The 71893-nt window shown below is 44.1% G+C and overlaps 3 protein-coding genes across 6 annotated transcripts in view; 1 reads left to right on the forward strand and 2 right to left on the reverse strand.

The window, feature by feature from the left end:
* The window catches only part of LOC112236857 (glutamate receptor-interacting protein 2), a 100370-nt gene extending 89353 nt beyond the window's left edge, over positions 1–11017 (forward strand). Inside the window, exons 14-16 of the mRNA XM_042329795.1 lie at positions 3165–3530; positions 5862–6008; positions 10240–11017. Coding sequence (XP_042185729.1) covers positions 3165–3530; positions 5862–6008; positions 10240–10467 — 741 coding nt within the window. The 3' untranslated portion in view covers positions 10468–11017. The remainder of the gene's footprint in view (positions 1–3164; positions 3531–5861; positions 6009–10239) is intronic.
* A 17648-nt stretch (positions 11018–28665) lies between these two features.
* On the reverse strand, positions 28666–42641 carry LOC112236853 (sodium- and chloride-dependent taurine transporter-like). Of its 4 annotated transcripts, none has more exons than XM_042329816.1 (5): positions 42393–42641; positions 40857–40959; positions 39970–40070; positions 30961–31131; positions 28666–29048 (listed from the first exon to the last, which is right to left on the reverse strand). In XM_042329816.1, the coding sequence occupies exons 1-5, from the start codon at positions 42438–42440 to the stop codon at positions 28890–28892; spliced, it is 582 nt and encodes a 193-aa protein (XP_042185750.1). In that variant the 5' UTR covers positions 42441–42641; the 3' UTR covers positions 28666–28889. The 4 variants fall into 4 exon arrangements, with proteins under 4 accessions (XP_042185750.1, XP_042185756.1, XP_042185746.1 ...); XM_042329822.1 differs by lacking the exon at positions 42393–42641 and adding an exon at positions 42279–42305; XM_042329812.1 differs by lacking the exon at positions 42393–42641 and adding an exon at positions 41350–42272 and having other exon boundaries at positions 40857–41267.
* A 21158-nt stretch (positions 42642–63799) lies between these two features.
* LOC112221981 (sodium- and chloride-dependent taurine transporter) overlaps positions 63800–71893 on the reverse strand; it is a 26530-nt gene continuing 18436 nt past the window's right edge. The window contains exons 2-4 of the mRNA XM_042329797.1: positions 71746–71893; positions 70767–70901; positions 63800–64038 (exon numbers count right to left, since the gene is read on the reverse strand). The exon at positions 71746–71893 is cut by the window's right edge and continues 82 nt beyond it. Of these exons, the coding sequence (XP_042185731.1) occupies positions 63800–64038; positions 70767–70901; positions 71746–71893 (522 nt within the window). The remainder of the gene's footprint in view (positions 64039–70766; positions 70902–71745) is intronic.

Raw genomic sequence — 71893 nt, forward strand, 5'->3', positions numbered from 1 at the left:
AAAGGCAAGCAGTCCTTTACACTCACAGCCCTTGTCATCCCGTAATACAGGTTGAAAATGGTATATTTGGCCTCCGTCTAAGGCACTGCATCGCAGTGTTGATGCGTTACGACAGCCTTGGGCTCGATCCCAGTGTCAAAGCCGGCCGTGACATCAATTCCCATAGTGCGGCGCACAGTTAGCCCAGCGTCGTCCGGATATCAGTTAGCATAGCATCTATTGTTACTTTAAATATCAGTTAGCATAGCATCTATTGTTGCTTTATATATCAGTTAGCATAGCATCTATTGTTGCTTTATATATCAGTTAGCATATAATCTATTTTTGCTTTATATATCAGTTAGCATAGCATCTATGGTTGCTTTATATATTAGTTAACATAGCATCTATGGTTGCTTTATATATCAGTTAGCATAGCATCTATTGTTGCTTTATATATGCTTTATATATCACTTAGCATAGCATCTATTGTTGCTTTATATATCAGTTAGCATAGCATCTATTGTTGCTTTATATATCAGTTAGCATAGCATCTATTGTTGCTTTATATATCAGTTAGCATAGCATCTATTCTTTCTTTATATATTAGTTAGCATAGCATCTATGGTTGCTTTATATATCAGTTAGCATAGCATCTATTGTTGCTTTATATATCAGTTAGCATAACATCTATTGTTGATTTATATATCAGTTAGCATAGCATCTATTGTTGCTTTATATATCAGTTAGCATAGCATTTATGGTTGCTTTATATATCAGTTAGCATAGCATCTATGGTTGCTTTATATATCAGTTAGCATAGCATCTATTGTTGCTTTATATATCACTTACCATAGCATCTATTGTTGCTTTATATATCAGTTAGCATAGCATCTATTGTTGCTTTATATATCACTTAGCATAGCATCTATTGTAACTTTATATATCAGTTAGCATAGCATCTGTTGTTGCTTTATATATCAGTTAGCATAGCATCTGTTGTTGCTTTAAATATCAGTTAGCATAGCATCTATTGTTGCTTTATATATCAGTTAGCATAGCATCTATTGTTGCTTTATATATCAGTTAGCATAGCATCTATTTTTGCTTTATATATCAGTTAGCATAGCATCTATGGTTGCTTTATATATTAGTTAACATAGCATCTATGGTTGCTTTATATATCAGTTAGCATAGCATCTATTGTTACTTTATATGTCAGTTAGCATAGCATCTATTGTTACTTTATTTACAGTGTATTCGGAAAGTATTCAGCATTCTAAAAGGTTTTAAGACATTTCTGCATATATATTAAAAATAAAAAACATATACCTTATTCAGACCCATTGATATGAGACTTGAAATTGAGTTCAGGTGCATCCTGTTTCCATTGATCATACTTGAGATGACTTGATTGGAGTCCACCTGTGGTGAATAAAATTGATTGGGCATGATTTGGAAAGGCCTGTCTGTATAAGGTCCTACAGTTGACAGTGTATGTCAGAGCAAAAACCCAATTGATGATGGAAAAAAAAGATTCAATTCATTTTAGAATAAGGCTGTAACGTAACAAAATGTTTTTAAAAAGTCAAAGGGGCTGAATACTTTCCCAATGCACTGTATGTCATTCAGGGCTCATCTGTAAAATAGACCTTGGTCTCAGTATAACTCCCTGATTAAATAAAGGTTCAATAAATAAAGAACTACACTCTACTATTTCCTCTACTCTAATATACTCTACTATACTCTACTATACTCTGCTCTACTATACTCTACTCTACCATACTCTACTATACTCTACTATATTATACTTCACTCTACCATACTCCATTCTACTATACGCTACCATACTCTACTATACTCTACTCTACTACACTCTACTATTTCCTCTGCTCTACTACACTCTACTCTACTATACCGTACTCTACTCTACCATACTATACTATACTCTGCTATACTTTACTCTACTATACTCTACTATACTCTACTCTACTGTGCCATACTCTACTCTACCATACTCTACTATACTCTACTCTGCTATATTATACTTTACTCTACCATACTCCACTCTACTATACGCTACCATACTCTACTATACCATGCTCTACTATACTCCACCATACTCTACTATGCTATACTCTACTATACTCTACTCTACTATACTCTACTATACCATACTCTACTTTACTATACTCTACTATACTATACTCTACTCTACTTTACTCCACTCTACTATACTCTACTCTACTATACTCTACTATACCATACTCTACTTTACTATACTCTACTATACTTTACTCCACTCTACTATACTCGGCCCTACTATGCTATACTCCACTCTACCATACTCTGCTATCCTATACTCTGCTATACTCTACCATACTATACTCTGCTCTACTATACTATACTCTCCTCTACTATACTATACTCTACTATAATACACCATACTCTACCATACTCTACTATACTCTACCATGCTCTACTATACTCTACTATACTCTACTATACTATACTCTACTATACTATACTCTACCATACTCTACTCTACTTTTTTTACTCTACTATTTCCTCTACTCTTTACTATACTCTACTCTTTACTCTACTCTGCTCTACTCTTTACTCTACTATACTCTACTATACTCTACTCTACACTTTGCTCTACTCTTTAATCTACTCTTTGCTATACTAAACTCTTTACTCTACTCTTCACTTTACTCTACTCATTATTTTACTCTGCTCTTTACTCTACTCTTTACTCTACTCTTCACTTTACTCTACTCATTATTTTACTCTGCTCTTTACTCTACTCTTTATTCTACTCTTTACTCTACTTGACTCTTTACTCTTCTCTACTCTTCTCTACTCTACTCTTTACTATACTCTACTCTTTACTCTACTCTTTACTATACTCTACTTTACTCTTTACTCTACTCTACTCTTTACTCTACTCTACTCTCTACTGTCTACTGTTTACTCTTTACTCATTACTCTACTTTTTACTCTACTCTCTACTCTTTACTCTACTTGTGATAATGCCAGAGAAGCCGGTGTTTGGAGGATATATTGGCACGGATGTTGTTAGGCCTGTGACAAAGTTGACATATTGATCGACACATTTTAATTTATATACTTATATATTTTATATATTTTTTAATCTACTCTACTCTTCTCTACTCTCTCTGTAGGCATCTATTATGACGGGCAGTGCCATCAGTATTGGGGTGGATGGTAACAAGTCCCATGGCCTCCCCCACCCTGGAGACCCCGTCAGCCAGCCCCGCATCAGCCCTCTGCGGAGGAGCTCTCTCCAGCACCACGATGCCAAGACCCACCTGCACCAGGAGGCCCACCTCCACCAGGGGGCCCACCTGCACCCGGAGGCCCATCTGCACCCGGAAGCCCAACTCCTGCATCACGAGGCCAGAACCCAGCTGCATCACGAGGCCAGGGCAAAGAACACACTCCGGGTGTCTGAGAAGACCTGGGAGTCTCGTAGGATCAAGGAAGAGATGCAGGAGATCCTCTCCCCTACCCCTCTGGAGCTACACAAGGTGACTGCCATACCCACCAGTGAAAGCTATCCTCCTGTAGGTCTTAACTACAAAAGGTTTGGAGTGGAAACCTACTGTAGGGTGGCTCTCCTGTAACAGGGTTGGAGTTAAAACCTACAGGAGGGTAGCTCTCCAGGAACAGGGTTGGAGTTAAAACCTACAGGAGGGTAGATCTCCAGGAACAGGGTTGGAGTTAAAACCTACTGTAGGGTAGACTCCAGGAACAGGGTTGGAGTTAAAACCTACAGGACGTTAACTTTCTAGGAACAGGTTTGGAGTGAAAACCTACAGGAGGTTAGCTCTCCAGGAACAGGGTTGGAGTTAAAACCTACAGGAGGGTATCTCTCCAGGAACAGGGTTGGAGTGAAAACCTACAGGAGGGTCTCTCCATGAACAGGGTTGGAGTTAAAACCTACAGGAGGGTCTCTCCAGGAACAGGGTTAGAGTTAAAACCTACAGGAGGGTATCTCTCCAGGAATAGGGTTGGAGTTAAAACCTACAGGGGGTATCTCTCCAGGAACAGGGTTGGACTTAAAACCTACAGGAGGGTAGCTCTCCAGGAACAGGGTTGGAATTAAAACCTACAGGAGGGTAGCTCTCCAGGAACAGGGTTGGACTTAAAGACTACAGGAGGGTAGCTCTCCAGGAACAGGGTTGGAATTAAAACCTACAGGAGGGTAGCTCTCCAGGAACAGGGTTAGAGTTAAAACCTACAGGAGGGTATCTCTCCAGGAACAGGGTTGGAGTGAAAACCTACAGGAGGGTAGCTCTCCAGGAACAGGGTTGGAGTTAAAACCTACAGGAGGGTAGCTCACCGGGAACAGGGTTGGAGTTAAAACCTACAGGAGGTTAGCTCTCTAGGAACAGAGTTGGAGTTAAAACCTACAGGAGGGTCTCTCCAGAAACAGGGTTGGAGTTAAAACCTACAGGAGGTTAGCTCTCCAGGAACAGGGTTGGAGTTAAAACCTACAGGAGGGTAGCTCTCCAGGAACAGGATTTGAGTGAAAACCAACAGGAGGGTAGCTCTCCAGGAACAGGGTTGGAGTTAAAACCTACAGGAGGGTAGCTCTCCAGGAACAGGGTTGGGGTTAAAACCTACAGGAGGGTAGTCTCCAGAAACAGGGTTGGAGTTAAAAGCTACAGGAAGTTAGCTCTCCAGGAACAGGGTTGGAGTGAAAACCTACAGGAGGGTAGCTCTCCAGGAACAGGGTTGGAGTTAAAACCTACAGGAGGGTATCTCTCCAGGAACAGGGTTGGAGTTAAAAGGTACAGGAAGTTAGCTCTCCAGGAACAGGGTTGGAGTGAAAACCTACAGGAGGGTAGCTCTCCAGGAACAGGGTTGGAGTTAAAACCTACAGGAGGGTAGTTCTCCAGGAACAGGGTTGGAGTTAAAACCTACAGGAGGGTAGCTCTCCAGGAACAGGGTTGGAGTGAAAACCTACAGGAGGGTAGCTCTCCAGGAACAGGGTTGGAGTTAAAACCTACAGGAGGGTAGCTCTCCAGGAACAGGGTTGGAGAGCCCGGCACCACTGGAACCTGACCACCGTGTTCTGACGAGGTCTAGACAGTGTAACACACCACTGTAATCAATAATAGATCAATACATGCATTATTGAGCAACAACACTCTTATTGATTGATCGGCTTGTGTACCCTTCTCTCCCGTGTCAGACCAACCTGCCTGCTGTAACTTTTCTCATGGCGGGTATTACTGAGGAAGGTTTTACTTGCAGTGATCGTGATGGCTATTGCACCTTGAATCCACGTATTGTATCGTCTGTCAGCTAAATAAACTAACTGTAAATGAAAGGTTACACCTTATTATAAACTGGGTGGTTCGAGCCCTGAATGCTGATTGGCTGATAGCCGTGGTACACCAGAGCGTATACCACTGGTATGACAAAGCATTTATTTTTACTGCTCTAATAGCGTTGGTAACCAGTTTATAATAGCAATAAGGCACCTCAGGGGTTTGTGGTATATGACCAATATACCACGGCTAGGGGCTGTATCCAGGATTTCTGCATTGCGCCGCATGTAAGAACAGCCCTTAGTCGTGGTACATAGGCCATCTACCACACCCCCTTGGGCCTTATTATAAACCGGGTAGTTTGGGTCCTGGATGCTGATTGGCCGAAACAGCAATCCAGCTGTGTATATCAGACAATATACCACGGGTATGAAACACAACTATTTGTTTACTGTTCTGTTTGTGGTAGTAACTGGGGTTTGTGGTCTAGCCAATATACCACTACCAAGGTCTGAATCCTAAAAATAGTTTTGAAGCTCTAAACTAACAGGTTAAATGAACTAACGGGTTGTAATTCCCCAGGTGACGGTGATGAAGGATCCAGAGAGCGATGACTTCGGCTTCAGCGTCTCCGACGGGTTCCTGGAGAAAGGTGTTTACGTCAACATGATCCGTCCGGAGGGCCCAGCAGACCGTGCAGGCCTGAAACCATATGACAGAATCCTACAGGTGTTCATTCTTCCTGTACCTATCCCCCCAGCCTGTACCTACTCACCCAGCTTGTGCCTGCCTGCCTAGAGAGAGACGGAGGAGTGAGGAGACAGAGTGAGAGAGGAGTGAGAGGCAGAGGAGTGAGAGGCAGAGGAGTGAGAGGCAGAGGAGTGAGAGACAGAGGAGTGGGAGACAGAGGAGTGAGAGACAGGAGTGAGAGACAGGCGTGAGAGACAGAGAGAGAAAGAGGAGTGAGAGGCAGAGGAGTGTGAGGAGTGCGAGGCAGAGGAGTGAGAGACAGAGGAGTGAGAGACAGGCGTGAGAGACAGAGAGAGAAAGAGGAGTGTGAGGCAGAGGGGGGAGAGACAGAGAGAACCCTGCCAGTGCTAGTATCTGTAAGTAGTGTTTGACCTTCCAGCCCGTGTCCATTACACAAGTTACCAACGGCTGAAGCTATGATGTTGAAATGCCTATTTACTCTGTTCCATATAAATAGTGTTTGTTCATGCCTGACACCCAGCCAGCACGTTAAATATAAACTGCTGTGAGATAGATAGGTAGGTAGGTAAGGGGTGGAGAGGAAGTCATAGACAAAGGCCCGTTTATCAAGCCAAGGTTGGACAGAGTTCAAATGTGACTCTGCCGAGTGTCACGCGGAGCGGAACAGGCGAACCCATGAGCAGAAGAGGAGACCGGGATAAGGTAACCAAGGTATATTGAAACACGGGGGGTTGCAGGAAACCTGGTGTGGAGGCTGAGGCTGGGGCGAGAGGTGTTAGGATAGGGAAAGCAGATCCGGAGGGGAATCGAAGAGAGCCGTAAAGTGGGGGATCCAGGACAGAGTAGCAGGACTGACGAGACGTAGGACTGGAGACACGGACTAGAGTCAGATTGGGCGGAACTGTAGCGGAGAGGAAAACAGCATCAGGCAAGGGAAAACAGGCACAACAGGTCAACAGGATCTAAACAGGAGCAAACGGCTAGAAACGTAGACTGACTGAGCAGAGATTACGATCTGGCAGCGTGAAAGTGGCAGGGCTGAGTATTAGTAGAGATCTTTATTATGGAACAGGTTGCAGCTGGTGGGGATCTGCTCTGACTCCAGCACACCTGTCTCCACACACACACACACACACACACACCAAGGGAAAGAGCACTGGGGGAGTGGTGGCAGGTCAAGGAGACACCGGATGAGCAGTAGAGGGTGTGGCAGGAGCAGATGTAACATCGATAAGTTTTCTTTTGTAACATCACACACATACATACACCCCCACACACACACACACACTTCTGTAACTCAGTCGGTAGAGCATGGCAACACCAGGATAGTGGAATGATTCCTGTGACCACTTGGATAAAAATATCTGCTAAATGACATGTATTATATTATTACACTCACACACACACACACACACACATATATATACACACACACATACATACACACACTCACACACACACACACACATATATATACACACAAACATACATACACACACACACACACTCACACACACATATATATACACACAAACATACATACACACACACACACACACATATATATACACACAAACATACATACACACACACACACACACATATATATACACACAAACATACATACACACACACACACACAAACATACACACATACACACACACACGAACACACACACACACACACACACACACACACACACAGCATGGAACCAGTGGTTTCAGTATCTAATGATAATGTCTCTGTGTTAGTTTACTGTGATTTCCTTTAGCCTATCGACTAGGGCCCTCCATCCCACTCTCTCTACTGCAAACTGTGCCACTGATTACAGACCGCTGTCAAGTGAATATAATGATCAGCCTATTAACAATTATGCTGTAGCCAGAGAAAACATGGTGGGACAGGTTAGGTTGTGAGGGACAGGTTAGGTTGTGAGGGACAGGTTAGGTTGTGGCCACTGGGACATGGCATGAGATTTAGTTCAATATCAACCATACTGGTGGGAATATCTTCTCATATAGTACTGTCATTATATTATCTACCGTTTTATAGCCACAAGAAGAAAAGAACATGAAAATAGGCAGGACATTTTTAGACTAGAGTAGAAGACTGATTGTGGTTCTGATTAAGCCAAAACCACAGTTGAATAAAGTCCACTTATTCAGGGTAAATACAGAAACCAGAACTACTTACTATAAAAACTCACGTTCAACACGTACGGACTCGGCCAACATTTGAACATCTTGGTCATGTTCTGTTATAATCTCCACCCGGCACAGCCAGAAGAGGACTGGCCACCCCACATAGCCTGGTTCCTCTCTAGGTTTCTTCCTAGGTTTTGGCCTTTCTAGGGAGTTTTTCCTAGCCACCGTGCTTCTACACCTGCATTGCTTGCTGTTTGGGGTTTTAGGCTGGGTTTCTGTACAGCACTTTGAGATATCAGCTGATGTACGAAGGGCTATATAAATACATTTGATTTGATTTGATTTGAAGATAAAAAATAAAATAAAAAGTTCAATACGCACACACAGCAGATCTGCCAGAGCTCCTAGCTTCTAGATCCCAGTTCCCTAGCGGTCTTCCAAGGCCCGATCCACACTTCACGGCCAAACATAAATCGTACTGTGGCTGGCTCTGATATTTTATTTTCACATTGTCATTCCAGTCTGGTTCCAGCCACTATGGTACAGTAGATGTGTAACCAGGCTGGCCCAGTACAGTTTGGCTTGGCTTGGCTTGGCTCTATATTATGAATCAGACTCAATACTACACACTTATGTGGTTAGAGCAGAAATAACAGAGTTGTTGTAAGGCTGCTGTTGACTGCAGTGGGGTTTATTCCAATACACTAGTCCTTGATTGGAATGTTCTAGAATCTGTCTGTGACACGTGTACAGTAATAGAAGACGTGTGTACGACATCCATATTAGGAAGTCATTAGGAAGGCAAATCTGTCCACTCACCAGTATGGATGATGGATGCCGTTTGTTGTCCTCAGTGCATTAAAAAAAAAAGCATTCAGACCCCATTGACTTTTTCCACATTTTGTTACGTTACAGCCTTATTCTAAAATGGATTAAATTGTTCAATCTACACACAGTACCCCATAATGACAAAGCAAAAACACTTTTTTAGATTTTCTTATATATATATATATATATATATATATATATATATATATATATATATATATATACTTACTGAAATATATATATTTTTTTATGACATTTCCATAAGTATTCAGGCCCTTTACTCAGTACTTTGTTGAAGCACCTTTGTCAGTGATTACAGCCTTGAGCCTCGTGGCGTGAGTATGACACTACAACATTGGTAAATCTGTATTTGGTGAGTTTCTTCTCTGCAGATCCTCTCAAGCTCTGTCAGGTTGGATGGGGAGCGTAGCTGCACAGGTGAACCTTCGCCCCAAACTGAGGTCCTGAGCGCTCTGGTGCAGGTTGTCATCAAGGATCTCTCTGTACTTTGCTACATTCACCTTTCACCTCGGTCCTGACTAGTCTCCCCGTCCCTGCCACTGGAAAAACATCCCCACAGCATAATGCTGCCACCACCATGCTTCACCGTAGGGATGGTGCCAGGTTTCCTCCAGACATAATGCTGCCACCACCATGCTTCACCGTAGGGATGGTGCCAGGTTTCCTCCAGACATAATGCTGCCACCACCATGCTTCACCGTAGGGATGGTGCCAGGTTTCCTCCAGACATAATGCTGCCACCACCATGCTTCACCATAGGGATGGTGCCAGGTTTCCTCCAGACATAATGCTGCCACCACCATGCTTCACCGTAGTGATAGTGCCTGGTTTCCTCCAGATGTGACGCTTGGCATTCAGGCCAAAGAGGCCAATCTGGTTTCATCAGACCAGAGGATCTTGTTTCTCACGGTCTGAGTCCTTTATGTGCCTTTTGGCAAACTCTAAGCGGGCTGTCATGTGCCTCAGTTCGGCCGGACGCCCAACTCTAGGAAGAGACTTGGCGGTTCCAAACTTCTTCCATTTAAGAATTATGGAGGCCACTGTGTTCTTACCACGGTGTACTCCAATCAAGTTGTAGAGACATCTCAAGGATGATCAATGGAAACAGGATGCACCTGAGCTCAATTGCGAGTCTCATAGCGAAGAGTCTGAATACTTACATAAAACATGTTTTAATATATTTGCACAAAAAAAAACATCTAAAAACCTATTTTTGCTTTGGTCATTCATGACTCTCTTTCCCCATGTGCTGTAGGTGAACCACGTGCGTACCAGAGACTTCGATTGCTGCCTGGCTGTGCCTCTGATCACTGAGGCTGGGGACAAGCTGGAGCTGGTGATCAGCAGGAACCCTCTGGCCCAGCAACTGCACCATGAACCGGACTGTCTGGACCAGGACCAAGGACTTCTCATCTCTGCACTGCAGTCCAACAGTAGGGAACACCACCACTATACCACTACAACCCGAGCCATGGACCTGTGATTACAGACAGACAGCACAGACACGCCAAGCCGCGACTGTTACCATGGAGCAGTCTGTGAATCTACAGACACACACAGAACAATGGACCTTCTTTGGACATGTGAACTACAGACGCAGCCACAGTCCAGTACCATGGACACACCAAGTCACAGACTGAACTTCTGAATGAACTACAGACAGGAGCCTCAAACCAGTACTATAGACCTGTGACTAAAGACACAGACCAGTACTATAGACTATAGACCTGTGACTAAAGACACAGACCAGTACTACAGACCTGTGACTAAAGACACAGACCAGTACTATAGACTATAGACCTGTAACTAAAGACACAGACCAGTACTATAGACTATAGCCCTGTGACTAAAGACACAGACCAGTACTATAGACTATAGACCTGTGACTAAAGACACAGACCAGTACTACAGACCTGTGACTAAAGACACAGACCAGTACTATAGACTATAGACCTGTAACTAAAGACACAGATCAGTACTATAGACTATAGCCCTGTGACTAAAGACACAGACCAGTACTATAGACTATAGACCTGTGACTAAAGACACAGATCAGTACTATAGACTATAGCCCTGTGACTAAAGACACAGACCAGTACTATAGACTATAGACCTGTGACTAAAGACACAGACCAGTACTATAGACTATAGACCTGTGACTAAAGACACAGACCAGTACTACAGACCTGTGACTAAAGACACAGACCAGTACTATAGACTATAGACCTGTAACTAAAGACACAGACCAGTACTATAGACTATAGACCTGTGACTAAAGACACAGACCAGTACTATAGACTATAGACCTGTGACTAAAGACACAGACCAGTACTATAGACTATAGACCTGTGACTAAAGACACAGACCAGTACTATAGACTATAGCCCTGTGACTAAAGACACAGACCAGTACTATAGACTATAGACCTGTGACTAAAGACACAGACCAGTACTATAGACTATAGCCCTGTGACTAAAGACACAGACCAGTACTATAGACTATAGACCTGTGACTAAAGACACAGACCAGTACTATAGACCTGTGACTAAAGACCTGTGACTAAAGACACAGACCAGTACTACAGACCTGTGACTAAAGACACAGACCAGTACTATAGACTATAGACCTGTGACTAAAGACACAGACCAGTACTATAGACTATAGACCTGTGACTAAAGACACAGACCAGTACTATAGACCTGTGACTAAAGACACAGACCAGTACTATAGACCTGTAACTAAAGACACAGACCAGTACTATAGACTATAGCCCTGTGACTAAAGACCAGACCAGTACTATAGACTGACCTAAAAGACACAGACCAGTACTATAGACTATAGACCTGTGACTAAAGACACAGACCAGTACTACAGACCTGTGACTAAAGACACAGACCAGTACTATAGACTATAGACCTGTAACTAAAGACACAGACCAGTACTATAGACTATAGCCCTGTGACTAAAGACACAGACCAGTACTATAGACTGCCCTGTGACTAAAGACACAGACCAGTACTATAGACTATAGACCTGTGACTAAAGACACAGACCAGTACTATAGACTATAGCCCTGTGACTAAAGACACAGACCAGTACTATAGACTATAGACCTGTGACTAAAGACACAGACCAGTACTATAGACTATAGCCCTGTGACTAAAGACACAGACCAGTACTATAGACTATAGACCTGTGACTAAAGACACAGACCAGTACTATAGACCTACTAAAGACCTGTGACTAAAGACACAGACCAGTACTATAGACACAGACCAGTACTATAGACTATAGACCTGTGACTAAAGACACAGACCAGTACTATAGACTATAGACCTGTGACTAAAGACACAGACCAGTACTATAGACCTGTGACTAAAGACACAGACCAGTACTATAGACCTGTAACTAAAGACACAGACCAGTACTATAGACCTGTGACTAAAGACACAGACCAGTACTATAGACCTGTGACTAAAGACACAGACCAGTACTACAGACCTGTGACTAAAGACACAGACCAGTACTATAGACTATAGACTTGTGACTAAAGACACAGACCAGTACTATAGACTATAGCCCTGTGACTAAAGACACAGACCAGTACTATAGACTATAGACCTGTGACTAAAGACACAGACCAGTACTATAGACCTGTGACTAAAGACCTGTGACTAAAGACACAGACCAGTACTACAGACCTGTGACTAAAGACACAGACCAGTACTATAGACTATAGACCTGTGACTAAAGACACAGACCAGTACTATAGACTATAGACCTGTGACTAAAGACACAGACCAGTACTATAGACTATAGACCTGTGACTAAAGACACAGACCAGTACCACAGACCTGTGACTAAAGACACAGACCAGTACTATAGACCTGTAACTAAAGACACAGACCAGTACTATAGACCTGTGACTAAAGACCCAGACCAGTACTATAGACCTGTAACTAAAGACACAGACCAGTACTATAGACTATAGACCTGTAACTAAAGACACAGACCAGTACTATAGACTATAGACCTGTGACTAAAGACACAGACCAGTACTATAGACTATAGACCTGTAACTAAAGACACAGACCAGTACTATAGACTATAGACCTGTGACTAAAGACACAGACCAGTACTATAGACTATAGACCTGTGACTAAAGACACAGACCAGTACTATAGACTATAGACCTGTGACTAAAGACACAGACCAGTACTATAGACTAGGCTAAAGACACAGACCAGTACTATAGACTATAGACCTGTTACTAAAGACACAGACCAGTACTATAGACTATAGACCTGTAACTAAAGACACAGACCAGTACTATAGACTATAGACCTGTGACTAAAGACACAGACCAGTACAGACTATAGAACTAAAGACAGACCAGCTATAGACTAGACCTGTGACCACAGACCAGTACTATAGACTATAGACCTGTGACTAAAGACACAGACCAGTACTATAGACTATAGACCTGTGACTAAAGACAGACCAGTACTATAGACTATAGACCTGTAACTAAAGACACAGACCAGTACTATAGACCTGTGACTAAAGACACAGACACAGAGAAACAGGCTCAGAGCCAAAGACACAGAGTAACAGGCTCAGAGAAACAGACTCAGATCCACAGACACAGAGAAACAGGCTCAGAGAAACAGGCTCAGAGCCAAAGACACAGAGTAACAGGCTCAGAGAAACAGGCTCAGTGAAACAGGCTCAGAGCCAAAGACACAGAGAAACAGGCTCAGAGAAACAGGCTCAGAGCCAAAGACACAGAGAAACAGGCTCAGAGAAACAGGCTCAGAGCCAAAGACACAGAGTAACAGGCTCAGAGAAACAGGCTCAGAGAAACAGGCTCAGAGCCAAAGACACAGAGAAACAGGCTCAGAGAAACAGGCTCAGAGCCAAAGACACAGAGTAACAGGCTCAGAGTAACAGGCTCAGAGAAACAGGCTCAGAGAAACAGGCTCAGAGAAACAGGCTCAGAGAAACAGGCTCAGAGAAACAAGCTCAGAGAAACAGGCTCAGAGAAACAGGCTCAGAGAAACAGGCTCAGAGAAACAGGCTCAGAGAAACAAGCTCAGAGAAACAGGCTCAGAGAAACAGGCTCAGAGCCAAAGACACAGAGAAACAGGCTCAGAGAAACAGGCTCAGAGCCAAAGACACAGAGTAACAGGCTCAGAGAAACAGGCTCAGAGAAACAGGCTCAGAGAAACAGGCTCAGAGCCAAAGACACAGAGAAACAGGCTCAGAAAAACAGGCTCAGAGAAACAGGCTCAGAGCCAAAGACACTGTTCGTGGCCACTGGACTCAATAACAAAATCCTCCCAGATCTCTCGAACACTGAGAAGTGTCTTCAGCCCCACCAACCCTGGTGCAAAAATAAATGAAGACTGTTTTTACAGATGCATTTTCCCCACAAGTCTTGTGTTTCATATGTTGCCATTCTGCCAACCTCTTACAAAAACATAGAAGAAGAAGAAACTATTTACCCGTGTCATACAGTGAGTGTTCAAAAAATTAAGAACACCTCGAGTTTCACTCCCCCCATTTTTGCCCTAAGAACAGCCTCAATTCGTCGGGGCATGGACTGTACGAGGTGTCGAAAGCGTTCCACAGGGATGCTGGCCCATATTGACTACAATTGTTGTTGTTTTAAAAAAAATTACCTTTATTTAACTTGGCAGGTCAGTTATGAACAAATTTTAATTTACAATGACAGCTTACCCCGGCCGACGCTGGGCCACTTGCGCGCAGCCCTATGGGACTCCCAATCACGGCCGGATGTGATACAGCCTGGAATCGAACCAGGGACTGTAGTGACGCCTCTTGCACTCTGTGCGACTCGGGAGCTTACAACCTGTTGTGTCAGGTTAGCTGAATGTTCTTTGGGTGGTGGACCATTCTTGATACACACAATAAACTGTTGAGCGTGAAAAACCCAGCAGCATTGCAGTTCTTGACACAAACCGGTGTGCCTGGTACCTACTACCCTACTCCCCCGTTCAAATGAACTTAAATCCTTTGTCTTGCCCATTCACCCTCTGAATGGCACACATACATACACAATCCATGTCTCAATTGTCTCAAGGGTTAAAAGTCCTTATTTAACTTGTCTCCTCACCTTCATCTACACTGATTGAAGAGGATTTAACAAGTGACATCAATAAGGGATCATAGCTTCCACCTGGTTTCACCTGGTCAGTCTATGTCATGGAAAGACAAGGTGTTCCTAATGTTTTGGACCCTCAGTGTAGCCTGAAAATGTTTTCATTTTGTTTGAGGTTTGTTTGTTTGAATCATCGAAAAGCAGAAGCCATTTGGCCTGGAAAAGCAAACATACACACACACACACGCACCCACACACACACACACACACACACACACACACTCTCACAGACACCAACACACACAAACACACACACACACAGACACATAAACACACAGACACTTTGGACAAAGGGTGAAGGATGACAATGCACAAGAAGAAAGCCTGCTGCTATTGGTGATGGGGATAAAAAAAAACTAAAGTGTTTTGTCCTTCAGCAACTTTAATATGGACATACTGTGATTTGTCTGTGGATGGATGAGTATGTGTATAGTGTTATCTGTTTTTATTTGTGTGTATTGATTGATGTTCTTTCATTTTTCACCATTTTGGCCAAATGGATTTACAGCTTCCCTCAAGCAACACTCAGAGACATAATATTAGAGTAATACCACTTCCAGGTTGTCTTTGTTTATCCTACTGATGTTTTCTTAGGTTTGTCCTCCTTTCTGTCTACCACCTCCATACCTCTATTCCTCCATCCCTCAATGCTTCTATCCTTCTATCCCTCCATACCTCTATTCCTCCATCCCTCCATGCTTCTATCCTTCTATCCCTCCATACCTCCATCCCTCCATCCTTCTATCCTTCTATCCCTCCATCCATCCCTCCTTCCATCCCTCTATCCTTCTATCCTTCCATCCCTCCATCCCTCTATCCTTCTATCCCTCCATCCCTCTATCCTTCTATCCTTCCATCCCTCTATCCTTCCATCCTTCTATCCTTCTATCCCTCCATCCCTCTATCTCTCCATCCTCCCCAAACATATGGAAGAAGGTACTTGGGTTAGATGAGACTAAAATTTAGCTTTTTGGCCATCAAGGAAAACGCTGTCTGGCGCAAACCCAACAACTCTCATCACCCCGAGAACCTCATCCCCACAGTGAAGCATGGTGGTAGCAGCATCATGCTGTGGGTATGTTTTTCATCGGCAGGGACTGGGAAACTGGTCAGAATTTAAGGAATGATGGATGGTGCTAAATACAGGGCACATCTTGAGGGAAACCTGTTTCAGTCTTCAAAAGATTTGAGACTGGGATGGAGGTTCACCTTCCAGCAGGAACAATGACCCGAAGAATACTGCTATACCCAGAGTTCCGTTTAAACCCAGTGTTGGAAGGCACCAGTTGGGTCTATAAAGTACAGAGCACTCATTGTTCTTGGAGATTTTGGAGGATTCTCGTAAGAACAATCAGCTTCTCTGTTCAAGCTTGTATTATTGCCCACGGATCTGGCCTGGTCCTGCTGTTCACAGAACTCTCCACTTTCTCTCTCTCATTCTCTCGTTCTCTATCTCTCTCTCTCACTCTCTATGTTCTGTGTCTGTCTCTCTCTCTCTATGTTATGTGTCTCTCTCTCTATGTTCTGTGTCTCTATAAGTTCTTACGTAAACAAAATATGCCCCTGGTAATGGAAGGCCATTGTTAATAATGTGTTTCGCTTGAGGTGGTTGGATGAGCTCAGATGACCAGGTCCTTAACCCAGATATCCACAGAGCAGTTTCATAATTCTGCGCCTCATAAAACATCTCAGAGGAGTGTTGCTGATCCAGGATCAGTTTTTGGCTTTTCAGTTCATAATGGGTAAGATTATATGGACTGGGAATACTTTGGAAAACAGATCCTGTTTTTCTCGAAGGGGATACTAAACTTTTGAAATGGTCATTCTCAAAGCACTTCGATAGAATAGAGTGTTACATGTACTGTAAGTACCTTAATGTACAAATTATGAAACTTTGAAATGGAAGAGATGATTTTTCAACATGAAGCGGCCCCCCCCCCAAAAAAATGACCTCTTCTTAAAGGTTTGAGTTTAACAAACTTTTTAGGCGTTTTACATGTGATCATCCCCAGTGCTTGACTTGGACTGAAATAGGGACTCATTTCGGGTTCCTGTACTGTTTATATTTAGGTGCAGCAGCTCCACAATACTTCTGAGCTAATATTCTATTAACAGGAACAGGAAGTCAAGCAGTAGAACGTTTAGTTCCTGGACCAAGTCAAGCACTAACCATCCCCTATGCATTTAAAAGGTGGAGTTGATGCATGCATTGATAGTGTGTATTTTTTAAATGTGTTTATTGAAGTTCTATTTCTCTGTATAGTATTTTTTTATATGATGCTTTTCTCCCTCGATGGATCGAAGCACAAGAAAGGAAAGAAACGTATCGATTTAGGTCATTGAGATTGAGATCGGGCTGATGATGTAACCGTTGTTTTTATTTTGACTTTTTTTTTTTTATGAAGGAAAAAAAAAAAAAGATAAAAAAATAAACATCTTTTTTTTCCTACGTGTTTTGTGTCATAAGTGAACATGAAAAGGTTGTTATTTAAATATGTTTATTGCAACCTAGAGTTACAGATTGAACTACTGTACATAATTGAAAGGTAATTTCCGATTGAGCCGAGAAGGCAGGCGGTTTAAATCACGCTGTAGCGGTGAACTTACGCGATATGGATTGAATAGAGACCTTAAAGGTAAATTTATGAATTTCCAGATTTATAGACATGAAATGTTGTTGTTGATACCGTATTTACATTATCCCAAACACATACAAATACATGTACAAACACACACACACACACACACACACACACACACACACACACTGCTGCTATTGTAGTATAATGTTTAAGTAGGGGTGGAAGGCAATTTCACTATTTGTTTATCCTTCTTTGCTTAACTGTTTGAAACCTGTAGTGCAGAGGTAAACTGGGTTCTTTATGTAGAGGTAATCTGGGTTCTTACTGTAGAGGTAATCTGGGTTCTTACTGTAGACGTAAACTGGGTTTTTAATGTAGTGCAGAGGTAAACTGGGTTCTTTATGTAGAGGTAAACTGGGTTCTTACTGTAGAGGTAATCTGGGTTCTTACTGTAGAGGTAATCTGGGTTCTTACTGTAGACGTAAACTGGGTTTTTAATGTAGTGCAGAGGTAAACTGGGTTCTTTATGTAGAGGTCAACTGGGTTCTTACTGCAGAGGTCAACTGGGTTCTTACTGCAGAGGTCAACTGGGTTCTTACTGCAGAGGTCAACTGGGTTCTTAATGAAAAATACTGTAATGTTACCCTAGCCTCTAATCTTAGAAATAGATTTAGTTCTTTTTTATTTTGGGGGGGGTACTCTGCAGTAAGAACCCAGATTACCTCTGCAGTAAGAACCCAGATTACCTCTGCAGTAAGAACCCAGATTACCTCTGCAGTAAGAACCCAGTTGACCTCTGCAGTAAGAACCCAGTTGACCTCTACATAAAGAACCCAGTTTACCTCTGCACTACATTAAAACCCAGTTTACGTCTACAGTAAGAACCCAGATTACCTCTACAGTAAGAACCCAGATTACCTCTGCAGTAAGAACCCAGTTGACCTCTGCAGTAAGAACCCAGTTGACCTCTGCAGTAAGAACCCAGTTGACCTCTGCAGTAAGAACCCAGTTGACCTCTGCAGTAAGAACCCAGTTGACCTCTGCAGTAAGAACCCAGTTGACCTCTGCAGTAAGAACCCAGTTGACCTCTACATAAAGAACCCAGTTTACCTCTGCACTACATTAAAAACCCAGATTACCTCTGCAGTAAGAACCCAGATTACCTCTGCAGTAAGAACCCAGATTACCTCTGCAGTAAGAACCCAGTTGACCTCTGCAGTAAGAACCCAGTTGACCTCTCGCTGCTTGGCCTCGATCTGCCATTTCCACTGCACGACGCAAACAGCAGGGATTCATCGGTCCCCAAAATGGAAGAAAAAGGACTGAGACAAAGAGGGACTGCCTGAACTTGCCGAAAAGGAAACACTGTTGCTACGGTGTGCCCTAATGAATACAACCCTCACCATGGCCTGCAACACGGTGCACACAACAGTTGTCTATCTCCAGGACAAAGCAGAGCAGAAACAGAGGCTTCCTGCTACTGCAGGCAGATGTCAACTGTCACTCACTTCCTGTTTTTCACCCAGCGGGAGGAGCGCAAAGCAACACAGGATCTCCACACACACACACACAGAGAGAGAAATAGAGAGAGAGAGAGCAGCAAGCAATATTTGTGACCTGTTGCCACAAGAAAAGGTCAACCAGTGAAGAACAAACACCATTGTAAATACAACCCATATTTATGCTTATTTATCTTATCTTGTGTAGAGAGAGAGAGAGAGAGAGAGAGAGACAGAGAGAGAGACAGAGAGAGAGAGAGTCTCTCCACACAGATACAGAGAGAGAGAGTCTCTCCACACAGAGACAGAGAGAGAGAGTCTCTCCACACAGAGACAGAGAGAGAGTCTCTCCACACAGAGACAGAGAGAGAGTCTCTCCACACAGAGACAGAGAGAGAGTCTCTCCACACAGAGACAGAGAGAGTCTCTCCACACAGAGACAGAGAGAGTCTCTCCACACAGAGACACAGAGAGAGTCTCTCCACACAGAGACAGAGAGAGTCTCTCCACACAGAGACAGAGAGAGTCTCTCCACACAGAGACAGAGAGAGAGTCTCTCCACACAGAGACAGAGAGAGTCTCTCCACACAGAGACAGAGAGAGTCTCTCACACAGAGACAGAGAGAGAGTCTCTCCACACAGAGACAGAGAGAGTCTCTCCACACAGAGAAACAGAGAGTCTCTCCACACAGAGACAGAGAGAGTCTCTCCACACAGAGACAGAGAGAGAGTCTCTCCACACAGAGACAGAGAGAGAGTCTCCACACAGAGACAGAGAGAGTCTCTCCACACAGAGAAACAGAGAGAGTCTCTCCACACAGAGACAGAGAGAGTCTCTCCACACAGAGACAGAGAGAGAGTCTCTCCACACAGAGACAGAGAGAGTCTCTCCACACAGAGAAACAGAGAGAGAGTCTCTCCACACAGAGACAGAGAGAGAGTCTCTCCACACAGAGACAGAGAGAGTCTCTCCACACAGAGACAGAGAGAGAGTCTCTCCACACAGAGACAGAGAGAGAGTCTCTCCACACAGAGACAGAGAGAGAGTCTCTCCACACAGAGAAACAGAGAGAGTCTCTCCACACAGAGACAGAGAGAGAGTCTCTCCACACAGAGACAGAGAGAGAGTCTCTCCACACAGAGACAGAGAGAGTCTCTCCACACAGAGACAGAGAGAGTCTCTCCACACAGAGACAGAGAGAGAGTCTCTCCACACAGAGAAACAGAGAGAGAGTCTCTCCACACAGAGACAGAGAGAGAGAGTCTCTCCACACAGAGACAGAGAGAGTCTCTCCACACAGAGACAGAGAGAGAGAGTCTCTCCACACAGAGACAGAGAGAGTCTCTCCACACAGAGACAGAGAGAGAGTCTCTCCACACAGAGAAACAGAGAGAGTCTCTCCACACAGAGACAGAGAGAGAGAGTCTCTCCACACAGAGAAACAGAGTCTCGCCACACAGAGACAGAGAGAGTCTCTCCACACAGAGACAGAGAGAGTCTCTCCACACAGAGACAGAGAGAGAGAGTCTCTCCACACAGAGAAACAGAGAGAGTCTCTCCACACAGAGAAACAGAGAGAGTCTCTCCACACAGAGACAGAGAGAGTCTCTCCACACAGAGACAGAGAGAGAGAGTCTCTCCACACAGAGAAACAGAGAGAGAGTCTCTCCACACAGAGACAGAGAGAGAGAGTCTCTCCACACAGAGACAGAGATAGTCTCTCCACACAGAGACAGAGAGAGTCTCTCCACACAGAGACAGAGAGAGTCTCTCCACACAGAGACAGAGAGAGTCTCTCCACACAGAGACAGAGAGAGTCTCCACACAGAGAAACAGAGAGAGAGTCTCTCCACACAGAGACAGAGAGAGAGAGTCTCTCCACACAGAGAAACAGAGTCTCGCCACACAGAGACAGAGAGAGTCTCTCCACACAGAGACAGAGAGAGTCTCTCCACACAGAGACAGAGAGAGAGAGTCTCTCCACACAGAAACAGAGAGAGTCTCTCCACACAGAGAAACAGAGAGAGTCTCTCCACACAGAGAAACAGAGAGAGTCTCTCCACACAGAAACAGAGAGAGTCTCTCCACACAGAGAAAGAGAGAGTCTCTCCACACAGAGAAACAGAGAGAGTCTCTCCACACAGAGAAACAGAGAGAGTCTCTCCACACAGAGAAACAGAGAGAGTCTCTCCACACAGAGAAACAGAGAGAGTCTCTCCACACAGAGAAACAGAGAGAGTCTCTCCACACAGAGAAACAGAGAGAGTCTCTCCACACAGAGAAACAGAGAGAGTCTCTCCACACAGAGAAACAGAGAGAGTCTCTCCACACAGAGACAGAGAGTCTCTCCACACAGAGACAGAGAGTCTCTCCACACAGAGAAACAGAGAGAGTCTCTCCACACAGAGAAACAGAGAGAGTCTCTCCACACAGAGAAACAGAGAGAGTCTCTCCACACAGAGACAGAGAGAGTCTCTCCACACAGAGAAACAGAGAGAGTCTCTCCACACAGAGAAACAGAGAGAGTCTCTCCACACAGAGAAACAGAGAGAGTCTCTCCACACAGAGAAACAGAGAGAGTCTCTCCACACAGAGAAACAGAGAGAGTCTCTCCACACAGAGAAACAGAGAGAGTCTCTCCACACAGAGAAACAGAGAGAGAGTCTCTCCACACAGAGAAACAGAGAGAGTCTCTCCACACAGAGAAACAGAGAGAGTCTCTCCACACAGAGAAACAGAGAGGTTAAAAGGTTAAAACACATGAAACTAAAATGAAAGTTTAAGGGACCTTTTTGAAACCTTATTTTTGGTCCTGATGAAGTCAGATTGAAGTATGTTTGTATGACTTATAACTTTTTGAACATCCGAGTTGCATAAAAGGCAAGAACAAGTAGGAACACAAGAGGAAATAGGTTATTTTATTGTTATTACAGAGCGCAAATGCCAAATCTTTCCACAAATATATCCTCTGCCATAATAAGCTATTCCTGGAGATATCTGGCAGACACAGAAAGAAAAACAAAACAAAAAGAAATAACTGTTGTGTTTATTTTAAGAATAGACTTATCTTCCCCAGGGCTAACATAACTGTTGTGTTTATTTTAAGAATAGACTTATCTTCCCCAGGGCTAACATAACTGTTGTGTTTATTTTAAGAATAGACTTATCTTCCCCAGGGCTAACATAACTCTTCAACCAGGGATCAGGGCCTGTGGACACAAAGTAGAAGTACTGATATAGGATTAGTTTAGCTTTAAACATGATAATGAAAAAAATATTATATTGGACAGAGAGTTCCTTCTCCGAGACACTGTGAATACAGGCCCAGATCAGTGTGTGAAATCTTTTATCGTGAGGCTTCGTCTTCAGATACTGGGTCAAGAAAAACACGTGGTTATAATGTTTGGGACTTGCGTTTACTGTTTACTTTCCAATCGTTGCTGGTAAATCACGGTTTGAAAGGGTATAGAAGTGAGTTTGTCACACATTACGTGACATTATATTGCAAATTCATCAGGCTTCTCCCACACAATAGACGATTGTAAACCAGGTAGTTTGGGTGATGGATGCTGAAATTACTAAAAACCTACAGTGCATAATGATACCTGGTTTCTGATGTTATATTTATATCAAATTATTAAGAAATTGACCATATTATGTCCAAAAAAGTTAACAAACCCACAATATATATATATATTTTTTAAAGATGTTTATTTTTCACTTTTCCCTCACAAAGTTGTCAAATTACAAATGTCACCTAATCAAAGCAAAGGATACTTACTAAAAATATGTTTTTTTTATCATCACTAGAAATGTAAAAACCAGTAAATAACAGCACAAAGCAATGGTATGAAGAACAGTAGTACAATAGAGGTCATATATTGTCACATCAATCAGTTTGGTCTTTATAAGGTACTTGGGAAATAAATAGGAGAGGAGCTGTTAGACGCTCTAAGAAACACATCCAAGTCCATCCAATGTTCACCACAGCACAGGCAGCAGGATCACAGTTACAGTAGGAGAGGTGGGGCTGCGTTGCTAATCTGATTGATGAAGCATGGATTCTCTAGCCTGGTCCCAGATCTGTTCTGTTTTTACTAACCCTATGGTGAGTCAGGACCATAGGGGTCGACCAGACAGCATAAAACTGATCTGGGACCAGGCTATGTCTCCATAGGTCAAGCTCATTCCAAGACAGATACAGTCAAAATTAAAAAATTAAAAACATTATCTATATCTGCTATTTTCTACTATACTCAATGTCGTGTTCAATTTCAACATAATGTGTCCCTTGCATACCTGCTGTGTTAATGAATTATAATAATGGACTATTGTTGCATTGAATTAATAATATTACCGCAATTAGCCCGACTAACCGGTGCCCCAGCACATTGATTCTGTACCAGTACCCCCTGTATATAGCCTCCACATTGACTCTGTACCGGTACCCCCTGTATATAGACTCCACATTGACTCTGTACCGGTACCCCCTGTATATAACCTCCACATTGACTCTGTACTGGTACCCCCTGTATATAGACTCCACATTGACTCTACAGGTACCCCCTGTATATAGCCTCCACATTGACTCTATACCGGTACCCCCTGTATATAGCCTCCACATTGACTCTGTACCGGTACCCCCTGTATATAGCCTCCACATTGACTCTGTACCAGTACCCCCTGTATATAGCCTCCACATTGACTCTGTACCAGTACCCCCTGTATATAGCCTCGCTACTGTTAATTTCACTTTCATTGTAGTGTTTTTAAATGTATTTACTTGTCTATTGTTTACATAATACCTATTTTTTACTTAAAAATTGCACTGTTGGTTAAGGGCTTGTAAAGTAAGGATTTCACTGTAAGGTCTAGCTAGCTAGATACCTAGCTAACTACTAGTGATTTGTTACAGGTAACTAGCTAGCTAACTACTAGTGATTTGTTACAGGTATCTAGCTAGCTAACTACTTGCGATTTGTTACAGGTAACTAGCTAGCTAACTACCTGTTGTATTCGGCAGATACACTTTTGATTTGGTAGAGTGTGGTGCTTGCAACGCTTGTGGGTTCGATTCCTATGATGGATCAGTACAAAAATGTATGCATTCACTTCTGTAAGTTGCTCTGCATAAGATCGTCTGCTAAATGACTTTAATGTAAGACCGTTCCCTGTAGCATCTCCGTTATAGGCCTGAAGAAATGGTGCCACTTTATATGAAATGTGTGAGCGCTATTTTATTTTAGCAACATTCTTTACAACAAGAGTATGTCTTAACCTACGTGTGACACCAAGACACAATGTTTAATGTGTAGTACTAACTACACAAGCCTCTTAAGTCATTTGTCTTGGAAGCAGCATTGTTGTGGGGTGATAGGGGACAAGAGGCTAATCTGCCCTGGATAAGCCTGTGGTGTAGCGGCCTTAGCCTCCTAGTGTCGGGGTTTGGGAGGGGGCACTGGGTCCATACACCCAGCAATAGGTCCTCCTCACCTCTCCGTCATGATAGCGGATATGTGGTGGGAGTTGATTTTCCAAAATGGCCGCCATGCTACACAATGGTGGTGGATGAGGTGACTCGCCCCCCCTCCCCCTTTTTTGCTTTGTAATGCGTCTGGAAAAGCTCAATATAAATCCAATCTATTATTATGATTTATTATATGGATAATTGTGATGTTGAATGACTAAAGTGCAAGCTCGCTGCTTTATAATGTGCCCTATAGACTCACCATGGGACTCTCACTGCACATGAGCAAAGGCTTTTTTAACAATTTTTTTATTTATTTATTTAGAAATAAAAAGATTTTACGTTTTTCTCTGTAAAACCCTCGTTTTAAATACACATTTTTGCTTTACAGGTTATTTAGCGCCATAGAAATAAAAAATAAAATCTTTCAAATTGTATTTTTAAAAATGTTTCTTCTTTGTGGATTAAAAACATTTCCCCTTGTACATTCTTATAAAGGTATGTAATGTAATGTATACGAGGCAGGAGAGTTAAAGAAGTTTGACATTATGTTTTCTATCTGTGATAGACTTCTCCAATCTCCAGCGATGGACTGGGTGCCATTATCATCACCATAATAATGCTTTTTCATTTGGTTTTCAGTGAGCTTCTTTGATACGGCACCTGTAAGGCACCTAGCTAGCGAACTACTAGTGATTTGTTACAGGTATCTAGCTAGCTAACTACTAGTGATTTGTTACAGGTACCTAGCTAGCTAACTACTAGTGATTTGTTACAGGTACCTAGCTAGCTAACTACTAGTGATTTGTTACAGGTACCTAGCTAGCTAACTACTAGTGATTTGTTACAGGTATCTAGCTAGCTAACTACTAGTGATTTGTTACAGGTACCTAGCTAGCTAACTACTAGTGATTTGTTACAGGTATCTAGCTAGCTAACTACTAGTGATTTGTTACAGGTACCTAGCTAGCTAACTACTAGTGATTTGTTACAGGTACCTAGCTAGCTAACTACTAGTGATTTGTTACAGGTATCTAGCTAGCTAACTACTCGCGTTTAATTTCTGCGGGTCATAATCTCCTATACAAACTAACAGCACTATGGTAAAAGTAATAGGGGATACCTAGTCAGTTAAACAACTGAATGCATTCAACTGAAATGTCTTCCACATTTAACCCCTTTGAATCACAGGTAGGCCTAAGTTTGGTGGCAGCATCATTTTAGAATGTCACCTGTACGTCACAGGTCAATTCAGACTACGAGAAAGCATTGAGTCAATAGTTATAAAATGGCAGGATTACTTTCATTGCGACAATATTTGTGTATATCTTTTGATAAAGATGAATCAAATTGTGTGTGTGTGTGTGTGTGTGTTATGACAGAGAATGATACTACTGCAATGAACATTGTTTCTTTGTTGATATTATGGCATAACATTTTGTGGTTTTCATTGGCCCCTGTATTTGTAGTTTTTTGTCTCTTGCATTGTTTTATGATGTTTGTTCCTCTTTTCTCCATACTTCCAAAGTAAAAAGTACAACCTATTTAAAAAAAAAAATTAAAAACAGGGTGAAAAACATACTTATCTTTCTACAAAGTATTGCACATTACAAATTGCAGTTTTGTTGATTAACAGCAAGTTGTTAAATGACGTTTCATCCTCAGAAAGTGTGGAGACGGGCTGGTCATTTTTACATTTTACATTTTGAATACAAAAAGGCAAAAAAAAATGTGATAGAAAAACAATCAAAGTAAAATTTAAAAAAAAACGTTTTCTAATTGTAATACAACAAAATTTAAAATAAAAATATTCAACGTAATAGAATCAACCAAAGTTTCCATTCACTACATGGGATTTCACATTTCAACATTCCATTCGAAGAAGAATATCTTTGCATTGTGAAGAATATCTTTGCATTGTGAAGAATATCTTTGCATTGTGAAGAATATCTTTGCATTGTGAAGAATATCTTTGCATTGTGAAGAATATCTTTGCATTGTGAAGAATATCTTTGCATTGTGAAGAATATCTTTGCATTGTGAAGAATATCTTTGCATTGTGAAGAATATCTTTGCATTGTGGATCATAAACGCTCCAAATCTCAACAGGCTTTTGTTTGAATTGTTTCTGCCTCTTTGAAAAGCTGTACTGATATAATATTTGAAACTAAGCTTAGTGTGAGAAGGCTGCAGGGAGTGGATATTATTAGTTAGTATATTAGTCAATAACTATATTAATCAATTACATCAGAATTTCACTGACCTAGCCTACTGCAATTCAATGGAAAGATCTGTTTGATAAGAGGTTTGCTTGCATTTGGATGGTTCCTTAATGAGCAATAGTTACTGTATGGGGAGTATAAATTAAGTTGTACTTCAATAGTTACTGTATGGGGAGTATAAATTAAGTTGTACTTCAATAGTTACTGTATGGTGAGTATACATTAAGTTGTACTTCAATAGTTACTGTATGGTGAGTATACATTAAGTTGTACTTCAATAGTTACTGTATGGTGAGTATAAATTAAGTTGTACTTCAATAGTTACTGTATGGTGAGTATACGTTAATGTATCATGTCATTATGGCAGGTCTTTTAGGCTCCTATCAATCATGGAACAGACAGACTTCAGAGATGGTAAATGCGTAATATAGTGATGTTGAGCCAGACTTTAGAGATGGTAAATGCGTAATATAGTGATGTTGAGCCAGACTTTAGAGATGGTAAATGCGTAATATAGTGATGTTGAGCCAGCTTTCAGAGATGGTAAATGCGTAATATAGTGATGTTGAGCCAGACTTCAGAGATGGTAAATGCGTAATATAGTGATGTTGAGCCAGACTTCAGAGATGGTAAATGCGTAATATAGTGATGTTGAGCCAGACTTCAGAGATGGTAAATGCGTAATATAGTGATGTTGAGCCAGACTTCAGAGATGGTAAATGCGTAATATAGTGATGTTGAGCCAGCTTTCAGAGATGGTAAATGCGTAATATAGTGATGTTGAGCCAGACTTCAGAGATGGTAAATGCGTAATATAGTGATGTTGAGCCAGACTTCAGAGATGATAAATGCGTTATATAGTGTGCTGTTGTGCTTCTTATTGACTTGCCACTATGTCACGTCCTCTATCTATAGCCAGAAATACGACAAGAGACTAAAACACTAAGAATAAAAGGAAAACCCACTGCATCATTATTTAAGTGAAAATAATAAAACAGAGACTTTAAACACGTGTTTATGCAGCTACTGTATGCACAGGGATGGATGGATGGTACGTAGCAGTAGTGTCCACACCGATGTAGTCTAAAATGGAGTTGGGCTGACTGTATGTACACAGTACACCGTACAGGAAGGACAGGTCTGTACCTCCACAGCCAAGTACAGTTGCTGGCACTAAAACGTTAGGTTGCACTGCAGTGTTATATATATATATATACTGGCAAAACAATTGGGTCAAGATGCTCAAGTGCCTTCTAGCAATTGTTTGTCACAAAACCCGGTACAGCAGACAGGTACAGGGTTTCATTTTTGTTTTGTTTTAGTGGCCCGCAACTGTAGATGAGATGTTCTTGGACCCTGAACTCAGCTTAGTAGTGGAGGTACGTTCAGGTTCAGCTGTAAATTTTTACAACAAACAGCAACGACAAAACACACTCGACTAATCTCACTGTATACAAGAGGCACCACCTCCACAATATTATCATACTATAGACATTAGTTAAAGCTGAGAGCAACTAGGTTGATCAAATGTTACAGCTGAAACCACGACACACATTTCGTTCTTCCGGGTTTTATACAGCCTTTCTTTTTTAAAGTATCCACGCCAAAATAGAGACAGACCACTAATAATTCAACAGGGGAAAATAAGTAGGTATCTGATTCTGTTCTTATAAGATACTGCTGCTCCATGTGACTTGGAGATCAATAACTTCAATCATAATAACAGTAATATTCTTAACAATAGTTTAATAAAAAAATATTAAAAACATAGACAGGAAACCCAATAATGTAACTTCCTCTGTAGAAAACAAAACAAAAAAAGAACCGTCCTAGTGCAGATACATGTAAACCTGGTCCTACAACTAGTTTAGCGATAATATAGTATAATAACATAGAAAGCGGGTATTTAAAAAAAAAAAAAAAAAAAAGAATCTTTCCTCTCACAGAGAGCGCTCACATCATGGTTTCTACAATAGTGTGGGTGGGCTTGATCAGGCCGTTGTTCCCGTTGGGGTCCAGCGGGTAGGCCAGCTCGCAAGCCTTGCCCTTAGAACGGTGGTCGGCTGGACGGGAGCTAGCACCTCCTAGCGGAGCCGCCACAGCCTTGATCCTCTGGAGGGAGAAAAAAAGAAAAGCTCTGTTTAACTTCACAGTAAACACCAATATACAAGTATGATTATACAACTGTAGGTGTATATGTCATAGATGGATGGACATGAGACCTCCACAGGGGTCTAGGAGTAGGGGCCAGAGTCTAGGAGTACGAGCCAGAGTCTAGGAGTAGGGGCCAGAGTCTAGGAGTAGGGGCCAGTGTCTAGGAGTAGGGGTCTAGGGGTAGGGGCCAGAGTCTAGGAGTAGGGGCCAGAGTCTAGGAGTAGGGGCCAGAGTTAGGGGTCTAGGAGTAGGGGCCAGAGTCTAGGAGTACGGGCCAGAGTCTAGGAGTACGGGCCAGAGTCTAGGAGTAGGGGCCAGAGTCTAGGAGTAGGGGCCAGAGTCTAGGAGTAGGGGCCAGAGTTAGGGGTCTAGGAGTAGGGGCCAGAGTCTAGGAGTACGGGCCAGAGTCTAGGAGTAGGGGCCAGAGTCTAGGAGTAGGGGCCAGGGTCTAGGAGTAGGAGCCAGGGTCTAGGAGTAGGGGCCAGAGTCTAGGAGTAGGGGCCAGAGTCTAGGAGTAGGGGCCAGAGTCTAGGAGTAGGAGCCAGGGTCTAGGAGTAGGGGCCAGAGTCTAGGAGTAGGGGCCAGAGTCTAGGAGTAGGGGCCAGAGTCTAGGAGTAGGGGCCAGAGTCTAGGAGTAGGGGCCAGGGTCTAGGAGTAGGGGACAGGGTCTAGGAGTAGGGGACAGGGTCTAGGAGTAGGGGACAGGGTTAGGGGTCTAGGAGTAGGGGCCTAGGGGTAGGGGACAGGGTTAGGGGTCTAGGAGTAGGGGCCTAGGGGTAGGGGCCAGGGTTAGGGGTCTAGGAGTAGGGGCCAGGGTCTAGGGTTAGGGGTCTAGGAGTAGGGGCCAGGGTCTAGGAGTAGGGGTCTAGGGGTAGGGACCCGGGTTCTAGGGTTAGGGGTCTAGGAGTAGGGGCCAGAGTCTAGGAGTAGGGGTCTAGGGGTAGGGGCCTGGGTTATAGGGTTAGGGGTCTAGGAGTAGGGGCCAGGGTCTAGAAGTAGGGTTCTAGGAGTAGGGGCCAGGGTCTAGGAGTAGGGGTCTAGGGGTAAGGGCCAGGGTCTAGGAGTAGGGGTCTAGGAGTAGGGGCCAGGGTTCTAGGAGTAGGGGCCAGGATTCTAGGGTTAGGGGTCTAGGAGTAGGGTCCAGGGTCTAGGAGTAGGGGCCAGAGTCTAGGTGTAGGGGTCTATTGTTGGGGGTCTAAGAGTAGGGGCCAGAGTCTAGTGTTAGGGGTCTAGGAGTAGGGGCCAGGGTTCTAGGGTTAGGGGTCTAGGAGAAGGAGCCAGAGTCTAGGGTTAGGAGTCTAGGAGAAGGAGCCAGAGTCTAGGGTGAGGGGTCTAGGAGTAGGGGCCAGGGTCTACGGTTAGGGGTCTAGGAGTAGGGGCCAGAGTCTAGGGTTAGGGGTCTAGGAGAAGGAGCCAGAGTCTAGGCTTAGGGGTTTAGGAGTAGGGGCCAGGGTCTAGGGTTAGGGGTCTAGGGGTAGGGGCCAGGGTCTAGGGTTAGGGGCCAGAGTCTAGGGTGAGGGGTCTAGGAGTAGGGGCCAGGGTCTACGGTTAGGGGTCTAGGAGTAGGGGCCAGAGTCTAGGGTTAGGGGTCTAGGAGAAAGGAGCCAGAGTCTAGGCTTAGGGGTTTAGGAGAAGGGGCCGGAGTCTAGGGTTAGTGGTCTAGGAGTAGGCGTAGGCTTCTAGGGGTAGGAGCCAGAGTCTATGGGTAGGGGTCTAGGAGTAGGGGCCAGAGTCTATGGGTAGGGGTCTAGGAGTAGGGGCCAGAGTCTAGGGGTAGGAGCCTAGGGATAGGGACCAGGGCCTAAGGGTATGGGAATAGGGGTAGGGCCAAGGGGGTAGGAGCTCGGGGCTATATGGATTGAGTACTGACCTCTATGAGTGGTCCATCGGACTGGATGATCTTGATGACCACCACCATAGGAATGCAGATCATAGAAGCCAGGGCCAGAGTCCAGCCCACACCGATGGACCAGTCGGGGTACTCGTAGACCTTGTTGTACGTCAAAGGTTTATATTTGACCAAGGAGAAAATGAAGCAACCCTGGAGGCAGAGACAAACAGCAATGGAAATCAGAATCACCTTTATTCTCAAAATACATTATCATTTGTCTGTACATCATGTTGGTTAGAGGGTTAGGGTAAGTCAGCATTTCACTGTGAGGTCTACTACACCTGTTGTATTCAGTATTTCACTGTAAGGTCTACTACACCTGTTGTATTCAGTATTTCACTGTAAGGTCTACTACACCTGTTGTATTCAGCATTTCACTGTAAGGTCTACTACACCTGTTGTATTCAGCATTTCACTGTAAGGTCTACTACACCTGTTGTATTCAGCATTTCACTGTGAGGTCTACTACACCTGTTGTATTCAGCATTTCACTGTAAGGTCTACTACACCTGTTGTATTCAGCATTTCACTGTAAGGTCTACTACACCTGTTGTATTCAGCATTTCACTGTAAGGTCTACTACACCTGTTGTATTCAGCATTTCACTGTGAGGTCTACTACACCTGTTGTATTCAGCATTTCACTGTAAGGTCTACTACACCTGTTGTATTCAGCATTTCACTGTGAGGTCTACTACACCTGTTGTATTCAGCATTTCACTGTAAGGTCTACTACACCTGTTGTATTCAGCATTTCACTGTAAGGTCTACTACACCTGTTGTATTCAGCATTTCACTGTAAGGTCTACTACACCTGTTGTATTCAGCATTTCACTGTAAGGTCTACCTACACCTGTTGTATTCAGCATTTCACTGTAAGGTCTACTACACCTGTTGTATTCAGCATTTCACTGTAAGGTCTACTACACCTGTTGTATTCAGCATTTCACTGTAAGGTCTACTACACCTGTTGTATTCAGCATTTCACTGTAAGGTCTACTACACCTGTTGTATTCAGTATTTCACTGTAAGGTCTACTACACCTGTTGTATTCAGCATTTCACTGTAAGGTCTACTACACCTGTTGTATTCAGCATTTCACTGTAAGGTCTACTACACCTGTTGTATTCGGCATTTCACTGTAAGGTCTACTACACCTGTTGTATTCAGCATTTCACTGTGAGGTCTACTACACCTGTTGTATTCAGCATTTCACTGTAAGGTCTACTACACCTGTTGTATTCAGCATTTCACTGTAAGGTCTACTACACCTGTTGTATTCAGCATTTCACTGTAAGGTCTACTACACCTGTTGTAGTCAGCATTTCACTGTAAGGTCTACTACACCTGTTGTAGTCAGCATTTCACTGTAAGGTCTACTACACCTGTTGTAGTCAGCATTTCACTGTAAGGTCTACTACACCTGTTGTAGTCAGCATTTCACTGTAAGGTCTACTACACCTGTTGTATTCAGCATTTCACTGTAAGGTCTACTACACCTGTTGTATTCAGCATTTCACTGTGAGGTCTACTACACCTGTTGTATTCAGCATTTCACTGTGAGGTCTACTACACCTGTTGTATTCAGCATTTCACTCTAAGGTCTACTACACCTGTTGTATTCAGCATTTCACTGTGAGGTCTACTACACCTGTTGTATTCAGCATTTCACTGTGAGGTCTACTACACCTGTTGTATTCAGCATTTCACTGTAAGGTCTACTACACCTGTTGTATTCAGCATTTCACTGTAAGGTCTACTATACCTGTTGTATTCAGCATTTCACTGTAAGGTCTACTACACCTGTTGTATTCAGCATTTCGCTGTAAGGTCTACTACACCTGTTGTATTCAGCATTTCACTGTAAGGTCTACTACACCTGTTGTATTCAGCATTTCACTGTAAGGTCTACTACACCTGTTGTATTCAGCATTTCACTGTAAGGTCTACTACACCTGTTGTATTCAGCATTTCACTGTAAGGTCTACTACACCTGTTGTATTCAGCATTTCACTGTAAGGTCTACTACACCTGTTGTATTCAGCATTTCACTGTAAGGTCTACTACACCTGTTGTATTCAGCATTTCACTGTGAGGTCTACTACACCTGTTGTATTCAGCATTTCACTGTGAGGTCTACTACACCTGTTGTATTCAGCATTTCACTGTAAGGTCTACTACACCTGTTGTATTCAGCATTTCACTGTAAGGTCTACTACACCTGTTGTATTCAGCATTTCACTGTGAGGTCTACTACACCTGTTGTATTCAGCATTTCACTGTAAGGTCTACTACACCTGTTGTATTCAGCATTTCACTGTAAGGTCTACTACACCTGTTGTATTCAGCATTTCACTGTAAGGTCTACTACACCTGTTGTATTCAGCATTTCACTGTAAGGTCTACCTACACCTGTTGTATTCAGCATTTCACTGTAAGGTCTACTACACCTGTTGTATTCAGCATTTCACTGTAAGGTCTACTACACCTGTTGTATTCAGCATTTCACTGTAAGGTCTACTACACCTGTTGTATTCAGCATTTCACTGTGAGGTCTACTACACCTGTTGTATTCAGCATTTCACTGTAAGGTCTACTACACCTGTTGTATTCAGCATTTCACTGTAAGGTCTACTACACCTGTTGTATTCAGCATTTCACTGTAAGGTCTACCTACACCTGTTGTATTCAGCATTTCACTGTAAGGTCTACCTACACCTGTTGTATTCAGCATTTCACTGTAAGGTCTACTACACCTGTTGTATTCAGCATTTCACTGTGAGGTCTACTACACCTGTTGTATTCAGCATTTCACTGTAAGGTCTACTACACCTGTTGTATTCAGCATTTCACTGTGAGGTCTACTACACCTGTTGTATTCAGCATTTCACTGTGAGGTCTACTACACCTGTTGTATTCGGCACACGTGACAAATACACTTTTGATTTGATTTGATCTGCCATTTCCTTCAAACAAACACCTATTGTTTCATGAATGTTGGGGAATTTTTTTTTAATTAAAACAATTATTTGACGAAATTGATAATAAGGCTACTGCCATATCAAACCACCACAATAACATCAGGGCCGTCAGTAATACACATTCATAAACATATACTCTCTTCAAATTCTCCTTAGTCCCTCTCATTCTCCTCAAATGATCCTCAGTCTCCCCTTTCAGTTCGTCTTATGAGAACAATTAGCACTGTGTTTCCTGGTCGTTAAGGGGATTAATTGAGATGAGTCTAAAGACGGAGCCAAGCACCACATTTCCCAAATGCCTCAACCGTTTTAAATCCAGCACCGAACACACAGTTTTACCACCAGCCACCTGTTAGTTACCCTTTAACCTCCCAGGACGCAGGGCAACACGGGTGAAATGTGACCTTACAGAGAAACGATAGGGTTTTAGAGAGGGAGACCTGACCACTGTTGTTATGCAAATTATCCTAAAACCCCGCATCCCACCACCCAATTTAAGACCCTAGCCCTAAATCTCTGATAGGAACGGGTCTACTGTCTTCTCTACCCCTCCCCCCGCTACTCTCCCCTCCTCTCATCCAGTCTTCTTCTCTCTTCTCTCCCCTCCTCTCATCCAGTCTTCTTCTCTCTTCTCTCCCCTCCTCTCATCCAGTATTCTCCTCTCTTCCCTCCCCTCATCCCGTCTTCTCTTCTGTTCTCTCCCGTCCTCTCATCCAGTCTTCTTCTCTCTTCTCTTCTCTTCTCTCCCCTCCTCTCATCCAGTCTTCTCCTCTCTTCTCTCCCGTCCTCTCATCCAGTCTTCTTCTCTCTTCTCTCCCCTCCTCTCATCCAGTCTTCTTCTCTCTTCTCTCCCCTCCTCTCATCCAGTATTCTCCTCTCTTCCCTCCCCTCATCCCGTCTTCTCTTCTGTTCTCTCCCGTCCTCTCATCCAGTCTTCTTCTCTCTTCTCTTCTCTCCCCTCCTCTCATCCAGTCTTCTCCTCTCTTCTCTCTCGTCCTCTCATCCAGTCTTCTCCTCTCTTCTCTCCCGTCCTCTCATCTAGTCTTCTCTTCTCTCCTCTCATCCAGTCTTCTCCTCTGTTATCTCCCCTCCCCTCATCCAGTCTTCTCTTCTCTCCCCTCCTCTCATCCAGTCTTTGCCCCTCTTCTCTCCTCTCATCCAGTCTTCTCCTCTGTTATCTCCCTCCCCTCATCCAGTCTTCTCTTCTCTCCCCTCCTCTCATCCAGTCTTTGCCCCTCTTCTCTCCTCTCATCCAGTATTCTCCTCTCTTCTCTCCCCTCATCCAGTCTTCTCTTCTCTCCCCTCCTCTCATCCAGTCTTTGCCCCTCTTCTCTCCTCTCATCCAGTATTCTCCTCTCTTCTCTCCTCTCATCCAGTATTCTCCTCTCTTCTCTCCCCTCCTCTCATCCAGTCTTTGCCCCTCTTCTCTCCTCTCATCCAGTCTTTGCCCCTCTTCTCTCCTCTCATCCAGTATTCTCCTCTCTTCTCTCCCCTCATCCAGTCTTCTCTTCTCTCCCCTCCTCTCATCCAGTCTTTGCCCCTCTTCTCTCCTCTCATCCAGTATTCTCCTCTCTTCTCTCCTCTCATCCAGTCTTCTCCTCTGTTATCTCCCCTCCCCTCATCCAGTCTTCTCTTCTCTCCCCTCCTCTCATCCAGTCTTTGCCCCTCTTCTCTCCCCTCATCCAGTCTTCTCTTCTCTCCCCTCCTCTCATCCAGTCTTTGCCCCTCTTCTCTCCTCTCATCCAGTATTCTCCTCTCTTCTCTCCTCTCATCCAGTATTCTCCTCTCTTCTCTCCCCTCCTCTCATCCAGTCTTTGCCCCTCTTCTCTCCTCTCATCCAGTCTTTGCCCCTCTTCTCTCCTCTCATCCAGTATTCTCCTCTCTTCTCTCCCCTCATCCAGTCTTCTCTTCTCTCCCCTCCTCTCATCCAGTCTTTGCCCCTCTTCTCTCCTCTCATCCAGTCTTCTCCTCTGTTATCTCCCCTCCCCTCATCCAGTCTTCTCTTCTCTCCCCTCCTCTCATCCAGTCTTTGCCCCTCTTCTCTCCCCTCATCCAGTCTTCTCTTCTCTCCCCTCCTCTCATCCAGTCTTCTCCTCTCTTCTCTCCCCTCATCCAGTCTTCTCTTCTCTCCCCTCCTCTCATCCAGTCTTTGCCCCTCTCCCCTCCTCTCATCCAGTATTCTCCTCTCTTCTCTCCTCTCATCCAGTCTTCTCCTCTGTTATCTCCCCTCCCCTCATCCAGTATTCTCCTCTCTCCCCTCCCCTCATCCAGTCTTCTCTTCTGTGTGTTTGTCACGTGCACTAGTACAGTATTCTCCTCTCTCCTCTCCCCTCATCCAGTCTTCTCTTCTGTGTGTTTGTCACGTGCACTAGTACAGTATTCTCCTCTCTCCCCTCCTCTCATCCAGTCTTTGCCCCTCTTCTCTCCTCTCATCCAGTCTTCTCCTCTCTCCCCTCCCCTCATCCAGTCTTCTCTTCTGTGTGTTTGTCACGTGCACTAGTACAGTCTTCTCCTCTCTTCTCTCCTCTCATCCAGTCTTCTCCTCTCTCCCCTCCCCTCATCCAGTCTTCTCTTCTGTGTGTTTGTCACGTGCACTAGTACAGTATTCTCCTCTCTCCCCTCCCCTCATCCAGTCTTCTCTTCTGTGTGTTTGTCACGTGCACTAGTACAGTATTCTCCTCTCTTCTCTCCCCTCATCCAGTCTTCTCTTCTGTGTGTTTGTCACGTGCACTAGTACAGTATTCTCCTCTCTCCCCTCCCCTCATCCAGTCTTCTCTTCTGTGTGTTTGTCACGTGCACTAGTACAGTATTCTCCTCTCTCCCCTCATCCAGTCTTCTCTTCTGTGTGTTTGTCACGTGCACTAGTACAGTGAAAGGCCTTTCTTGCTCTTTCCCAACAATGCTGAATTAATATCAGTAGTACTATAACAATGTTTTAAATAAAAGTCAAGTAGATCAAAAACACGAAAAATAGAAATAAGAAGAACAGGAGAAAGTAAGTAAGCTACATAAAGGGTCAGTTACAGGGACAGTTCCAGGGTCAGTAGCTATATACAGGGTCAGTAGCTATATACAGGGTCAGTTCCAGGGTCAGTAGCTATATACAGGGACAGTTCCAGGGTCAGTAGCTATATACAGGGTCAGTTACAGGGATAGTTCCAGGGTCAGTAGCTATATACAGGGACAGTTCCAGGGTCAGTAGCTATATACAGGGTCAGTTCCAGGGTCAGTAGCTATATACAGGGTCAGTTACAGGGATAGTTCTAGGGTCAGTAGCTATATACAGGGACAGTTCCAGGGTCAGTAGCTATATACAGGGTCAGTTACAGGGTCAGTAGCTATATACAGGGTCAGTTACAGGGATAGTTCTAGGGTCAGTAGCTATATACAGGGACAGTTCCAGGGTCAGTAGCTATATACAGGGACAGTTCCAGGGTCAGTAGCTATATACAGGGTCAGTTCCAGGGTCAGTAGCTATATACAGGGACAGTTCCAGGGTCAGTAGCTATATACAGGGACAGTTCCAGGGTCAGTAGCTATATACAGGGTCAGTTCCAGGGTCAGTAGCTATATACAGGGTCAGTTCCAGGGTCAGTAGCTATATACAGGGTCAGTTCCAGGGTCAGTAGCTATATACAGGGTCAGTTCCAGGGTCAGTAGCTATATACAGGGTCAGTTCCAGGGTCAGTAGCTATATACAGGGACAGTTACAGGGATAGTTCCAGGGTCAGTAGCTATATACAGGGTCAGTTCCAGGGTCAGTAGCTATATACAGGGACAGTTCCAGGGTCAGTAGCTATATACAGGGTCAGTTCCAGGGTCAGTAGCTATATACAGGGACAGTTCCAGGGTCAGTAGCTATATACAGGGTCAGTTCCAGGGTCAGTAGCTATATACAGGGTCAGTTCCAGGGTCAGTAGCTATATACAGGGTCAGTTCCAGGGTCAGTAGCTATACACAGGGACAGTTCCAGGGTCAGTAGCTATATACAGGGTCAGTTCCAGGGTCAGTAGCTATATACAGGGACAGTTCCAGGGTCAGTAGCTATATACAGGGTCAGTTCCAGGGTCAGTAGCTATATACAGGGTCAGTTACAGGGTCAGTAGCTATATACAGGGACAGTTCCAGGGTCAGTAGCCATATACAGGGACAGTTCCAGGGTCAGTAGCCATATACAGGGACAGTTCCAGGGTCAGTTCCAGGGTCAGTTCCAGGGTCAGTAGCTATATACAGGGTCAGTTCCAGGGTCAGTAGCTATATACAGGGTCAGTTCCAGGGTCAGTAGCTATATACAGGGTCAGTTCCAGGGTCAGTAGCTATATACAGGGACAGTTCCAGGGTCAGTAGCTATATACAGGGACAGTTCCAGGGTCAGTAGCTATATACAGGGTCAGTTCCAGGGTCAGTAGCTATATACAGGGACAGTTCCAGGGTCAGTAGCTATATACAGGGTCAGTTCCAGGGTCAGTAGCTATATACAGGGTCAGTTCCAGGGTCAGTAGCTATATACAGGGTCAGTTCCAGGGTCAGTAGCTATATACAGGGACAGTTCCAGGGTCAGTAGCTATATACAGGGTCAGTTCCAGGGTCAGTAGCTATATACAGGGTCAGTTCCAGGGTCAGTAGCTATATACAGGGTCAGTTCCAGGGTCAGTAGCTATATACAGGGTCAGTTACAGGGATAGTTCTAGGGTCAGTAGCTATATACAGGGTCAGTTCCAGGGTCAGTAGCTATATACAGGGTCAGTTCCAGGGTCAGTAGCTATATACAGGGTCAGTTCCAGGGTCAGTAGCTATATACAGGGTCAGTTCCAGGGTCAGTAGCTATATACAGGGTCAGTTCCAGGGTCAGTAGCTATATACAGGGACAGTTCCAGGGTCAGTAGCTATATACAGGGTCAGTTCCAGGGTCAGTAGCTATATACAGGGTCAGTTCCAGGGTCAGTAGCTATATACAGGGTCAGTTCCAGGGTCAGTAGCTATATACAGGGTCAGTTCCAGGGTCAGTAGCTATATACAGGGACAGTTCCAGGGTCAGTAGCCATATACAGGGACAGTTCCAGGGTCAGTAGCTATATACAGGGTCAGTTCCAGGGTCAGTAGCCATATACAGGGACAGTTCCAGGGTCAGTAGCTATATACAGGGTCAGTTCCAGGGTCAGTAGCTATATACAGGGATAGTTCCAGGGTCAGTAGCTATATACAGGGATAGTTCCAGGGTCAGTAGCTATATACAGGGTCAGTTCCAGGGTCAGTAGCTATATACAGGGATAGTTCCAGGGTCAGTAGCTATATACAGGGTCAGTTCCAGGGTCAGTAGCCATATACAGGGTCAGTTCCAGGGTCAGTAGCTATATACAGGGACAGTTCCAGGGTCAGTAGCTATATACAGGGACAGTTCCAGGGTCAGTAGCTATATACAGGGTCAGTTCCAGGGTCAGTAGCTATATACAGGGTCAGTTCCAGGGTCAGTAGCTATATACAGGGTCAGTTCCAGGGTCAGTAGTTATATACAGGGTCAGTTCCAGGGTCAGTAGCTATATACAGGGTCAGTTCCAGGGTCAGTAGCTATATCCAGGGTCAGTAGCTATATACAGGGACAGTTCCAGGGTCAGTAGCTATATACAGGGACAGTTCCAGGGTCAGTAGCTATATACAGGGTCAGTTCCAGGGTCAGTAGCTATATACAGGGTCAGTTCCAGGGTCAGTAGCTATATACAGGGACAGTTCCAGGGTCAGTAGCCATGGGGCGGCAGGTAGCCTAGAGCGTTGGATCGAAAGGTTGTAAGATTGGATCCCCCGAGCTGACAAGGTACAAATCTGTCGTTCTGCCCCTGAACAGGCAGTTAACCCACTGTTCCTAGGCGGTCATTGAAAATAAGAATTTGTTCTTAACTGACTTGCCTAGTTAAATAAAGATAAATATAAAGGGGCAGTTCATGTTTTGACCAGTGCACATCATGTACAGTCGGGGTACAAGAAGGCAGTATCAATTAACATAGACTCACCACACAAAGAAGAGGCGTGATCACAGACCAGCTCCATTTCATCCAGGGATTTGGTCTGTAGCCAATCATGTCTTCAATCGCATCATAGAAATTATCAACGCCTGCCGGGAAGAGAACATAGTTAAATAGGGGGCATTTTGGTCACAAATTGTTTTTAGCATTTAAAAAAATCCTGAACAAACACTTTCACTTCACCCCCCTTCTAGTTCTGACTTTGCTGATAGCTACTTTACTGAGGGGAAAGTGTACTTACTATGACTGAGATATGTGGCTGTTTTCACCTAGCTATCTTAAGATCCATGAACTAACTGTAAGTGTCTCTGGATGAGAGCGTCCGCCAAATGACCAAAATGTCAAAAATGTAAATTATGACGCGACATAAATGGCAAATAGGACAGATTTCCCCAATATAGTATGTCTCATTCTTGTCTTTGTGATGGGACACAGCCACATATTCTGGGTCTACTTCTCGGTCTATTTTGGCACTGTCAGTTGATATAATGCAACAATAAAGTGTAACAAAGGTAAAAAAAAATATATTTGTTGCACTCGAGACAGAACTGTAAAACCTCTAGATAGCATGACTATTTGTGATTGTAAAGTATTATAAAAGGTAGCCTAGCGCTTAAGACAATGGGCCAGTAAATCGAAATGTTGCTGGTTCGAATCCCTGAACCCTGGCCTAGGTGGGAGAAAAAAAATCTGTCAATATGCCCATGAGGAAAACATTTAACCTGAATTGCTCCTGTGTGTTGCTCTGGTTAAGAACATCTGTTAACTGACTAACATGTCAAATGTTATGTTTAACTGACATAGAGCCTGAGGACGTTGAATGTTCACAGTTTCTATACAGACACACGGAGCATTTTGTTCCAGAGCAGACGTACCATAAACCCAGGCTACAGCAATACATTCAAAGAATGCAACCCACAAAAGGCACACACCACTGGCTGCATAGTAGTCAAAGAGCTGAAATACATACATGCCACCCTGTGGGAGAGAGAGACAGGCAGGATTTAGTGCTTGGGTCATGTTGGAATGTAGCATGCTAAGATAGATGTACAGTCAGAGACACAGTAGAAGTTGATATACTGTAGTGTGTGTAGGGCTGGTGAGGGTGTTGGCCCCTAAGACTAGTGGAGGGAGAATACACAGGTTTGCATTCCAAGTGACACTCTGTTTCCTACGTCAATTGTTTCCAACCGGTGTGCCGTGAAACTTTTCCTAATCTTGATTATGTTTTTGATGACTCACTTATAAACGTGACCTGTGGAATGCACGGAATAGCCCAACGGAACCTTGAGCTGTCCAGTGTTCCAACGGAATATCCCAACGGAACCTTGAGCGGTTCAGTGTTCCAACGGAATAGCCCAACGGAACCTTGAGCTGTCCAGTGTTCCAACGGAATATCCCAACGGAACCTTGAGCGGTTCAGTGTTCCAACGGAATAGCCCAACGGAACCTTGAGCCGTCCAGTGTTCCAACGAAATAGCCCAACAGAGCACTCCGTGAGAAGCAGCATGAGATTGTGATGTCATGGAAAAAACTTGGATAAAGCAGTAAGTCCCTGACTCCCTGGCTGTCTAGGGGGCCTGCCTGAGGGGAATCACATGCTTGTTTCTACATTGTGAGGCCGAGAGGCAGGGAGGTTTTCAGAAAGAGTGGAGATAAAAGACAGCGATTTAAGTGTGTGAGCCAGAAGCGTCTCTAAATAGATCATACCGTAGGCTACAGGGAAGCTCTTGATAGTACAGCAGCATATTTAGTGGTGCTATTATAAGGGACTGGCTGGCATGAGAAGAGAGGCAAAGAGGAAATGGAACTGTTGTTTTGGGACTCTTGTTGATGGGGGAATTCTGAGGTTTATTAACAATCCCCCTTAATACTTTGTTCTATTCATTAGGGCAGTAGTGGTTCCCAAACTTGTACTCACTGGTTCTGACCTGAGTACCCCTGGGGACCCTTGTACCCCTGTTTGGAAACCACTGCCTTCGGGTGTAGCTATTTACTGCACTACACATGTGGTGCTGTATATTGCATTGAAAGTTATGCCCTAATATGTCTATAGCCCGCATTGTTATGGAAGCTGATGATGGAGACAGCAGTAATAGCAGAGGCCATATTAGGGCAAAGTATAATATTAGACATAATTAACTTTAGTCAGATCCTTTTGTATTCATTAAGGGGGTGTAGGAAAGTACATTTACTAGACCTTACTTCAGTAACACTACTACAATAATATGATATCAGTGTAAAAAGTGAAAGTACACTACTAGTAACCATGGTAAGTCCCAGAAGATAGTACTTACCCTAGTAACCATGGTAAGTCCCAGAAGATAGTACTTACCCTAGTAATCATAATAAGTCCCATAAGATAGTATTTACCCTAGTAACCATGGTAAGTCCCAGAAGATAATACTTACCCTAGTAACCATGGTAAGTCCCAGAAGATAGCTTACCCTAGTAACCATGGTAAGTCCCAGAAGATAGTATTTACCCTAGTAACCATGGTAAGTCCCAGAAGATAATACTTACCCTAGTAACCATGGTAAGTCCCAGAAGATAATACTTACCCTAGTAACCATGGTAAGTCCCAGAAGATAGCTTACCCTAGTAACCATGGTAAGTCCCAGAATATAGTACTTACCCTAGTAACCATGGTAGGTCCCAGAAGATAGTACTTACCCTAGTAACCATGGTAAGTCCCAGAAGATAGCTTATGGAGCACACAATAGCTATAAAAATTTCCCGACGGTAACCCTTCCTTAGGAAGGAGGGATACAGATCCACCAAGGAAGTGATCTGTCCTTCCACTTCCACAAACTGGGGAAAGAAAGACAGAGACAAGAGATCTCATTAACACTCAGTTAACATACTATACCGGTCAATGTCTGATAGGCTAACAGTGTTGTGATCAGGGTTTGGGGGGCGGGGTCAAATATATTTGAATTCGGCTGTTTACCCTAGTTACCATGGTAACCATGAGAAAGCTTGAATCGTACAGATATGAAGGATTTTAATTTGAGCCAGTTTGCTACAGCAGGAAAATCATCCTGCAGCAACAGGAAATGTGAATTGTTACGTGGATTATAATTAAAGGACATTTTTGTAGGGGTTGATACATTTTTTGTAGTGGTGCTCATAGGTGAATTTAGTCCTTGTGGTGCTCATAGGTGAAGTTAGTCCTTGTGGTGCTCATAGGTGAAGTTAGGCCTTGTGGTGTTCATAGGTGAAGTTAGGCCTTGTGGTGCTCATAGGTGAAGTTAGGCCTTGTGGTGCTCATAGGTGAAGTTAGGCCTTGTGGTGCTCACAGGTGAAGTTAGGCCTTGTGGTGCTCATAGGTGAAGTTAGGCCTTGTGGTGCTCATAGGTGAAGTTAGGCCTTGTGGTGCTCATAGGTGAAGTTAGGCCCTGTGGTGCTCATAGGTGAAGTTAGGCCTTGTGGTGCTCATAGGTGAAGTTCGTCCTTGTGGTGCTCATAGGTGAAGTTCGTCCTTGTGGTGCTCACAGGTGAAGTTAGGCCTTGTGGTGCTCGTGAATTTCCATAATTTTTTCAGCTTCAGGCGAGCCCTAACATCTCACTTAAAACATCGCTTTGTGTTTAATGTGTTATGTATCTGGATAGTATAAATAATTGTATGTAATACAATTTCCTTCTTGTATCAAAATAGTGGACCTGTGTGGCTCAGTTGGAAGAGCATTGAAACACCAAAGGTTGTGCGTTCATTTCCTGTTGTGGCCACACCATATATAAAATGTATGCAAGAATGACTGTAATTGGTTTTGGATGAAAGCATATATATTACTAAGGATTAATGACTTAGCAGAGGGTTGCATTTCACCCGCACAGAGAAATCTGATATTGTTGAGGGTGACAAGCTTAATTGTCAGTGACACAACCCTCAGCAGTTGCCAGTAAACAGTGTTGGTTTTTTGTACCTATCACTTCTTGTATCAAGTCACCCAGCTATTCTGAGAAAGCGGCTTCAAGGTCTAGATTCAATCAGATCAGGTGTTAACCGGCGATAGCAGACACCCACATTGTGGGTGTTTAGGCGGTGTCCAAGAGGGTGTTTAGGCGGTGTCCAAGCGGGTGTTTAGGCGGTGTCCAAGAGGGTGTTTAGGCGGTGTCCAAGAGGGTGTTTAGGCGGTGTCCAAGAGGGTGTTTAGGCGGTGTCCAAGAGGGTGTTTAGGCGGTGTCCAAGAGGATGTTTAGGCGGTGTCCAAGAGGGTGTTTAGGCAGTGTCCAAGAGGGTGTTTAGGCGGTGTCCAAGAGGGTGTTTAGGCGGTGTCCAAGAGGGTGTTTAGGCGGTGTCCAAGAGGGTGTTTAGGCGGTGTCCAAGCGGGTGTTTGGGCAGTGTCCAAGAGGGTGTTTAGGAGATGTCGGAGTGGGTGTTTAGGCGGTGTCCAAGCGGGTGTTTAGGCAGTGTTGGGGCAGGTGTTTAGGCGGTGCCCAAGAGGGTGTTTAGACGGTGTCCAAGCGGGTGTTTAGGCGGTGTCCAAGAGGGTGTTTAGGTGGTGTCCAAGAGGGTGTTTAGGCGGTGTCCAAGAGGGTGTTTAGGCGGTGTCCAAGAGGGTGTTTAGGCGGTGTCGGAGCCTTCAAATCGTGTGAGTAGCTTGCTCTTGCGATCATTGCACCAAAGCCACACCCACCCGACTTGAGTTAGAAATTCAGAACGAGAAAGTGTAGGCTACTATAGAAATAATTGCACTCAAATTGGAAAATGTATTAAAAAATAATAATGAGGATTTCTTCCAGTCTAATCGAGGTAGATAACATCTCACATTCCAGTGTTCCAACTTGTAAACAAGGCTCAGGATTTCTGTTCATTCGACGCCGTTGAGCCAATGGCGATGTCTGCTTTAGGTATAATGCCGGGAGCCACTTGTGAATTTGATAGCTCTAATGAAGATCCAACTCCGACACAGTCAAAACAAGTGCCATGCGGGGGTTGTTGGCTAAATATGATCTGACTGAGTAGAGACACTATGTTTTAGCTACAACTGCTGCAGCAATGTGAATTCTTGTTAGTTTTTCTCTCCTGCTTCATAGTGTCCTCCACTACCACCTACCTAGTGTACACTAGAGTCTCTAGACCAAAGCTAGTACTATAGTAGCACATTCTACTTGTGTATTGTGTTGTACAGTGGCAAATAAATTCAAACCTGTCAATGTTAGTCTATGGAATCCTAGATATGTAACAGTATCTTATGATACTTATGTACAGTGTTCTACAGTAGTCAATACATGTATATGCATGATAATATATGTAGCTCAGACACCACCCATGATATAGCTTCACCATCTCAGCAATCATGTGACTCATATTAAAAAAAAAGGACTTACTGAAACGTACAACTTCCCTTTATGAGTTCATCAAATGTGTTAAGTTTCATCCTCTCTCAGTGTTCATATGACTGGTATAAATAAACCTGCTTACTACTGTGTCATAGCAACCTGACCTGACCTATAATCATTCTGATTCTTGATTCATAATGAGTATACTACTGACCTGACTGATTCAGACTCAGATTCTGATCCTTGATTCATAATGAGTATAGTCCTGAGCTGTCTGTCTCAAATTCAGACTTAGATTCAGAATCAGATTCTGATTATTGATTCATATTGAGTATAGTACAGACCTGACTGATTCAGACTCAGATTCTGATTATTGATTCATATTGAGTATAGTACAGACCTGACTGATTCAGACTCAGATTCTGATTATTGATTCAGACTCCTGATTATTGATTCATATTGAGTATAGTACAGACCTGACTGATTCAGACTGATTCAGACTCAGATTCAGATTTCTGATTGATTCATATTGAGTATAGTACAGACCTGACTGATTCAGACTCAGATTCTGATTATTGATTCATATTGATTATTGTATAGTACAGACCTGACTGATTCAGACTCAGATTCTGATTATTGATTCATATTGAGTATAGTACAGACCTGACTGATTCAGACTCAGATTCTGATTATTGATTCATATTGAGTATAGTACAGACCTGACTGATTCAGACTCAGATTCTGATTATTGATTCATATTGAGTATAGTACAGACCTGACTGATTCAGACTCAGATTCTGATTATTGATTCATATTGAGTATAGTACAGACCTGACTGATTCAGACTCAGATTCTGATTATTGATTCATATTGAGTATAGTACAGACCTGACTGATTCAGACTCAGATTCTGATTATTGATTCATATTGAGTATAGTACAGACCTGACTGATCAGATCTGATTATTGACTCATATTGATTCAGACCTGATTATTGATTCATATTGAGTAGACTCAGATTCAGACTCAGATTCTTTATTGATTCATATTGAGTATAGTACAGACCTGACTGATTCAGACTCAGATTCTGATTATTGATTCATATTGAGTATAGTACTCAGATTCTGATTATTGATTCTGATTCAGACTCAGATTCAGACTCAGATTCTGATTATTGATTCATATTGAGTATAGTACAGACCTGACTGATTCAGACTCAGATTCTGATTATTGATTCATATTGATTATATAGTACAGACCTGACTGATTCAGACTCAGATTCTGATTATTGATTCATATTGAGTATAGTACAGACCTGACTGATTCAGACTCAGATTCTGATTATTGATTCATATTGAGTATAGTACAGACCTGACTGATTCAGACTCAGATTCTGATTATTGATTCATATTGATTCAGACTCAGATTCTGATTATTGATTCATATTGAGTATAGTACTGACCTGACTGATTCAGACTCAGATTCTGATTATTGATTCATATTGAGTATAGTACAGACCTGACTGATTCAGACTCAGATTCTGATTATTGATTCATATTGAGTATAGTACAGACCTGACTGATTCAGACTCAGATTCTGATTATTGATTCATATTGAGTATAGTACAGACCTGACTGATTCAGACTCAGATTCTGATTATTGATTCATATTGAGTATAGTACAGACCTGACTGATTCAGACTCAGATTCTGATTATTGATTCATATTGAGTATAGTACAGACCTGACTGATTCAGACTCAGATTCTGATTATTGATTCATATTGAGTATAGTACAGACCTGACTGATTCAGACTCAGATTCATATTGAGTATAGTACTGATTCAGACTCAGATTCTGATTATTGATTCATATTGAGTATAGTACAGACCTGACTGATTCAGACTCAGATTCTGATTATTGATTCATATTGAGTATAGTACAGACTGATTCAGACTGACTGATTATTGATTCAGACTCATTCAGACTCAGATTCTGATTATTGATTCATATTGAGTATAGTACAGACCTCTGATTAGACTCAGATTCTGATTATTGATTCATATTGAGTATAGTACAGACCTGACTGATTCAGACTCAGATTCTGATTATTGATTCATATTGAGTATAGTACAGACCTGACTGACCTGACTTATTGATTCATATTGAGACCCACTGATTCAGACAGAAGCATGATAAAGAAGAGGATAGCCAGATTCTGATTATTGAAGGTTGTACTGACCTGACTGATTCAGACATCATAGACACAGCTTTAGGATTCAGACTCTGACAGAATCAGATTCTGATTATTGATTCATATTGAGTATAGGCATGAGTATAGTACAGACTCAGAATTATTGATTCATATTGAGTATAGTACAGGCCAAGCCAGGACCTAGAGAGGAACAAGAAGAGAGAGAGGGGACAGGGAAGTGGAGAGAACACAATTAGAAACCAGGGTTCTATCGTTTGATCTGGTCTGATGCCGCCATTGGTGCGTCCAAATATAGCACAGACCAAACTCGAATGTTAAGAAATAAAAATTTTAAAATAAATCTCAAGTTGTAAAAATCTGTCTCGTCTCGTCTCATCTTATCCTTACAATCACAGACTTAAGGCCGTGTAAGTGTAATGCATTGTCAATGGCATCTTAACTTATGGTTCCTGGTAAGACTAGGTATTCATGTAATGACAATAACTGAAGAAGAAGGTCAACGGTGTCTTACAATAGCAGTACGATGTTCATCCAATATCAACAGCTGTAACAATAACAATTACACTAGTGGGATATATAGGCTAGTATATAACATAACTAGTATAGTATATAGGCTAGTATATAACATGACTAGTATAGTATATAGTAGAATATATAGGCTAGTATCTAACATAACTAGTATAGTATATAGGCTAGTATATAACATGACTAGTATAGTATATAGTAGAATATATATGCTAGTATCTAACATAACTAGTATAGTATATAGTAGAATATATAGGCTAATATATAACATAACTAGTATAGTATATAGTAGAATATATAGGCTAATATATAACATGACTAGTATAGTATATAGTACAATATATAGGCTAGTATGTAACATAACTAGTATAGTATATAGTAGAATATTTAGTATATAATAACAACGACAGGATCAGAGGCAACATACGTCGCCTCTTCTCGATTGTAACTATAGCAACGTCTTGATAACGTGGCGTTATAACGTTGGGATAACCTGTTACAACAGAAGTTTAAAAAACAAAACAGGAAAAACACATAGAATAAAGTTGGTTTAACTGTTAAAATAGGCATCCAACCAAACACGACATGACTAGCAGGCAGACTGCCGGAGCTGGCATTGTTACTTCCCTAATAATAATTACTAAATAAAAGCCTCTCTCGTGTTTGAGGTTGGTCTAGCGGGTAACAGCGTCGCCCCTGCAGAATGTATGTATCACCCTCAGCGTTGGTACCAATCTGAATCTACTCTGCAGCTCCCTAAAATTAAAACCCTGCAGAATGTATGTATCACCCTCAGCGTTGGTACCAATCTGAATCTACTCTGCAGCTCCCTAAAATTAAAACCCTGCAGAATGTATGTATCACCCTCAGCGTTGGTACCAATCTGAATCTACTCTGCAGCTCCCTAAAATTAAAACCTCTTCAGGATCAAGTTGCAACATTTTAAGACAAACTTGCCTCTTCCCCAGTCGAGGTGTAAGCTTGAATATGGTGTCACAAACCATCTACAGTACTGTGTACCAAAATTCTGCTGTCGAAACACCTTGGATTACCTCTATTAAACTACTTATTGTAGCATTACTCTCGTACAGTCAACTAATCAACTAGATTAGTTTCATCCATATGAAGAATTTGTTTATTTTCCTACATACATTCACTGCATCTCTGTATACAGACAGGAACTTCCTGTCCAGTTTCCTGGACCGGGATAGAGTGTGTTCAAGGTCAGAGCAGACTGTCCAGGCTGACTAAACACTGTCAGAGTGGGGGGTCAACAATACTGGAAATGCAGTGTATTAAAAACAAAGACCCATATGTCATATTATAATGTATTTCTGCTATACCAGAGGAGAAATGAGGCGTGTTTTTTTCTTAATTACAGAATAAATAAACTAAAAACATCAACACGGATGCATGTCTCTTGAAAATCCACAGTAGAAGAAGAATGAAGTTTTCAAAGTAATTAGTAAATTGATACTTAATTATTATTGCCCCAACACAATACTTTTACAATGAGAAAACAGAACGCATAGAATCCACAATGGGCGTCAACCACTGAACTGAAAATAACATTGGAAAAAAAAAATGGATAAGTGTGCTAGACCTTAAATACAGAATTAAGTACCCATGAGTCAGACTTCTTTGGTTTTGTTTTGACTTGGCACAAGTCCTTTGATTACTGCCTCTCATACAATAGATATCTGTTGGAACAGGCTGGAACAGGACACTTAAATCTACTGGTAATCGTGAGAAGAAAATGTTATGATGGATCTCTCATTCGTGGCATGACTCTTCGCTCCCTAGCGTTCTGGATAAGATCCAATTTAACAGTAAAACTATTTGTTCCCCCCCACACACCAGCATTTCACTTGATTGCTTGAAGAATCGAACCAGATCCAACTCTGTGAAGTCCACGTCATACAGAATCACTGCACATTTTTATCACAGTAAGCAATTTTTTTTATACTGTAACTCGCTATTTTATTTCTGTCAACGAGTTGTTCAATTGCCGAAACTTCCATATTTCGATGCCGTCTTTAACAACAAAAAAAAAAAAATGAATCCACTTCTTTCATTACATTTAACTTTATCTACTGTCTTTTTAAGATGTTGTATTAATTCTGTTGGATAGAACCAGCAACTGTTGTTTGTTTATTTTTAAGTAGCAGCGCCCACCATCACTGCCACTTTGACCACCTCGTACCTGACTCTGCCACATCGGCAATGTCCACCCCTTGCTCTTGTGCCATGAAGCCCAGGACGGAAAATATTGCGAAGCCAGACACAAAACTGGTACCGCTGTTCAGGCCTCCCAGCAGCAAACAGTCCCTATATCACACATATGTCATGGAGGTTGTTAATGAACACAAAAGGAACCTAGATCCCCCCCCCGCCTCCCCACCCCCACTTTTTTTGTCTTGTTTTGTTACCCATTTTTCTTTTACCCACTGGATTAGGACCCACAACCAATCACCTCCCCCCCGCCTCCTCTGGCGCTGACACTCACCTATAGCAGTTGTATTTGTACTTGTTGTAGCTCCCCAGTGACGTCATAGCTCCCAGACAGATGGCATAGGAGAAGAAGATCTGAGTGCCAGCATCAATCCAAACCTGGAGGTGGAAGGAGGGGAGAAGTAAGACACGAAGGCTGAGGCACAAGCTTTGGGATACATTGGGTAGTATTTTGACTATTTGGGCTATTATTATGGTAGTATTTTTTGGGTAGTATTTTGACAGATTTTCTCCACACATGTTTGCTTATCCCAGGAGAATCGCGTTTGCCAATGAACTAACAATGAACATTTGCTTTACAGCCAACTACACCACAATTACATTATCTTAATGTCAATGATGTCCTTTATCTCCTTTTCTATTCATTATGGTGATTTTTTTTAAAGCTAACATCAAATACTAAACTCAAAGTATTTGAAAATTCTAGATTTAGGCCCGGATTTAGTGTGGTTTGTTTGAATCCCAGCCAGGGCAGGACAGGACAAGGCAGGGCAGGACAGGGCAGGGCAGGACAGGGAGGGGCAGGGCAGGGGGAGGACAGGGAGGGGGGCAGGGCAGGGCATGGCGGGGCAGGGCAGGACAGGGAGGGGCAGGGCAGGGCAAGGCAGGGCGGGGCAGGACAGGGAGGGGCAGGGCAGGGCAGGGCAGGGCAAGGCAGGGCGGGGCAGGGCAGGACAGGGAGGGGCAGGACAGTACAGGACAGGGAGGGGCAGGGCAGGACAGGGAAGGGCAGGGCAGGGAGGGGCAGGGCAGGACAGGGAGGGGGCAGGGCAGGGTAGGACAGGGAGGGGCAGGGCAGGACAGGAAGGGGCAGGGCAGGACAGGGAGGGGCAGGGCAGGGCAGGGCAGCACAGGACAGGGAGGGGCAGGACAGGGAGGGGCAGGTCAGGGCAGGGCGGGGGGGCAGGGCAGGACAGGGAGTGGCAGGGCAGGGCAGGGCAGGACAGGGAGGGGCAGGGCAGGACAGGGAAGGGCAGGGCAGGGCAGGACCGGGAGGGGCAGGACAGGGAAGGACAGGGCAGGACGGGGAGGTGCAGGGCAGGACAGGGAAGGGCAGGGTGGGGCAGGGCAGGGCAGAGCAGAGCAGAGCAGGGAAGGGCAGGGCGGGGCAGGGCAGAGCAGGGCAGGGCAGGGGAAGGGCAGGACAGGGAAGGGCGGGGGGCAGGGGCGGGGGAGGGGCAGGACAAGGGGAGGGGCAGGGCAAGACAGGGAAGGGCAAGACAGGGAAGGGCAGGGCAGGGCAGGGCAGGGCAGGGCAGGGCAGGCAGGGCAGGGCAGGGCAGGGCAGGGCAGAGCAGAGCAGGGCAGGGCTAGGTGGTTCTACCTCGGGGTCTTTGAGACGTTGCAGGTCTGGGTACAGGTAAAACTTGATTCCTTCAGATGCTCCTGGCAGAGTGACGCCGCGGATCAACAGAATGATCAGCATGACGAAAGGGAAGGTAGCGGTGACGTAAACAACCTGTAGGAAAACAGAGGACAAAACACGAGACAATGTATCAGTAGATTTACACATCGATAGTGTAGATCTCACAAACAATATCATTATTTTGTTAAAAACACTTCAAATCATATATGTTATGACATTGAGACAGTCTAAGTTAACTGTCAGAATCAGGCTGTCACAAGCCCATCTTTTATCACGATCCAATCCTTTCTGTTATACTCTCGCCTCTTGTTTTGTGAAGGCTGACTACACTTCCTTTTCAGGAACCAAAGACCGCAGAGACTGGATAACTTACAGCTTAGAGGGACAAGGAAACATAAATCAGCCTAAACCAATGAATAAATGAGAGTGGGGCAATAAGACAAGGTGTCTGGGATCGATCCAGCTTCCTAGAAGTCCCTGCGGGTGTTGCTGTGACTGGTCTGGCTCTTGTCTACACTCATTATATTGAGATGTAAATGCACTGTGGGAAACTGCTCTTGGTTTATAGTGACAGCCTGTACTATAGTAGTACACTGTACAATTTGATGTATGTCCTTAAGATGTATGATAAACCAGGAAGCGTCAGAGCCCAGAGATAGAGAGACAAACAAGAGGAATAACAGAGTGCCTATCACCACCAAACCCTGACGCTTAAACTTAGCCTAATCCTAAACTTAACCCAAGAAAGTTGTTGCATATCAACCAAATTGATAGTTTGAGCATCTATAGACCCTATATAGAGGAGTAAAGATGGCCTCTGTGCTATCACTTCTGCTTTGTTTGCTCATTGTGGTCTAAGCAGGGTAACTGTATAGCACTTTAGTGACAACTGCTAACGTGTAAAGGGCTTTATAAAACCGGAAATGGACAGAAACGGCATCCCAGCTCACCTTTCCGGTGGATTTGACTCCCTTCCAGATACAGAAGAAACAGATAACCCAGACCCCCAACAGACAGAGGGCCAGGTCCCACTTCACCTCCCCGATCTCATCAATGCCACTGGAGATGCTGAGGACGTTACGTCTGTGGAGAGAAGAGAGGACACACGCAGTCAGACTTGTTCGATGTTAGATTAGTAGGACACCCAGAGCTATAACTACGTCCCATTGATTTTCGTGGCCAGTTATAACACAAGGCCCAGAATTTTACCAAGTCAGCTATAACAAGAGACAATAATTTTACCAAGTCAGCTATAACAAGAGACAATAATTTTACCAAGTCAGCAAAAACAAGGGCCCAGAATTTTACCAAGTCAGCTATAACAAGGGCCCAGAATTTTACCAAGTCAGCTATAACAAGGGCCCAGAATTTTACCAAGTCAGCTATAACAAGGGCCCAGAATTTTACCAAGTCAGCTATAACAAGGGCCCAGAATTTTACCAAGTCAGCTATGAGAAGGGCCCAGAATTTTACCAAGTCAGCTATAACAAGGGCCCAGAATTTTAACAAGTCAGCTATGAAAAGGGCCCAGAATTTTACCAAGCCAGCTATAACAAGGGCCCAGAACCTGCTTTTTATAATGCCTGTACTACACAGCAGTCCTCAGATAAAGGTCACTTCCCTAGAATCCTTCACAAAAGGTACAACGTGTGTGGATGTTTCAGAGAAGCCGAATGAAAACACCACAGAGACATGACAGAGTAGACGGCTGGCTGGCGTCTATCTAAATATCAGTTTACAGCTTGTCCTTCAGCTCCAGCCAGCCAGTCTCATCTCTACTCTTCTCAGTTAAGAGTGGTTTACCTGTTCCAGGCCCTGTGTTTGTGTTTGTCTAAGCGTTACCAGATAAACATGACTGTTGGGAAAGGAAAGGAGAAGCAGGGGAGAGGAAAGGAGAAGCAGGGGAAAGGAAGGGAGAAGCAGGGGAGAGGAAAGGAGAAGCAGGGGAGAGGAAAGGAGAAGCAGGGGAGAGGAAGGGAGAAGCAGGGGAGGAAAGGAGAAGCAGGGGAGAGGAAAGGAGAAGCAGGGAAAGGAAGGAGAAGCAGGGGAAGGAAGGAGAAGCAGGGGAGAGGAAAGGAGAAGCAGGGGAGAGGAAAGGAGAAGCAGGGGAAAGGAAAGGAGAAGCAGGGGAGAGGAAAGGAGAAGCAGGGGAGAGGAAAGGAGAAGCAGGGGAAAGGAAGGAGAAGCAGGGAAAGGAAGGAGAAGTAGGGGAAAGGAAGGAGAAACAGGGAAAGGAAGGAGAGGTGTGGAAGGTGGGGAAGTAGAGGTGTGGGGGGGAAGTAGAGGAGTGGTGGGGAAGTAGAGGTGTGGTGGGGAAGGAAGAGTGGTGGGGAAGTAGTAGAGGAGTGGTGGGGAAGTAGAGGAGAGGTGGGGAAGGGGGAAGTAGAGGAGTGGTGGAGAAGGGAAGTAGAGGAGTGGTGGGGAAGGGGGAAGTAGAGGAGTGGTGGAGAAGGGGAAATAGAGGTGTGGTGGGGAAGGGGATGTAGAGGAGAGGTGGGGGGAAGTAGAGGAGTGGTGGGGAAGGGGGAAGTAGAGGAGAGGTGGGGAAGGGGGAAGTAGAGGAGAGGTGGGGAAGGGGAAGTAGAGGTGGTGGGGAAGGGGGAGGAGTGGTGGGGGGGAAGTAGAGGAGAGGTGGGGAAGGGGGAAGTAGAGGAGTGGTGGGGGAAGTAGAGGAGTGGTGGGGAAGGGAAGTAGAGGAGTGGTGGGGAAGTAGAGGAGTGGTGGGGAAGTAGAGGAGTGGTGGGGAAGGGGGAAGTAGAGGAGTGGTGGGGAAGTAGAGGAGAGGTGGGGAAGGGGAAGTAGAGGGGAGGTGGGGAAGGGGAAGTAGAGGGTGGGGAAGTAGGGGAAGGGGAAGTTGAGGAGTGGTGGGAAGGGGAAGTAGAGGAGTGGTGGGGAAGGGGGAAGTAGAGGAGTGGTGGGAAGGGGGAAGTAGAGGTGTGGTGGGGAAGGGGAAGTAGAGGAGAGATGGGGAAGTAGAGGAGTGGTGGGGGAAGGGGGAAGTAGAGGAGTGGTGGAGAAGGGAAGTAGAGGAGTGGTGGGGAAGTAGAGGAGAGGTGGGGAAGTAGAGGAGAGGTGGGGAAGGGGGAAGTAGAGGAGAGTGGTGGGGAAGTAGAGGAGAGGTGGGGAAGGGGGAAGTAGAGGAGGTGGGGGAAGGGTGGGGAAATAGAGGAGTGGTGGGAAGGGAAGTAGAGGAGTGGTGGGGAAGTAGAGGAGGGAAGGGGGAAGTAGAGGAGAGGTGGGGAAGGGGGAAGTAGAGGAGTGGTGGGGAAGTAGAGGAGTGGTGGGGAAGAAGTAGAGGAGTGGTGGGGAAGGGGGAAGTAGAGGAGTGGTGGGGAAGGGGGAAGGTGGGGAAGTGGTGGGGAAGGGGGAAGTAGTGGAGAGGTGGGGAAGGGGGAAGTAGAGGAGTGGTGGGGAAGTAGAGGAGTGGTGGGGAAGTAGAGGAGTGGTGGGGAAGTAGAGGAGTGGTGGGGAAGTAGAGGAGTGGTGGGGAAGGGGGAAGTAGAGGAGTGGTGGGGAAGGGGGAAGTAGAGGAGTGGTGGGGAAGTGGGAAGTAGAGGTGTGGTGGGGAAGGGGGAAGTAGAGGAGTGGTGGGGAAGGGGAAGTAGAGGAGTGGTGGAGAAGGGGAAGTAGAGGAGTGGTGGGGAAGGGGAAGTAGAGGAAGTGGTGGGGAAGGGGGAAGTAGAGGAGTGGTGGGGAAGTAGAGGAGTGGTGGGGAAGGGGAAGTAGAGGAGTGGTGGGGAAGTAGAGGAGAGGTGGGGAAGGGGGAAGTAGAGGAGTGGTGGGGAAGGGGGAAGTAGAGGAGTGGTGGGGAAGGGAGGAGTAGAGGAAGGGGGAAGTGGGGAAGGGGGGAAGTAGAGGAGTGGTGGGGAATGGGGAAGTAGAGGAGTGGTGGGGAAGTAGAGGCATGGTGGGGAAGGGGAAGAGAGGAGGGGGGGAAGTAGAGGAGTGGTGGGGAAGTGAGGAGGAGAAGGGGAAGTAGAGGAGTGGTGGGGAAGTAGAGGAGTGGTGGAGAAGGGGATGTAGAGGAGTGGTGGGGAAGTAGAGGAGTGGTGGAGAAGGGGAAGTAGAGGAGTGGTGGGGAAGGGGGAAGTAGAGGAGTGGTGGGGAAGGGGAAGTAGAGGAGTGGTGGGGAAGTAGAGTGGTGGGGAAGAAGAGGAGAGGGTGGGGAAGTAGAGAGAGTGGGGGGGGGAAGTAGAGGAGTGGTGGGAAGAAGTAGAGGAGTGGTGGGGAAGTAGAGGAGTGGTGGGGAAGTAGAGGAGTGGTGGGGAAGGGGAAGTAGAGGAGTGGTGGGGAAGTAGAGGAGTGGTGGGGAAGAAGAGGAGTGGTGGGGAAGGGGGAAGTAGAGGAGTGGTGGGGGAAGTAGAGGAGTGGTGGGGAAGGGGAAGTAGAGGAGTGGTGGGGAAGGGGGAAGTAGAGGAGTGGTGGGGAAGGGGGAAGTAGAGGAGTGGTGGGGAAGAAGAGGAGTGGTGGGGAAGGGAAGTAGAGGAGTGGTGGGGAAGGGGGAAGTAGAGGAGTGGTGGGGAAGTAGAGGAGAGGTGGGGAAGTAGAAGAGTGGTGGGGAAGGGGGAGTAGAGGGTGGGGGGGAAGTAGAGGAGTGGTGGGGAAGGGGGAAGTAGAGGAGTGGTGGGGAAGAAGAGGAGTGGTGGGGATGTAGAGGAGTGGTGGGGAAGTAGAGGAGAGTTGGGGAAGGGGGAAGTAGAGGAGAGGTGGGGAAGTAGAGGAGTGGTGGGGAAGTAGAGGAGAGGTGGTGGGGAAGTAGAGGAGAGGTGGGGAAGGGGAAGTAGAGGAGTGGTGGGGAATGGGGAAGTAGAGGAGTGGTGGAGAAGGGGGAAGTAGAGGAGAGGTGGGGAAGGGAAGTAGTGGTGGGGAAAGGGGAAGTAGAGGAGTGGTGTGGAAGGGGAAGTAGAGGAGTGGTGGAAGGGGAAGTAGAGGAGAGGTGGGGAAGGGGGAAGTAGAGGAGTGGTGGGGAAGTAGAGAAGTGGTGGGGAAGGGGGAAGTAGAGGAGTGGTGGGGAAGTAGAGGAGAGGTGGGGAAGGGGGGAAGTAGAGGAGTGGGGGGAAGGGGGAAGTAGAGGAGTGGTGGGGAAGGGGGAAGTAGAGGAGTGGTGGAGAAGTAGAGGAAGTAGAGGAGAGGTGGGGGAGGGGGAAGTAGAGGAGAGGTGGGGGAAGGGGAAGTAGAGGAGTGGTGGGGAAGGGGGAAGGTGAGGAAGGGGGAAGTAGAGGAGTGGTGGGGAAGGGGGAAGTAGAGGAGTGGTGGGGAAGTAGAGGAGTGGTGTGGAAGTAGAGGAGAGGTGGGGAAGTAGAGGAGAGGTGGGGAAGGGGAGGAGAGGTGGGGAAGGGGGAAGTAGAGGAGTGGTGGGGAAGGGGGAAGTAGAGGAGTGGTGGAGAAGGGGGAAGTAGAGGAGTGGTGGAGAAGGGGGAAGTAGAAGAGTGGTGGAGAAGGGGGAAGTAGAGGAGTGGAGGGGAAGGGGGAAGTAGAATGGAGCCCTAAACTGGGGAAGTAGAAGAGGCTACCTATTTTACAATGAGGCCCTTTGCTACACTATTTGTACCTTTATTTAACCAAGTAGTGCCTTTGAGGTCTCAAGGGAGACCCGTGAAAGGAACTAAAGGAAAGGAACTAAAGGACAGGAACTAAAGGAACTAAAGGAAAGGAACTAAAGGAAAGGAACTAAAGGAAAGGAACTAAGAGGAAAGGAACTAAAGGAACTAAAGGAATTAAAGGGAAGGAACTAAAGGACAGGAACTAAAGGAACTAAAGGAAAGGAACTAAAGGAAGGGGGAAGTAGAGGAACTGGGGAAGGGAACTAAAGGAAAGGGGGAACTAAAGGAAAGGAACTGGGGAAGGAACTAGAGGAACTAAAGGAAAGGAACTAAAGGAGGGAACTAAAGGAACTAAAGGAAAGGAACTGGGGAAAGGAACTAGAGGAACTGAGGGGAAGGGAACTAAAGGAGTGGAACTGGGGAAGGGAAGGAACTAAAGGAAAGGGAACTAAAGGAAAGGAACTAAAGGAACTAAAGGAGAGGAACTAAAGGACAGGAACTAAAGGAACTAAAGGAAAGGAACTAAAGGAATGGTGGGGAACTAGAGGAGTGGAACTAAAGGGGAGGAACTAAAGGAACTAAAGGAACTAAAGGAGTGGTGGAGGAACTAAAGGAACTGGTGGAACTAAGGGGGAACTAAAGGAACTAAAGGAACTAAAGGAAGGAACTAAAGGAAGGGGGAACTAAAGGAGGAACTAAAGGAACTAAAGGAAAGGAACTGGGGAAGGAACTAAAGGAACTGGAAAGGGGAGGTAGAGGAACTGGTGGAAAGGAACTAAAGGAAAGGAACTAAAGGAAAGGAACTAAAGGAACTAAAGGAAAGGAACTAAAGGACAGGGGGAAGTAGAGGAGTGGAACTGGGGAAGTAGAGGAGAGGAACTGGGGAACTAAAGGAACTAGAGGAGTGAACTGGGAAGGGGGAACTAAAGGAGGAACTAAAGGGGAACTAAAGGAACTAAAAGGAAATGGAACTAAAGAGGAACTAAAGGAAAGGAACTAGAGGCATGGAACTAAAGGAAAGGAACTAAAGGAACTGAGGGGGAAGGAATGTAGAGGACAGGAACTAAGGGGGAACTAAAGGAACTGGGGAAGTAGAGGAGTGGTGGGGAACTAGAGGAGAGGAACTAAAGGAAGGGAACTAAAGGAGTGGTGGAACTAAAGGAACTGGGGAAGGGGGAACTAAAGGAAAGGAACTAAAGGAAGTAAAGGAAATGAACTGGGGAAGGAAGGAGAGGTGGGGAAAGGGAACTAGAGGAGTGGTGGGGAACTAAAGGAAAGGTGGGGAAGGGAACTAAAGGAACTAAAAGGGAACTAGAGGAAAGGAACTAAGGGGAACTAAAGGAACTAAAAGGGAACTAGAGGAAAGGTGGGGAACTAAAGGAGAGGTGGGGAACTAAAGGAGAGGTGGGGAAAGGGGAAAGAGGAACTAAAGGAAAGGGGGAACTAAAGGAACTAGGAACTGGTGGGGAAGGGGGAACTAAAGGAACTAAAGGAACTAAAGGAACTAAAGGAAAGGAACTAAAGGAACTAAAAGGAAAGGGGAAGTAAAGGAACTAAAGGGGAAGGGGGAAGTAGAACTAAAGGAACTAAAGGAACTAAAGGAACTGGTGGGGAAGGGGGAACTAAAGGAACTAAAAGGACAGGAACTAAAGGAACTAAAGGAGGACAGGAACTAAAGGAACTAAAAGGGAATTAACTAAAGGAACTAAAGGGGAAGGGAACTAGAGGAACTAAAAGGAACTAAAGGAGTGGTGGGGATGTAGAGGAAAGGTGGGGAACTAAAGGAAGGTGGGGAAAGGAACTAAAGGAACTGGTGGAAAGGGGGAAGTAGAGGAAAGGAACTAAAGGGGGAACTAAGGAACTAAAGGAAAGGGGGAACTAAAGGAAGGTGGGGAAGGGGGAAGTAGAGGTGTGGTAAAGGAACTAAAGGAAGGAACTAGAGGAGTGGAACTAAAGGAACTAAAGGAAGTAGAAGGAATGGAACTAAAGGGGAACTAGAGGAACTGGTGGAACTAAAGGAGTGGTGGGGAAGGGGAAGTAGAGGAACTAGGAACTAAAGGAACTAAAGGAACTGGAATGGAACTAAAGGGGAACTAAAGGAAAAGGGGAACTAAAGGAACTAAAGGAAAGGAACTAAAGGACAGGAACTAAAGGAACTAAAGGAAAGGTGGGGAAGTAAAGGACAGGAACTAAAGGAACTAGAGGAGAGGTGGGGAAGGGGGAAGGAAAGGAACTGGTGGGGAACTAGAGGAGAGGAACTAAAGGGGGAACTAGAGGAACTAAAGGAAGGGGGAAGGAACTAGAGGAAAGGAACTAAAGAAGGGGGAACTAAAGGAGGAACTGGGGAAGTAGAGGAGTGGTGGGGAAAGTAGGAACTGGTGGAGAAGGGGGAAGTAGGAGGAAAGGAACTAAAGGGGGAACTAGAGGAACTGGGGAAGGAACTAAAGGAAAGGAACTAAAGGAAGGAACTAAAGAACTAAAAGGGACAGGAACGAAAGGAACTAAAAGGAAAGGAACTAAAAGGAACTAAAAGGAAAGGAACTAAAGGAACTAAAGGAAAGGAACTAAAGGAAATGGAAGTAAAGGAACTAAAAGGAAAGGAACTAAAGGAACTAAAAGGAAAGGAACTAAAAGGAACTAAAAGGAAAGGAACTAAAGGAACTAAAAGGAAAGGAACTAAAGGAACTAAAGGAAGGAACTAAAGGAACTAAAGGAACTAAAGGACAGGAACTAAAGGAACTAAAAGGAAATGGTAACTAAAGGGGGAACTAAAGGAAAGGAACTGGAAGGGGGGAACTAAAGGAACTAAAGGGGAACTAAAGGAACTAGAGGAACTAAAGGGGAACTAAAGGAACTAAAGGAAAGGAACTGGAAGGGGAACTAAAGGAAAGGTAAAGGAAGGGGGAAGCTAAAAGGTAAGAGGAACTAAAGGGCAAAGAAAAGAACTAGGGCTAAAAGACAGGAACTAAAGGATAACAACAAGAATGGAGCCCTAAACTTGAATGCTAAAAGGCTACCTAAAGGAACAATGAGGCCCTTTGCTAACTATTTGTACCTTTATTTAACTAAGTAGTGCCTTTGAGGTCTCAAGGAGACCCGTGAAAGGAACTAAAGGAAAGGAACTAAAGGAACAAATGAACTAAAGGAACTAAAGGAAAGGAACTAAAGGAAAGGAACTAAAGGAACTAAGAGGAAAGGAACTAAAGGAAAGGAACTAAAGGAACTAAGAGGAAAGGAACTAAAGGAAAGGAACTAAAGGAAAGGAACTAAAGGAAAGGAACTAAAGGAACTAAAGGAATTAAAGGGAAGGAACTAAAGGAACTAAAGGAACTAAAGGAACTAAAGGAACTAAAGGAAAGGAACTAAAGGAAGGAACTAAAGGAACTAAAGGAAAGGAACTAAAGGAAAGGAACTAAAGGAACTAAAGGAAAGGAACTAAAGGACAGGAACTAAAGGAACTAAAGGAACTAAACTAAAGGAACTAAAGGAAAGGAACTAAAGGAACTAAAGGAAAGGAACTAAAGGACAGGAACTAAAGGAACTAAAGGAAGGAACTAAAGGAACTAAAGGAACTAAAGGAACTAAAGGAAAGGAACTAAAGGACAGGAACTAAAGGAACTAAAGGAAAGGAACTAAAGGACAGGAACTAAAGGAACTAAAGGAACTAAAGGAACTAAAAGGAATGGAACTAAAGGAAAGGAACTAAAGGAACTAAAGGAAAGGACAGGAACTAAAGGAACTAAAGGAACTAAAGGAAAGGAACTAAAGGAACTAAAGGAACTAAAGGACAGGAACTAAAGGAACTAAAGGAACTAAAGGAAAGGAACTAAAGGACAGGAACTAAAGGAACTAAAGGAACTAAAGGACAGGAACTAAAGGAACTAAAGGAACTAAAAGGAATGGAACTAAAGGAACTAAAGCCTAAAGGAACTCAGGAAAGGAACTAAAGGAACTATGGAACTGCAGTAACTTTATGTCTAAAAGGAACTAAAGGAAAGGGGGAACTGGGGTCTAGTTTGGAATCTGGAAAGTACTAAAGGAACTATTCGGAACCTGTGTGAACTAAAGGAAAGGAACTAAAGGAAAGGAAAGGAACTAAAGGAACTAAAGGAACTAAAGGAACTAGGAACTAAAGGAACAGGAACTAAAGGAGGACCAAAGGAAAGGAACTAAAGGACATGATGACTAAAGGAAAGGAACCCAGGAACCTAAAGGAAAGGAACTAAAGTTTCAACTTCCACCTGAACTGTGCTGCTGAACTAAAGTTTCAACTGTTCTGCCTAAAGGAAAGGAACTAAATGAACTGGAATTTAAGGAACATTTGAACATCTTGGAAAGGAACTGTTAAATCTCCACTAAAGGAACAGCCAGAAGAGGAACTAAAGGAAAGGAACTAAAAGGAAAGCCTGGTTCCTCTCTAAAGGAACTTCCTAGGTTTTGGAACTAAAGGAGTTTTTCTAAACCGTGGAACTAAACCTGCATTGCTTGCTGTTTGGGGTTTTAGGCTGGGTTTCTGTAAGCACTTTGAGAATCAGCTGAAAGGAACTAAAGGAACTAAAGGAACTAAATAACTTGATTTGAAAAAGGAACTGAAGGAACTAAAGAACTAAAGGAAAGGAACTAAAGGAACTAAAGGAAAGGAACTAAAGGAACTAAAGGAACTAAAGGAACTAAAGGAACTAAAGGAACTAAAGGAACTAAAACTAAAGGAAAGGAACTAAAGGAAAGGAACTAAAGGAACTAAAGGAAAGGAACTAAAGGAACTAAAGGAACTAAAGGAAAGGAACTAAAGGAACTAAAGGAAAGGAACTAAAGGAAAGGAAAGGAACTAAAGGAACTAAAGGAACTAAAGGAAAGGAACTAAAGGAACTAAAGGAACTAAAGGAACTAAAGGAACTAAAGGAACTAAAGGAACTAAAGGAACTAAAAAGGAAAAGGAACTAAAGGAACTAAAAAGGAACTAAAGGAACTAAAGGAACTAAAGGAACTAAAGGAAAGGAACTAAAGGAACTAAAGGAAAGGAACTAAAGGAAAGGAACTAAAGGAAAGGAACTAAAGGAACTAAAGGAACTAAAGGAACTAAAGGAAAGGAACTAAAGGAACTAAAGGAAAGGAACTAAAGGAACTAAAGGAACTAAAGGAACTAAAAGGAAAGGAACTAAAGGAACTAAAGGAACTAAAGGAACTAAAGGAAAGGAACTAAAGGAACTAAAAGGAACTAAAAGGAAAGGAACTAAAGGAACTAAAGGAAAGGAACTAAAGGAACTAAAGGAAAGGAACTAAAGGAACTAAAGGAACTAAAGGAAAGGAACTAAAGGAACTAAAGGAAAGGAACTAAAGGAACTAAAGGAAAGGAACTAAAGGAACTAAAGGAAAGGAACTAAAGGAACTAAAGGAAAGGAACTAAAGGAACTAAAGGAACTAAAAGGAACTAAAGGAACTAAAAGGAACTAAAGGAACTAAAGGAAAGGAACTAAAGGAACTAAAGGAAAGGAACTAAAGGAACTAAAGGAAAGGAACTAAAGGAACTAAAGGAAAGGAACTAAAGGAACTAAAGGAAAGGAACTAAAGGAACTAAAGGACAGGAACTAAAGGAACTAAAGGAACTAAAGGAAAGGAACTAAAGGAACTAAAGGAAAGGAACTAAAGGAACTAAAGGAAAGGAACTAAAGGAACTAAAGGAACTAAAGGAACTAAAGGAACTAAAGGAAAGGAACTAAAGGAACTAAAGGAAAGGAACTAAAGGAAAGGAACTAAAGGAAAGGAACTAAAGGAACTAAAGGAAAGGAACTAAAGGAACTAAAGGAAAGGAACTAAAGGAACTAAAGGAACTAAAGGAAAGGAACTAAAGGAACTAAAGGAACTAAAGGAAAGGAACTAAAGGAACTAAAGGAAAGGAACTAAAGGAACTAAAGGAAAGGAACTAAAGGAACTAAAGGAAAGGAACTAAAGGAACTAAAGGAAAGGAACTAAAGGAACTAAAAGGAAAGGAACTAAAGGAACTAAAGGAACTAAAGGAACTGGAACTAGGAACTAAAGGAACTAAAGGAAAGGAACTAAAGGAAAGGAACTAAAGGAACTAAAGGAACTAAAGGAACTAAAGGAAAGGAACTAAAAGGAAAAGGAACTAAAGGACAGGAACTAAAGGAAAGGAACTAAAGGAACTAAAGGAACTAAAGGGATGATTCAATTAGCTAAATAAAGGAACTAAAGGAAACTAAAGGAACTAAAAAAACTAAATACAAAAAGAACTGTAAAGAACTCAAGGAACTAAAGGAACTAAAGGAAAGGAACTAAAGGGATGATTCAATTAGCTAAATCAAGTAAATATCCTGATAAAAAAATACCTTTAAATACATTTAAAAAGTTAACTGTACTCACTCCCAGAACTCAGTGACAGGCGAGGTGAAGTTGGTGATGTTAGCGGCCAGCATCAGGGTCTTGTTCTTACGGATGGTGTCCTCCACACAGCGGTCTGTGTTCCAGGAGTTCTTACACTTGGCCCAGGGCAGCTCCGGCTGGAAGCACTGGAACAGGTAGTACAAACCCCAGGCCAGGATCACTATGTAGTAGATGTTCAGCAGGGACACGATCACAATAGAAGCGTAGCCGATACCTGGGGGAGGGGATTGGAAGGTCAGGTCTCATGAATATTAATCTTGCTAGACATCAGAAAACATGACATATTCAGAGGCTTGCGTCTGGATCAGAGAGATTATACTACACTGTACAAAAACACTTAGGAAGGGAGATTTGATATTAAGAAACCCAATGTAGCTAAATGTTGCAATGAACTCATGTGTATGTTTTGAATGCTGTTGTAATCATTTAGAATTAGGATGTGAAAATCTCCTCTTCTCCCCCCCCGCTCCTCATCCTCTCCTCTCATCCCCCTCCTCCCTCATTTCCTCCATTCTCTCCCTTCCTCTCACAGATCACATGTTAACACCCCTGATGAAAACAAACAGCAATGATAACGTCCCCCCCCACCCCCACAGTCACTCAACGTCACTACCCTGAATAAAACATCTACCTCCCTTCCTCCGTCCTCTCCCCTCCCTCCACTCATCCCACTGTCACCCTCTTGTCACTTCCCCTTAATGAAAATGAAACTGGGGCGCCCCCACCAATCCATTCAGGCAGGCAGACGCCAGGGCTGAAAAGTGACAGCTTGTTTTGCTGACGTCTCAATGTATTATACAAGTAGAGAGGGTTAGAGTGAGGCTTGGCCTGGTTTTTGCTGGAGGTGAGTGCCTGTCTGTGGCCCAAACAGCACCCTATTCCCGATACAGTGCAATACTTTTGGCCCATACTGCACTATGTAGGGGACAACTGGATCCGTTTGAGATGTAGCCTATGTATACAGGTAGAGCTTGTCAGCCTGATACATACAGTGTACTGTCTGTCTGTCTGTCTGTCTGTCTGTCTGTCTGTCTGTCTGTCTGTCTGTCTGTCTGTCTGTCTGTCTGTCTGTCTGTCTGTCTGTCTGTCTGTCTGTCTGTCTGTCTGTCTGTCTGTCTGTCTGTCTGTCTGTGTCTGTCTGTCTGTCTGTCTGTCTGTCTGTCTGTCTGTCTGTCTGTCTGTCTGTCTGTCTGTCTGTCTGTCTGTACTACTGTGTCTGTCTGTCTGTCTGTCTGTCTGTCTGTCTGTCTGTCTGTCTGTCTGTCTGTCTGTCTGTCTGTACTACTCTGTCTGTCTGTCTGTCTGTCCTGTTTCTCTCTGTCTGTCTGTCTGTCTGCCTGTTTCTTTCTGTCTGTCTGTCTGTCTGTCTGTCTGTCTGTCTGTCTGTGTGTTTCTTTGTCTGTCTGTCTACTGTGTCTGTCTGTCTGTCTGTCTGTCTGTCTGTCTGTCTGTCTGTCTGTGTGTCGGTCTGTCTGTCTGTCTGTACTACTGTGTCTGTCTGTCTGTACTACTGTGTCTGTCTGTCTGTCTGTCTGTCTGTCTGTCTGTCTGTCTGTCTGTCTGTCTGTCTGTCTGTCTCTGTCTGTCTGTCTGTCTGTCTGTCTGTCTGTCTGTCTGTCTGTACTACTGTCTGTCTGTCTGTCTGTCTGTCTGTCTGTCTGTCTGTCTGTCTGTACTACTGTGTCTGTCTGTACTACTCTGTCTGTCTGTCTGTCTGTCTGTCTGTCTGTCTGTCTGTCTGTCTGTCTGTCTGTCTGTCTGTCTGTCTGTCTGTCTGTCTGTCTGTACTACTGTGTCTGTCTGTTTCTACTCTGTCTGTCTGTCTGTCTGTCTGTCTGTCTGTCTGTCTGTCTGTCTGTCTGTCTGTCTGTCTGTCTGTCTGTCTGTCTGTCTGTCCTGTTTCTGTCTGTCTGTCTGTCTGTCTGTACTACTGTCTGTCTGTCTGTCTACTGTCTGTCTGTCTGTCTGTCTGTCTCTCTGTCTGTCTGTCTGTCTGTACTGTGTCTGTCTGTCTGTCTGTCCTGTTTCTCTCTGTCTGTCTGTCTGTCTGTCTGTCTGTCTGTCTGTCTGTCTGTCTGTCTGTCTGTCTGTCTGTCTGTCTGTCTGTCTGTCTGTCTGTCTGTACTACTCTGTCTGTCTGTCTGTCTGTCTGTCTGTCTGTCTGTCTGTCTGTCTGTCTGTCTGTCTGTCTGTCTGTCTGTCTGTCTGTCTGTCTGTCTGTCTGTCTCCTTCTTGGGCCAGACCTCATTGCTAGGCATCCCTCTCATGTTTTCCTGTGCTGCTGCCATAGCAACCTATAATTCAGCACACTCTGTTCACAGTCTCAAGGGCTTGTGTGTGAGTGTGGGGGGGGGGTCTATTTTAAAGAATCTCAGATATAAAATATATGTTGATATGTTAAACACTTTTTTCCTTACTACATGATTCCATATGTGTTATTTCATAGTTTTGATGTCTTCACTATTATTCTACAATGTAGAAAATAGAAAAATAAAGAAAAACCCTTGAATGAGTAGGTGTGTCCAAACTTTTGACTGGTACTGTACATTTAAAAACATTAACATGTAGTGTGTGTGTGTGTGCATCTATCAGTTCCACATACAGTACATGTCAGTACACACAACCAGTAGGTCACATGTCAGTACACACAACCAGTAGGTCACACGTCAGTACACACAACCAGTAGGTCACATGTCAGTACAGACAACCAGTAGGTCACATGTCAGTACACACAACCAGTAGGTCACATGTCAGTACACACAACCAGTAGGTCACACGTCAGTACACACAACCAGTAGGTCACATGTCAGTACACACAACCAGTAGGTCACATGTCTGTACATACACACAACCAGTAGGTCACACGTCAGTACAGACAACCAGTAGGTCACATGTCAGTACAGACAACCAGTAGGTCACATGTCAGTACACACAACCAGTAGGTCACATGTCAGTACACACAACCAGTAGGTCACACGTCAGTACACACAACCAGTAGGTCACATGTCAGTACACACAACCAGTAGGTCACATGTCAGTACATACACACAACCAGTAGGACACATGTCAGTACAGACAACCAGTAGGTCACATGTCAGTACAGACAACCAGTAGGTACATGTCAGTACACACAACCAGTAGGTCACATGTCAGTACACACAACCAGTAGGTCACATGTCAGTACATACACACAACCAGTAGGTCACATGTCAGTACAGACAACCAGTAGGTCACATGTCTGTACACACAACCAGTAGGTCACATGTCAGTACACACAACCAGTAGGTCACATGTCAGGACACACAACCAGTAGGTCACACCTCGGTACATACACACAACCAGTAGGTCACACGTCAGTACACACACAGCCAGTAGGTCACATGTCAGTACATACAACAAGTAGGTCACATGTCAGTACATACACACAACCAGTAGGTCACATGTCAGTACATACACACAACCAGTAGGTCACATGTCAGTACATACAACCAGTAGGTCACATGTCAGTACATACACACAACCAGTAGGTCACATGTCTGTACACACAACCAGTAGGTCACAAGTCAGTACATACACACAACCAGTAGGTCACACGTCAGTACACACAACCAGTAGGTCACACCTCAGTACATACACACAACCAGTAGGTCACACGTCAGTACACACACAGCCAGTAGGTCACATGTCAGTACATACAACAAGTAGGTCACATGTCAGTACACACAACAAGTAGGTCACATGTCAGTACATACACACAACCAGTAGGTCACATGTCAGTACATACAACCAGTAGGTCACATGTCAGTACACACAACCAGTAGGTCACATGTCAGTACATACACACAACCAGTAGGTTACTTGTCAGTACACACAACCAGTAGGTCACATGTCAGTACACACAACCAGTAGGTTACATGTCAGTACACACAACCAGTAGGTCACATATCAGTACACACAACCAGTAGGTCACATGTCAGTACACACAACCAGTAGGTCACATGTCAGTACACACAACCAGTAGGTCACATGTCAGTACACACAACCAGTAGGTCACATGTCAGTACACACAACCAGTAGGTCACATGTCAGTACACACAACCAGTAGGTCACATGTCAGTACACACAACCAGTAGGTCACATGTCAGTACACACAACCAGTAGGTCACATGTCAGTACACACAACCAGTAGGTCACATGTCAGTACACACAACCAGTAGGTTACATGTCAGTACACACAACCAGTAGGTCACATGTCAGTACACACAACCAGTAGGTTACATGTCAGTACACACAACTAGTAGGTTACATGTCAGTACACACAACCAGTAGGTTACATGTCAGTACACACAACCAGTAGGTCACATGTCAGTACACACAACCAGTAGGTCACATGTCAGTACACACAACCAGTAGGTCACATGTCAGTACACACAACCAGTAGGTTACATGTCAGTACACACAACCAGTAGGTCACATGTCAGTACACACGTTGTGCAGTGAGGTGTTGCTTGATTTGTCTTTTCAAACCAAGCTTTCTGTTCACTTGCCCTATATGAGATGGAATCCAGGCACTCGTAGCTCTGTATAATACTGTACGTTTCCTTGAATTTGTTCTGGATGTTATGGGACTTGTGATTTGTGAGTATTGAATGTGGTTAAGACACATTACATATGCAGTGGTAAAATAACAATATATCAGAAACAGACAACAACAACAAAAATCTGAGTGGTACGAGCAGTAGGACAAGAGGGAGTACAGCCAAGAGTACCTTCTATTGCCTTTCAGTTTCCCTCAACCCTCAGTACTGAGTGTGAAAAACAGTTGAAGTCAGTTTTACATACACCTCTAGCCAAATACGTTTTTTCACAATTCCTGACATTTAATCCTAGTTAAAAATTCCCTGTTAAGAAGTATGTGAAATGTCATAATAATAGTAGAGATAATTATTTATTACAGCTTTTTATTTATTTCTTCACATTAACAGGGCATCAGAAGTTTACATACACTCAATTAGTATTTGGTAGTGTTGCCTTTAAATGGTTTAACTTGGGTCAAACGTTTCGGGTAGCTGTCCACAAGCTTCCCACAAAAAGTTGGGTGAATTTTGGCCCATTCCTCCTGACAGAGCTGGTGTAACTGAGTCAGGTTTGTAGGCCTCCTTGCTCGCACACACTTTTTCAGTTCTGCCCACGAACAGGATATAGGATTATAGGCTTGAGGTCAGGGCTTTGTGATGGCCACTCCAATACCTTGACTTTGTTGTCCTAAAGCCATTTTGCCACAACTTTGGATATATGCTTGGGGTCATTGTCCATTTGGAATACCCATTTGCAACCAAGCTTTAATTTCCTGACTGATGTCTTGAGATGTTGCTTCAATATATCCACATCACTTTCTTCCTCATGATGCCATCTATTTTGTGAAGTGCACCGGATCCTCCTGCAGCAAAGCACCCCCACAACATGATGCTGCCACCCCCGTGCTTCACGGTTGGGATGGTGTTCTTCAGCTTGCAAGCGTCCCCCTTTTTCCTCCAAACACAACAATGGTCATTATGGCCAAACAGTTCTATTTTTGTTTCATCAGACCAGAGAACATTTCTCCAAAAAGTACAATCTTTGTCCCCATGTGCAGTTGCAAACTGTAGTCTGGCAATTTTATGGCGGTTTTGGAGCAGTGGCTTCTTCCTTGCTGAGCGGCCTTTCAGGTTATGTCGATATAGGACTCATTTTACTGTGGATATAGATACTTTTGTACCTGTTTCCTCCAGCATCTTCACAAGGTCATTTGCTGTTGTTCTGGGATTGATTTGCACTTTTCGCACCAAAGTACGTTCATCTCTAGGAGACAGAACGCCTCTCCTTCCTGAGCGGTATGACGGCTTCGTGGTCCCATGGTGTTTATACTTGCGTACTATTGTTTGTACAGATGAACATGGTACCTTCAGGCGTTTGGAAATTGCTCCCAAGGATGAACCAGACTTGTGGAGGTCTACATTTTTTTCTGAGGTCTTGGCTGATTTCTTTTCATTTTCCCATGATGTCAAGCAAAGAGGCACTGAGTTTGAAGGTAAGCCTTGAAATACATCCACAGGTACACCTCCAATTGACTCAAATAATGTTAATTATCCTATCAAAAGCTTCTAAAGCCATGACATAATTTTCTGGAATTTTCCAAGCTGTTTAAAGGCACAGTCAACAAAGTGTATGTAAACTTCTGACCCACTGGAATTGTGATACAGTGAATTATAAGTGAAATAATCTGTCTGTAAACAATTGTTGGAAAAATGACTTGTGTCGTGCACAAAGTAGATGTCTAAACCGACTTGCCAAAACTATAGTTTGTTAACAAGAAATGTGTAAAGCGGTTGAAAAACGAGTTTTAATGACTCCAACCTAAGTGTACGTAAACTTCCAACTTCAACTGTATCTAAAGCAGCCAGGGCATATCAGTTGGCAGTTAGTTGGCAGTTAGGAGAGGAGGAAGTCTACGGGGAACAGGATGCATCTGCAGTACAGGACACCTAGCAACCAGGCAGTATCAAAATAAGGCTAGTTGATTGGACTCTCCTGGAGTCAGTGTGGGCGAGGCAGAGCCAGTGTAATATAATGTGTGGTATCTTTCCTGGCCTGAATATGGTTGCCCTGTCCATCAATTATTTACTATTCCTTAGAAGGGCTACGCCATTCGTACATCGCAACATTTGATTGCTGCTAAAGGTCATTGACCTGATTTGACCCGAGAATGTTCTGCTCTTCTACAGTAGCTTTTCAGGTCGTCATTGCAAATAAGATTCTATTTTTTTAATTGACTTACCTGTATGAATAAAAGTAGCATTCATTTTATATTTATTTAACCACGAAATACCCTTGAGTGTAGAAATCTATTTTATGAGGGCAACCTGAAATAATAACTAAAAAAAATAAAAAGAATGTACTGACCAGTAAAGATGGGGCAAAGTTTTTCCCAGCAGGTGATTCCACCCTCGGAGGTATATTGTCCCAGGGCCACCTCCAGGAAGAACACAGGGAGACCGCCGCCAAAGAGGAAGATAGTGTACGGGATGAGAAATGCACCTGGAGGAGGAGGAGAAGACGAATAACAATAACCACGGTAACCACAAATGTGTCAGATTCCAAAAGACAAAAAGTGTGACAAAACCAATGGAGAGTATGTGTGAATCGAGCTAGTAACTTTCTCAATCAGAGAATTACGGTAAACAAGTAGACGTCCGTTATGTCAGGGTAGCCTAGTGGTTAGAGTGGAGGGGCGGCAGGGTAGCCTAGTGGTTAGAGTGTAGAGGCAGGTAGCCTAGTGGTTAGAGTGGAGGGGCGGCAGGTAGCCTAGTGGTTAGAATGTAGAGGTGGCAGGGTAGCCTAGTGGTTAGAGCGTTGGACTAGTAACCGGAAGGTTGCAAGTTCAAACCCCCGAGCTGACAAGGTACAAATCTGTTGTTCTGCCCCTGAACAGGCAGTTAACCCACTGTTCCCAGGCCGTCATTGAAAATAAGAATTTGTTCTTAACTGACTTGCCAGTTTAAATAAAGGTTAAAAAAAGAACATTTAAAAAAAGAAGGGAGTGAGATGGAGGACAGTCGTTAGTCGAGTACGTCAATCTTCGAATGGTTGGTCAATTGGAATGGCTTTGAACTGCAAAGCCTTCAGGTTCTAGACCTAGACAGCAGCTGTAATGGGAACCATGGTTACATGCAGAGAGACTGCTACCTGATGACCTGTATCAACACCATCTGCTGACTTTAATCCCCTCGTAGAACGCAACACTCTGCGTCTTCTGCTTGCACGGACATGTCACAGTGAAATAGGGTCATTGACCCCAAACCTCTTAGAATACAGAAGTTGGAATCATCCCATTTCACCCTTCATGTCCTAGTCAGTAGCTGTAAAGGAGACAGGAACTCACCTCCGCCATTCTTATAGCAGAGGTATGGGAAACGCCAGACGTTCCCTAAACCCACGAAGCCGCCAGCGACAGACAGGATAAAGTCCAGTTTGGAGTTCCACTTCTCCCTCTGGACGGGCTTCCCCTCTGCCTCGTCCTCGGGCCGGGT

This window comes from Oncorhynchus tshawytscha, linkage group LG02, assembly GCF_018296145.1.
Source record: "Oncorhynchus tshawytscha isolate Ot180627B linkage group LG02, Otsh_v2.0, whole genome shotgun sequence".
In the NCBI taxonomy this organism is placed as follows: domain Eukaryota; kingdom Metazoa; phylum Chordata; class Actinopteri; order Salmoniformes; family Salmonidae; genus Oncorhynchus; species Oncorhynchus tshawytscha.

Excerpts from the sequence above, each read along its gene's own strand:
- LOC112236853 (XM_042329812.1), bottom strand. The coding sequence starts at position 41,016 with ATGCTACATTCCAACATGACCCAAGCACTAAATCCTGCCTGTCTCTCT. Across the intron at positions 40,071-40,856 it reads TGCTGTAGCCTGGGTTTATG|GCGTTGATAATTTCTATGAT; the intron begins GTACGTCTGCTC and ends TCTTCCCGGCAG. Across the intron at positions 29,049-30,960 it reads CCGATGGACCACTCATAGAG|AGGATCAAGGCTGTGGCGGC; the intron begins GTCAGTACTCAA and ends TTCTCCCTCCAG.